The following is a 62,126-nucleotide window of genomic DNA, read 5'->3' as shown; positions in this document are numbered from 1 at the left end:
ATAGAAGGGATAATGCACTAATCAAATTCTGACAAGGTATTAAGGAGAAAAGAAGGGAAAGCATTTTTGATCTGCTTGTGCCAAAGCTGGATGCCTGAAAAATAAAGCAGTTCTTATGCATAAACATAATTTTGATCTAGTTGGCATTACCCAGGGATAAGTCATACAACTATAGCAGCCACAGACGTCAATGCATGCAAGAATGGGCCTCACACATGCTGGTGATGCCAAGAAATCAGGGAGACCACCTGTTCCGAGATGAAGTACAATATAAATAAGTACAGATACCTAATCTTGCCCAGCCACTATCACACAGGTAGCACATGTTGCATGTGATGCACATTGATGTGATTATGTGAATAAAGCATACATGGCCTGATCTGCTTTTACAGGAGAAGTATAAGTAACAGAGGATGTGATCATAATCAACTGTTTAGGGAGAGATTTTCATTGCGATCAGTGAGGTCTGGTTGTTTTTCCTTCACTGTGATATTTATGTAAGTGTAAGTTCTTCAAACAGAAGCTGATTTTCAGACTACAGTGAAAGGCAGGTGATCCGTCTCTGAATAGCACTCTGAGGTATGGCTGTGCTGCAGCCATGGTGGCAGACGGGGAAAACAAAGTTTTGTACATGTCAGTCAGGGGTTGGCTTGCTGAGTCACCTTCCTTTATGTTTTCTGAGAGACTATACAGTAGAAGCAGAGAATGGAGACTGAAGAGGAATAAATAGGCAGGGAGAAGGGAATGAACAAGAGACAGGAAAATAACAAGAGTGAAAATGTGAACAGGATCTTGTATTGTACTGCACATCTTAGGCTATCTCACCTTTCTCCTTTTTGCTTCCAGTGACTGAGCCTGGCAGGAAGAATAGGACAAGTGTGGCGAGCCTGCAAATACTAAGGTAAAAGTGCTGGTAGGATTGACATTAGTATGTTAGGATGTCTCTTGGCTCCCCCAATTTTCTTTCCTTTCATATCTTAACCTTAATATGTTTGTTACACTTCATGAGACTTCTTAAAATGTAAAGCCTGTAGACGTGGAGGATTTGCAAACATTGATGTAAAAAACACTTGTTCAAGGACCCAAGTGTGTGAAGTACTCGCCCAGCTTGGCTCCCAGCCACTAGGCTGTCTATAGCCCAGTTCAGCACCTCGCTGTTTGAGATGTCCGGACTCGGAGCCTGCAGAGAGGTTAATGAGCACCACCCTGTGGCTGCTGGGCTGCGGACAAGGGCCTGGGGCTGCTGGGGAGAGGGTGATGAGTGGTTCTTCAGTGCCAGGAGGCAGCAGGATCAGGTTAGCGCATGTGAGTTAAGCGCATTCCCACGGAACACAGCGTCCTGTCGGCCTGCTTTTGGGCTCTGCAGTGTGCGTGCAAGGTACGCAGACAACCTGAGGCTGTAAGTATGTAAAAAATCAAGCCTGTAAAAAGACTTGTAATCGTATGTAATGAAAAAAGCTACCTCTCTTGCACTGCTGAGTTAGCTGGGAAGATGAATATGAGGATTTATTGATAGGTCGCTAAATCCTGCCCTGCAGTGAAAAATTGAGAGACAAAATGTCAGGAAGTTTCCAGTGCTGCCCCTTCCAGCTGCTCTGTTGTTTTGTGTCCCGTGTGAACGTAGAGCTGCTCTGAGTTAACCCAAACCTCTTTCATCCTGCCAGGGTATCTTGTACGTGGGCCTTCATCCCACTGCCATCTTTCCTAGTGCATTTCTCCACAGTGGAGGTTCAGTTCTCCAGAAAGATTTTCCCCTGTAGTCTTGATTCTTTCATCAAGCTATGAATAGCTCCCATTGGCATCGCTACCTGAATCATATCCACCCATGCTAAACCTTATGTAGATTACTTCTATTATGTAGAAGCCTCAGAAAGTGGATCCTTGAGTGAATAAAGGACCCAATTTCAAACAAAGCAATCCTTTGGGGTTTGAAGTATCCTGCAGTGCTATATCCATTGGGACAAAGGAGCATCTAAGTGCACAGTCAGAGCCTATTGGAATTATGCTTATTGTAAGAGAATAAACTAGTTTATCCTGACAGGCTAGAAGTTACAGAGGATTTTGTGATTAAATCAGAATTATTCATACCAATTTCACATGTTCAAAAATCCAGAAAAATAAGAAAAGATTTCATGTGATGGACAACCTGAGTGGGCTATGTGAAAGCTCTAGAGACAGATTATGATAGCATCAGGAAAGAGCTTAAAAGGAACATAATAGAGTGAGTTCAAACCATGGTGAGTGTGGTGCTGTTGTTACTGTTATTAATACAATTCCCACAAACGTGTGAGATGTCGTAGGTATTTCTCAAATGTAGAAGAAATGATTATATTTGGCCAGGTAGTTCACAGTGGGATATGAGCTTTTTTTTCAGTTTGACATGGAAACAAATAAAATAAACACAATATTGGCAATTACTTTGCTTCCTGTTGAGAACATGTTATGTAACTACTCTGGCTTTCTTTTCTCATAGAAGAGGGTGGGGAAGATGACAGCTGTAGAGAAAAGAATAATATAAAGACATTCAGCCATCCTGCAGTAGTTCAGAGAATCACCTTTGGCGGGTACAGAAGTGGCGTCCTTGAACTTACATAGCATCACAGCAAAAGCTCTTTATCGCATACCGTACTTTGATAAAAGAGAGGAGAATCAATAAAGCAGAGAATGTAGACTGAACAGCTGATGCTGAATAGAATTCTTAGGAGGCAAAGGGTATTTGAAAAGAATATAAGCAATCCAAGTTTCTCAAGTCCTCTATAATAACCCATGTCCAATTTCAGTTACCAAGGGAGGGCCTACAGGAGGGTTACTCCTGATTTATACCAAGATAAGTAAGAATAGAAAAAGCAAGCACTTAAGGAATGAAAATTCAGCCATAAGATTGTACAGGATAAAATGTCAACCAGTAATTAGTTTAGGCAGTGGAAGAGAGTGCATTACATTTGAAAAGTGAAAGCCAGACTGCGCTATTAGGTGACATGCTACTGCACTGGGGCCAGTGCAGCAGAAGGGGACTGGAGAGGAGGAGCTGGTCCAGTGAGGTCCTTCCACACATCAGTACGCCCAGGTACAAATCACAGCTATCTGGGATGAGAAGTAGATCGCTTAGCTATGTCTCATCCAACACAACGTGCACTTCCCAGGCAGATGTCTTCTTTCAGGGGTGAAACTGAACAATTGGCAAAGCTTCAGTGTTTCAGAGAAATGTGAAAAAACCTCGGAAGGTAACTTGTGCAGCAATGGGGATGTATTGGGAGGAACCCACTGGTTCCCTGTTGGTGAAACCTTTTTGCAATCAGAAAGCTCTGTGAAGCATGGGATCCATATACAAGAAATACAGAGCAAGAGAGATCTAGTTTTGTTTCAAACCTTTTTAGGTGTATCCAAAACATTTATTGACCACAGATTCATTTTCTTACTTAGTCATACAACTCTTCCATGGGTATATCAAGTTCCATCTTAAGATTATTTAGGTTCCTTGCCCTTACTGCTGTCTTTGAAAGATCATGCCAGTGTGTGATCTCCTTTAGTTAGAAATGTTTTGTTTAGTTTTCAGTCTAAACATACTGCTGATCAGATTATAAAAATTTTATCTCAGTCATATTAACCTTTAACTTAGTTCTTTTTCCATGCTGTTTATCTCAAAATATATTTACAAAGGACTTGCTTATTGTTTCTGCACTGTCACACTGCATAAACTATGCTCTTATTATGTCTGCATAAGACTGATATTTCTGTAATCATTCTAATAGCCAGTCTGCACTGATTCCGGTTTAAGCTAATCTTTTTCAACACTGTTGACTGGAACTGTATAAATATTTCACACAAAATCTTACCAGTGCCTTGTCTAAAAGTCCCAATATTTCCTTTGCTACTAAAAATCTCACCTAACCCATCTGAACATTACATTATCTGTTCCCACAGCTGTGTCATACTGGCAGCTCTGGCACTTTGACAGTCTATCAGAACACTCGGATCTTTTTCCTTCTCTGTGGCTTCCATCTGATGAATCCCAAGAACATGACTTTGCAGTTCACATTATTAAATTTCTATCACTGCAGGCAAGAAGGTCATCTAATTCCAATGTGATGAACTGGTCCTCCTCAGTACTGGCAATACCTTGCAACTTTGTATCACATGCAAACTTTTTGAGGCTGGCCCTGATCATTACTCCTAATTCATGGAAGTATACATTAATAGTATTGCTCCAAAGACAAATCCCTGAGGAAGACCATCAGGTAATTTGCTCCATTCTTATAACTCCTTTTTTATTATAACCTGTTGCTCCTTATTCACATTGCTTTGTATTAATCCCTGTCTTCTCCACTTTCAGTAATGATTTCCTGTGGAGCACTGTATGAGATGATCTGTTTCAACTTCAACTGACTGAGCTCACTATATTATTCAGTTCTAAAAAGACCATTATCTTACTCAAAGTATACCAACTCAGGCTGATACCTTCTACTTGGGTAAACCATGTATTTTTTCTCACATTCTGTCTGCTTCCCTACTATTAATTGTTATTTCTTTCAAAATTTGTTCTAAGACTTAGCATTATACTGAATTTTAAAAATACATTTTAAAATATATATACTTTCTAAACTCACTTTTTTTAGAATTTAAACAATATTTGCTATACTGAAATCCTAGCAAGATTTCATTCAAATTCATTAAATATTGGCTGCTTTTACTTGTGATTTCATATTCCAGTTATTTCAATAAGCTAGGGAAGAGATTGTATGTATCCCTCAATGTTTTTTTGCATTAAGAAATACAGTTTGTTTCTCCTAAGATATTGTAATTTCTGTTATCCTACTGTTTCATTCCCGTCTGTCATTAGCCGTATGTAAATTAAAGCAAAGGTCCTCTTTGCTCACTCTGAAGTAACATCATCTCTTGTTAGTTAATTGATTATTAAAGAAAATAATCTTCTACCATCCCTATGTCTTTGATGGAGCTCTGCCATCATTGGTGGCATTTATTTTATGCTTTATGTCTAGGAAGTTAAAGTCTTCCATAAACAAGGAATTGTGTTCATTCTTTTCCTGTAATTTTACATCCCTTATAATTTATATCCAAGTTTGAATGAGGAAGGAGGCTGTAAAAGATCCTCAGCACTATCCTTCTGGGGCAGTTTGTGTCATCTCTTGTCCCAGTATTTTTCACCCAAACAGAATCTATTTCATTGATGTGGTCACAGATTTCTTTACACTCAGACATTTCCTTAATGTTCAGTGATACCCTTCCTCTCCTGCTCTCATTTCTGTCTTTCCTAGGAAGCTCCCTACATCATACATTAGTGGGAATATTCTGTCCCCAGCCGAAGCACAGGAGGCATCTCCATGTGCCAGCAGAGCTGTATATAGACCTTGGAGCTTCTGATTTCTAGTATTGCCTTTGGCATTGCCACTCTGTCTATGTAAGACAATTTTCAAAAGAGGTGGGGCAGGTCCTGTCTGAGGTGTGTACTGCCAGTGGTCAGCTGGTAGCTGAACACTCTTCACAGTCAAAGATGGTCTGAAATAGACATTTGATAATTTACCTGCTTGTTTGAACACCCTGACTCCGTAGGTCCTCAGGCCCTGACTACCCCCTCAGGATTATCAGAGAGAAGTATTAATATGAATCTAGAGTACAGAACCACTGTTTTTCATGCTTATTGATTTGTTCCTCTGTAGATGTAATTTTTTCAGTATTTTTCTGGCATCCAGAGCCAATGACAATAGTCATGGCACTTCCTACAGAGAGATCTGTTTGAGCTAACGAGACATCTCCAAGTCTTGTTTATTCTTTACTTCAGAGAATTATTTTAGCCATACCATGATGGCATTCACTGAGATTATAAATTTAAGCAGGGCCAGGGACCAGGGGAGAAATGTGCTCCCACATACCTGATCCCCTGAATCCACCAGAGATTTGCTTCTCAGCGGTGAGTGCCACATCAAACAAAAAATCAAGGACTTGTTGAGAAATGACATTGCTGAAGTTCCTTTCACCCCAGTCACTTGTGGCTGCACACACTCAGCTGCTGTTGTTGGGAGTGCCTCCAGACAGAGCTGGATGATGCAAAGCATTTTTCAAATGTTTGCACAATGAAGAATCGCCATTGTAGGGTCAGGAGCAACTGTTTTCAGAAAGTAAATATTGTGCATTTCTATGTTAGATAATAGCTAAGGGCAGCATGCATTGTAGCTGGAGCCTGAAGGGAAAGCATGGAAGTGAGGTGAAAGAGATATTCTTGTCTCTTGAATCAGGATGAGACTTATGCTGGGCAGTTCAAGTAATGCTTTCCCTTCCATCCGTTACTACTGGCTGCAAATCAGAGATGTAAAATTAAATTAGAAAGGGGGAGAGTGGCAAAAAGTTCAGTGAATTGGAGAAAGAATAATTTTGTATCTGACTCATCTTCAAACCATTCCATCAGATCAAAAATAGCTCAACTCCTCTTCAAAGATAAGTGCCAGCAACAGCATCCCAGCAGTTTCACAATGTTTACAGTTTAGCAGCCCTGGTCAGGACTTCTGCATTTCTCCATGTAGCAAGAATACCCTTCTTTAACTGCAATGTTATTAATTCAGATACAATAACTCTCCTGCCTGATACCTGGTAACTCTTTTGGACTGTGTTTCACTACTGCTGTTCTCATACGTTTCCATTGTAGTATGTTACAGAAAGGCACTTATACAATATGGCACTTACCTGGCGTATTGTATCTGCAAAAGGTTTTAGTAGGTCTTAATTAGTAGTTCTCAGAGCATATTAGGAGGTCATTTCTCAACAGAAAGAATAGGAACAGCAAGTTTAGTATTGGGATGGCCCACAGGTATTTTGGTGGGCTCCGATGCTCAGAATGTTCTTTAAAAAGATGTTTGGTCAGTCATGTCTTTTGAGGAGTTTGGGGATTGAATACTGCACTATGGTTTAAAGACGTATCACCAGTGCAATCATGTTTCTAAAATGATAGAATGGTTTGCAAAGAACTTTTGGCCTGCTCGTAACAAATTTTATATGCCTTCGTCCCACTAGCTGATAGTGCCAGCTGATAGGCAGGAAACTATCTGAAGGTTCTTGTCCTCTTGGCAAGGCACCAGATAGTTGTATGGGGCTCTAAGAGTGAAACATCTAGAATGAAGACAACAGGAAACACAGGCAGAAGGGCACAGAATGAGTTGAGAGCTGAACAGAGAGCTAACTTTATAGTACTAATATTTGTTACATTGCACAGTGTTATCCCAAGCTTGCTTCTGGCTGGAAAGGACAGCCAAAGGGGAATTTATACTTCCAGTGAATGAGATTGGAGGTGATGTAGATATGAAATGGTTAACTTGAGGAAGTGATGGAATCCATCTAAAATAGGACAAAGCCAGCATCCTTCCTTATCCTCAGGAGTGGCTTGCTTTGAACAGATTTGCAGCACAACTGAAGTCCTTGTTTTGCCTTCTGCTTAACTTCATTGGGAACCAAAACATCTTTTGTCTGTTGCAACTCCATTCAAGTCAACAGATTTGCATGCAGGAGTTCGGAGCAGGGGCTGGTATGCTGTCTGTTGCCAGTTCTTTTTGCATGCCTCTGCTGATCGATGGGTGAGACAGGAGGGTTGTTTCAGATGGGGGAAGAGTTACAGGTGGGAAATGACAGCTGAAATAAACAGTTGATCTTGTGCCTACAATTCTAGGATGGAGAGTGAACATGAGTCTTACCTGAGGCTGGTGAGCAGATCCAGCTTGTGCAATTCAAATGAGTAATTCCATGCAGTCTGTATAGTGCTACTTGGATTTGTCATGGAGCACCCACACAACAAGCAGGGCAGTCACTCGGAACACCCCTACAGACCTGAGCAAACTGCAAACACAGATGCCAGGCAGAGGCACTCACAAAACAGACAGAGCAACTACTCCAAAAATGGGGATTTATTCCAACTAAAGTTAGATAACACTCCGATAGACAAAAATAAGGTTCAGATGGCAGTTTGGAATATATTACTACACAGCTGTCTTAAGAATTTCTAAGTTATTCAAACAGGCCTTTTAGGAAAACAATCCAAAATGTGCACTTGTTCACCAGTGAAAGGAGAAGATCCCTCACTCAAGGGTATAGGACCCAGAAACAAACTATAATCACTCACCCAAAAGGGCAAGGGCTCACTCAAGGATATATCCAGCAGTAATCACCCACCAAAGATGGGGGGTGAGGGCCCTCAACCCAGGGAGTTTCCTCAGTCAGCATCCTGACCCAAAGGGAGAGTCCCCAACTGCAGACCCACTGCTCCCAGGAGGACCGACGGCAATCAACTCTCTGGGAGGGCCCTATTTTACACCCAAGTCAGGTCTGGCCTGTGGTCATTGCTAATTACGTTGGCACCAGCAGGAGAAGACAAGGTACCAAAGTTTCCAACCTCTGGAAAGATCTCCAGGTGGTTTGTCTGGTCTCCTGAAAGACCTCATCATTATCGGGTCTTTGTTGAGCCCTGATCGTTTTCAGGTCTGGGTGGGTGCACCTGCCACAGGGTTGTAAGCTCTGTTGGGTAGATATGATTTTGTCCATGACTTCAGCTTTTAGGCAGTATGTCACTGCAAATACTACCATAATTAAATGCTGATGAAGAAATGGGCCAGCCATGCTAGACCGGCTCTTAGCAGTTTCAGTCAGCCAGGACAGCTGACCTGAGTGAGCTGCGGGTGTGGCCCATGTTGTAATGTCATGGGTGTTATAAAGGGGGAAGGTTTGCTGAGGAGAGCTCCTGTGGGGTTTTTGTTGGGGGGGTGGGGTGGGGGGGGTGTCAGGGGTGTCCTATGTGGGTGTCCTATGTGGGTGTCCTATATGGGTGTCCTATATGGGTTCTTCCTGCTGCTCATATTTTCTTCTGCTCCTGCAGACTGTGATAGACAGACATTCTATGCTGAGTATAACTTTGTATGCTTTATTTGTTTTGCTGTTTCATTAAATCTATCCTTGCTTTAACCTTTGGATCTCCTCTCCTTTTCCTGATTACCCTCCTCAACTGAAGAGGGGTCATCCAGAGACAGAATGACTGCTATAGTTTAGCCCCAGGTATGGGCTAAATCCAGACAATTGGGCAAATGTGTGCTCTGTTTCTGAACATCATTTTTCAGCTCTAACTCATGGAGTTTTGTACGTGCAGCAGTATGTGTGATAGCTTAATAGAGATGACAAAACAAATGTGAAACATTGATTATTTTATGGGCATAACTATGTGCTATGTATCATGTTTCTTAGAGATACTAAGGCAAGTATATGATAGTATTAACGGTACTATCATTAATACTATTTGTATTTTAACAGTACCTGATGCCCAATACGCGTCCCAGGTCCAATTAGCGATGACTGAATGGTTTGGAAAAACAAGTAATTTTGGTGACTTTACAGTCTCCCAGTCAAAGCAGCTACCAGTTCAGCTATTTATAGTCTGTAGCATCAGTCCGGGTCTTTCCAAAGCGTTAGATTCATGTTCTGTTTTTGACAAAAAGCTTTGCCATGGGAATTTTTATTCTGATTTTAACTCTTTCAGTCAGTATTACCAAATCAGGATTGTGATCCTGCAAGATGCACATGAGTCAACATTGGGACCCATATAGTTGAAGTTCTTCTGACTGCAGAATCAATATGCAAAGACTCAGTTGGCTTGTGGGATATCTCACATAGCCTTATTTGATATCTCACATCTTGTTCTATAAACTAAAGATACATAATGTGAGTTTCCAGGAGATGTTTGCTTGAGGGTTGAGCAGAAGGGACACTCCCAACATCCTAGCTTGTTATTTTGTTTCACCGTAAATTCATTAGCAGTTAGGAAAAATGTTTTATAAGTGATCACATACTTGTTTCTTCAAAACTGTATTGTAAAGTGCATTACATGCCAGTGAAAATATGGAATAATCTTTCCTGTTTACAGAACCAAAACTGCACAGTCTAGACCTCAATTTCCCCAAAGTCTGTGGTATTTATTTAAAGCTTCAGTTTTGACCTAGATCCAATTCTCATTTCTGAAAGCTACATGGAGTTCTAACTTGCAGCAATTTTCTTCTTGAAAGTCATTAATGTATATGTATATAAAATCAAGAGTTCTAGCCTCTTACCACATGAACTATGTAATATTTTCAAGAAGAGTCATTGTTTCTACATAAGGATATGCACCGCATATTATAGGCAGGGGAAGAAACATGTGGTCCATATATATTTGTTATTAACTGCTTTAACTTGACTTACCTGGTTTTATAAGCAACACTGTCAGGGGAATTAATTGCATCAGAGTCAGTGGAGAGAAAAATCAAGGAAGAATTCTACTCACAACAAATTAAGCTTTAATACTGCAAAGTTGTCACTATGTGTATCAAAGGCTGTTGAAAGTCATGTTGCTGGGAATAACTAGGGGGCTTGTTAATGCAGTCATGATCATCTTTCTGACAGAAGCTCACTTTCGGGAAATGTGATATGAAATTTTCCTTAGGTTCTTGTCTCATTCCCATGCTGTGTCTATTTCACTTAGTGTGCTCTTTAATTTCTCAGTTAGGAACTAATTTTTCAGCATCTACAAAACTGTGTAATGAATAATGAGCAAGTCTGAAAGGAGTCTTAAGTGAATGCAAGTTCGTTTTCTTTTCCTAGTTTTGGGAATGGGTGTTTCCTCAACTAATTTGAGTTGAGGCCCTTCCATAAATAGGGTCATATTGTGCTTCTAAATATAGCCACAATACAAGACAGATCCCTAATTTCTGCTTCTTGTAGTTCCATTTTGAAAGACACTGTTTTCTTCCTAGTATGTCCTTTTTTAGGAGACTAAGGGCTAAGTGGGTGTATTTCTTCCTTTCTACTAATCTCTGCCATATCTTATGGGTCTCTTAGGGGCTGACCTTCATTCTGTGAATGGCTGGAACTGCTATTGAAGTCTCAGTAGTTAAAAAAAAACCAACAAACAACAAAAAAAATCCAACCACAACCAAACCACAAAACCAGAATAGTACAGAATCAAAGAGGTATTCTGCTAGCAGCTTAAAGGCTTATGGAATTTGTAGCACCAATGTAGATGTCGTTTCTCTGGGATTTTGTATGCATTCTTATGTATGTCTATCACGTCCAAATCTATCTGAGGAATTCCTTTTCTGTCGATTCCTTTAAGATTGGGCAGGAGCCTGAGTTCTTTTGCCAAGTGTACTAACATGAAGCAAAAAGCAGAAGTATATCAATAATAATGCAGTAGGCAGAGAACACCCAAATGCCCGTTCTACTTCAAATCCATTTGACTATGTTTTCCGCATGATCAGTGTATAGCAATCTTAGCATAAATGCCACAATCAGACCCAGTGTAAGAGTCTCTGTTTTCCAGAGTGGTGTAAATAAACATGACTATAAATGACAGCTGTTCCCAGTATTTCCTGGGCCAGATGATGAATTTGACTCAAAATTACATACACAAAATGCATGACCAATTGTATATTTTAATTTGTAATTATCACAAATGCATATGCTAACTGCTTGTTATGCAGTAGCAGTAAAATAAAAAAACTGTTTCAGTTTTTGTTGTCAATACATTTTCAGTGAACAACTAATTTATTGGTCCTCTGTAATGAATATTCTTTCTCTGTGTGACTGATCTCTATATAGCTATAAATCATTAAATGCAAGATTCCTTCAACATGGGGTCAGCAAATCCATAAATTATTATATATCTACTGTGTTCCAAATGGTGACCTTCATATCTATGTCTTACTTAGTTTTTAGCCTCTTTAACAGTGGGCTGAGCATTGTGTTTGCATTGTACAGCACTAAGCATGCTTTCTCTGATATTCTGTAATGTCTTGCAATTCTACAGAGCAGTACTGTTAAAGAAAGAAAGCAGATATCCAGAGCCATCTGGAGATGTACTTAATTTCTCTGCTGGACAAAACTGCATTTCAGACAAGGACAGGAATGACAGAGCAGAAGAGCTGTTGGATCACATACAGGAAGCAATATCCACTGGTGGGCTCTTTGGACACTAAACCAATCCATGGCAGAGCTCCTGTGTGTTTCTCAGTCAGAGTTTACTTTAACTGTAAGGAGAACTGTACATTTATCAAGCCACCTGCATAAGTGCCACAGCACCAGAACCTACAGAGAAGGTTAGCCTGGGTTCAAGCTTTAACAGGTGCTGTTCAGATCTCTGTGGGAGTCATTGGCAGGTGCTGGTGGGGCACAGACAGGATCTCTTGTCTTCCAGGGATCATCCTGATATTCTAGTGACCTTCCTTCTCCACTTTCTCTCCTGTTAGCACCTCCTCTATGGAATGAGGCTCCCAGTAGATGAGACCAGGAGTCCTCAGCATGGATATTTCCTCTCCAGTGGGCCTGCCTGGGCAGGGAATCTAGATCAGCATGGAGAATGCTAATAGACTGTTGCCAGGCTTGTGTTTGCCAGCTGGGGCAAAGCACATTGCAGCAAGGATTTGTGTACAAGCCCATCCCCAGTGGTGGGAGCAGCTGGTTCCTCAACACCACCAGTGAAGAGGAAAGCTCTTGTAACTATCCTGGCCTTCAACAACTGTAGTCAAATACTAGGCAGAGGAAAATTCAGTCATGATACACTGATGTGTATGATGCTTATGCATGAAGAGCAGTGGAAGATTTTAATATCAGACAGGAGTATTTAATATGTGTAGGAATGTAATATGAGTTGTGTTAATTTGCTTGATAAAAATAACATTTTCTGTTGCCTATGTTCAGTGATTCAGCATTTTTGAGACACGTCTTTGACAAAAATAAATGTGTCTAGAGGTTTGTGTGGGATGAAGTCAAATTAAAAAGTGGTCCATGCTGTGTTGGATGGTTAAGCTGTAAAATTTAACGAATGAAAGGGCAAAAGTGATAATCTTGCTTTTACCAGCTCAGCAGTAAACAGAGCAGGTGCAAGCCATGCTTAATCCATGACCCCTGGGAAATGGTAATGTTAACTTCTGTTGTCTTCCTGTGCCAAATGCCAGGCGCTCTGAATTTCTAATTGAGAGCACTAGCTAGAAAGACTGATAAGGCACAATCGAGCACCTGGGTCACATCAAAATGAGAATAGCTCTGTTAACTGCTGCTTATTGTAATATTCCACTGTAGGCAACACCTGTGGTATGACTTTATAAATAGATAACCTGAACTGTGTTCACACAAGGTTAATTCAGAAGTTACCAGCTTGTTAGGCAGCTTTCCAGCCGTGTGACGATGGCACATGCTCATAACACAAGAGGAGATCATGCTTTATCTTTGTGGGTTTTTTTTTCCTTATCTTTAAAATTCCTAGTCTGCTTCTGCATTAAAATCATGTCTGCTTGAAACTTCCTTTTAACATTTTCTAATGTCTTGAAGTAGGTATGACACCTGCCATGTTCTGAAAATGTTTGGATGATCAACATTACTTAGGACTGGTAGCATGCACTTGCAGAGGAATTAAAATTTTGGCAAAGGTGCTGTTAACTGTTTTCTCATCTAGTTTAATGTCTTATGATTTTTTTTTCAACTTACAGTGGTAGTCACTGTACCCCATGGAGTTTACAGCACTGAAACAGCACATCCTTTCGGTATTGTGTACAGATCCGAATAAGAGATCCTCTTGATGAACATCCTACAGCCTGTGGCCTTTGATCAACTTTGGATCATTAGATTGAATTTCCTTCATGTTCAAATAATTTACATTTGGAAATCATGAAGAAAAAAATGGATCTTGTCAGCCACCACTTATTGCTAATTACTCAGTGTATATAGAAGTTGATTCATGAGGTTCGTAAATTCAGCAATTTATCATCAAACCCCTTTCTACTGTTCAGAAGTAATTTAGATTCTTTGTTGTCTGACATCCTACTAAGGTATATTTATTGGTTTCTACATTACTTTGATAGCAGAAGAAAACACCGGTTCTCCATAAAGATAAATGCACTTTTTATTTAGATGAATTTTTTCTTTCCTGGATTGCAGAGGAAAATTGTAACTACTGGCATTTATTGAATGAAATCAGACCTTTTCTGTTTAGTCAAAGCCTTGAAAAGTAGCAAAGAGGTGAGCATTTTGAAAAATGTCTTTTGTGCTCAGGTAGCTACTGCTCATACAAGGTGGGATCATTCCCTGGATTTTCCTAGAGTTAATCAGTAAGATTGAGACATATTTCTGCATATACTGGGACACATGAGTAACATCAATCACATAAGCAGCCCTCCACTCTTGTAGGATATGTCCAAAACAATAGAGTGTGTAAGTAAAGGACATGCAATACTCCTATGATGCTGTAACAAGGAGGGAAAAGAATATTCTGCATGGCAGGATATGTTAGTATTGGAGATGAAAAACAGTAGGATCCTTGCTTAAATTTTTACTATCTTTTTATCTGTCTGTATTTTATAATCCTACTACTAAAACAAGACTCTCCTATAAGACTCCAAACTTTTAAATAATTTTGTAAACCTGTTTCTGTTGGATTAGTTTTATTGAAAAGAAGAGGAAGGGACTGTGGAAGATAGGAGGCCTTTGATTCTTGGATGATCTTTAGACTCTGACTGCAGGATAAGGAAAATAAGCCACATATTTCAGGTGTCTGGTTTTTGTAAGTAACCAGTTAAAATTAATAAGTATACTTTTAAAATACGATACTGTCCTTAATAGTGCCAAGGTTTTTTAAAATGCATCTGCAGTTTGTTTCTAGTGAGTTGTTCCTTGTCTGTGGCATAAGCTTTGCTCACTCATTTTCATTGCTTTCTCTGACAAATTCTCATTGAGGTATTTTATACCTCCTTCTGCTCTGATTAACAAATAGTACAGAAATTTATGTCCCATTACTACCTTTGATTAATGGTTCTTGTTTTGAATTTGGTCTTTTGAACCCATAACTATTAAAAATTAATTGAAGTATCAAAAATTATGTTTTCTAAGGTACATGTGCTGGATATACAGGTTTGTGCTCCTTGCTCAATTGGCAAGATTCTTCCTGATCCTGCTTGTCTTGATTCACCTCAATTCTTCTCTGCCTAATTGGTCATGTTGAAATTTCAGTGCTCTTGAAGGCAACATGCATTAATATAACAAGAATAAGTAAGATTGCAAAGCATCAACATTTCAGTACAAGGTAGAATCCTTCCTTTCCTTACAGTGCTTGAATGAACTGTGCCGCCTTCTACATCTTGAATCCCTGTGGTTTTCTTCCAAGTGTGCACATTCGCTGAAAGTATCAAGAACATCAGTTGTCTGTATGTTAGCAGCTTGCTTACTCTGCTTTATTTATCCCTTTCTGGATCTCTAGATCCAAGTGCTTCTTTCAAAAAATCCTTTTGTCAGTATTGCAAATTATTTCCAAATTGGGATGAGCTTCCCCCCTCTAAATAGTGGTCCTAGCCTGAAGTCTTTGCTTATGCTTTCACTAAAACTAGGTGTGGAAGCCAATGACAGACTGTTGAAGGGGAATGCAAGTAGTTTAAGATAATTTCTGGTTTAATTTTGGAGCAGTTACTCAGGATCATGTTATTAAAGATATTTTAAATGAGAGGTGAATGCCTACATATGTAAAAAATTGTCCTTTAATCTTCCCTGAGCTTCAGCTTGCTCAATGTTAATGAGAACTAGTACTTGTATAAGGGTTTTTCTTAATTATTTTTTATAAAGTTAGGTATAAAGTGGTACAGAAATTGAAAGTATTACATTAATAGGCAGGTTGATCAAGAATACCCTGTTTGATAGGACTCAAAATTTTTCCCTTTCAACAGGTGACACGTTCAAGTGGTGATGTATAATTATTTATCAAAATCTAGCATTAGAATTACTTTTTAGAGACATGCAAATGATATTTTATCTTCTGCTCAAATGTTTGCCTTCCTTTATTGAAAGGGTTTGTGATGAAGAGATTTCTGCTGATCTAGACAGTGCTTTTTTGGCAAGCTTGTGTGAACAGAGTTTATACCAGCAAGATACTTACTTAAACATGGCTAATTACAGGACCATTCACTGCAGCCTGTGGATTGATTGTTTTCAAAGAGGCACTGGTTCTATAGCTTGTAGGTAGTTTTACTAAACCCTTGCACTTAGGCTTAAATGTTGCTGAAGTATTCCTTTGCAGAAGCGCTGTTCTTGTCATATTACACCTACAGTGTGAAAACACACGAAGCCTTAAGCAGTAACACTTGCTTATTTGAGTAGTCTAAGATAGGATGAGTTTTTGAGAGTTGCTGAGCAGCTTCCACAACTATTGCTTTCATGAAAGTATTGCATGAGGAAAGGCTGAATGGAGACCTCGTTGTTTGATCTGTTGCATTTTACTTGGTCTGTTTGTGAGAATATTCTTTATTTTGTTTTGTTTTGTTTTTCTTGACACACGTATAATGTATATTTAGACCAGTACTGCATTAGACATTCATTTGGTTAAACGGTTTCTCACGATATTCCGTACTGCTTTGCTGCATCTGGAGCAAAATTTAATAGAGCACACAGTTTGGCGTTTGCTAAAAATAAATAGGAGAGGAATTTCTAATGTAGCTATGAAGGTTTTACAACAGCTTCTTTACGCAGAAGTCCTCATTTTGCATTTCCTTTTGTGTTAATGGAAATTAGTTAGTTAAATCTCCTATACCTCTGGAAAGAATAGACACACGTAATTTCTCTCAAAATTTTGGTGAAAGGTTCTGTAGGAAGCTTTAAGATACAAATCTACCACCGCAGATGTATCTTGTTGTCCAGCATTAGACAGTTGTCAAGTTGTCAGTGGCATAAAAAAGTTTCAACATTGGCATGAATTGTCATTTTTGGCTGGCAACATCATCAGAGAGTAACATGTGAGGAAAGAAATTTGTCAACTCATGAATGTATTCCTTGTAAGCCAGGATGGAATCCTGTTGAGAAGAAATTTATACTGATGTTGGCACATTTTATGCCTCTTTGAGGGAGTACTTAAATGCTCTTTCACAAAAACTCTCTGTTTTTATTAACTCCATTGATTCCATGGGATGGTTCAGTGGACTAAACTGATGAATTTGATTTAATAAAGTAAATCAAGTATACTTAAATGAATTGAATAAGATACATTTACAATTATGATCCATCTTCATATCTTAATGTTAAAACCTCTTCAAAGTACACTTGTTTGAAGTCAAAGTAGGTAGCACCCTTCCAGATCAGACCCATCAAAGTACAGTACGTATTCCTAAGTCGACAGAAATTAAATTTATACTAAATTTTCCAGAACATTAGTGGCAGGTGCAAATCCAAATATGAAATATTTCCCAAGAAGAATGTAATTCCTTAGTGGATTTACAATGGCTGGTTAACAAGAGCTGCTGGATCTTTATTTAACACATTTTAAAATTAGTACAAACTGAACTTTCTACCAGTGATTCACAATATGCCCTGCCATATTTTTCAGAGGTTTGTTTCTCCATGTGCAAGCTTAAGCATTTGTGGGAAGAAATCAGAGTTCTGTTCTAAGCCCATTTTACAGTGACAGATACTAAGGGGAAGACAGTTGACTAGAATAAGCAGGTTTCTTTTACTGATTGTTTTAAACCCAGTTTTCTTTAGCTAGTTTTCCTTGAGAGCAATGTAAAATAATTTTGGATGCTGTAGTAGTGGAACTGAGACAGATGCCTCCAGTTATATAAAAACACGATTAGGTCACTTATGACTGAAAGTGGAGGTTAAAATCAGTGATATTTATTTTGTCTCTATCAGGTGGAGAAGCAAATCACTTTGTTAAATATAGAAAGACAACACTGACAGGGAAAGAAAAGGTTATATATGAAAGGATGAGACACTTTTTTTTTGAGGGGGGCGGGGGGAGAGCAAGGTGTGTGTCTCAACATTCATCTATACAGAAACTAATCTTTATGCTTAAAACAGTGACCTGGAATAAAGACCTTGGTTCTGTAATCAGCTCTGTTTCTGATGCTCAGTGATAGTCTGTTTTGTAGTAAGCAAATTGTGAATCTTTTGGGACTTTATTCACAGTTACATTGAAGACCTTTAACACCCCTCTGGCAACTTGCTTAGTCTGCTAGACAATATTCCTTCCACACTAATAATGTTATCAAAAATATTGAAGAAAACCAAATGAAAATAAAACCATCAACATCCTTTAGTTGATCCAATTATCTGTCTCTAAAAAAAGGTTTTAACACCTCCCACACGGAACAGCAGCTTCAGTAATTTGGCAATGATAACAGTGCATAATCAAGAAACATGAGGCTGTGATATGTGGTAATACATCACATTTTGTGTACAGGAGGAGTTTTGTTTAAGTAAATATATTTTCTTTTTAAGTACCTTTTGGATTACTTGCTATTAGGTTGCTCATCCCATTAGTCTCATATAGTTAGTAAAAATGTTTAACTGCAGAAATCTTAAATGGTGAATTGAAACATTCCTGATGATGGCAGATAGGAGATTAGGCTTTGAAGCATTGTTTTTTTGTCATGTTCATGGTGTATTTGAAGATAAGGAGTAACTGTGACTAACATGTAGAACAAAGGATTGGAAGGTTTGGTTATTTAGCTTCTGCCAGTGACTAATTCACAGCTAACCTTAAGTGTACTGTCATTATAGAATAGTGCTCCGACAAGTCCTTTTAATGATGTGCTGCCATAGCTTCCCAGATGATATTACAACATGATGTTTTATCAGCAAATTACATCAAAGTCCTAACATTCAATTATGATAGGGCAGGTTGGGAAAGAGAGCAGTCTGCTCTGTTTGAAATGCAATGAATTGTTGTCACTATTGAAATGAGAACACCCTTGCATTGTAAAGCTGCTGACAGGCTACAAATGAAGTTTTAAACTTTAGGTCTGTAGCTGCTATGAACCTCAAAATTATTTACAGATGGAACTTGCAGGAAGCCAGTGACAGATCTCGGAAGTACCTTAGACCCCAGGCACTGTAGTGATAGGTGCACTAGATTTGCCCATGTAGTTATACCACAGAAATACAGTGTAGTTTGAATAACCATCATTAAAAAGTGTGTCTATAATTTCAGCTAGGAGACACATTCACATCTGGATGCCCCAGCCCTGATGTCCATACCCAGTGGAGGGAGATCTGATAAAGTGAAGAATAAAGGACTAACCTTGAAGTTTCCACTGGACATATAGTCATTTATATTATACATAGAGAAAATCCTGGCTGCATGCTTGTCACCATAATCAGTTTTACATCAGTACGGAGCTGTTTAAATTGAGATAGTGGCTGTTTGTGCATGAAAAAAAAAAATTTGTGTTACATATTGCATATTATGTATCACTGATTTTAAAAGGAAAGGGCCACATTTTGCCTTCCTACTCCATAAAATCTACAGACAGCCAGACAAGGAATACTTTGGGACTATTTATCGCTTTATATTGCTTTAAAAAAAAAATTCACAACAAGCAGCATAATACATTAATAATAGTTTACTAAAACAGCAAAAAAGGAGATTGTCTTCCATATCATTATTCAAATAAAATATTTCCCTTGGAAGAAAACTTAATTAGAACATTTCAAAAAAATATGGGTCATTTGGTAATACAATTAGTGTCTTCAAGCCAGAGAGAGGATATCTGGGGGTAGACACAGGCTTGGTAAGAGGAAAGGAGTTTGTACATCCCCATGGTAGGAGAAAAATTACCCTAGGAAAAATTCTTAGCGATGGAGAGGTATTTAGGTTTATATTGTGTCTTCCTGGACACCATGTTCCAAGTACTACTTTGAGCACAAAACTTTCCTTTCATGAAGTCCCAGGGGTGCACTCATTGTAATCTATTTGGTGCTCCCAAAGTCATTATATAATCTTGACATAATTAGCCTTTTTGCTAAATTATTTGGAAAATGGAAATCTAGTTTGTTAAGTTACATGCTATTTCCCTATTTCCTCACTATGCAGAGCCCCTGATTCCTTAGGATTAACACTTCCATTTACGCTCCTTGAAACTGTCAGCTCATTTTCATGTACTCTAAATTCAGCAGAGTTACAAACCTAAACCAGAATAACCATTATTTCTGAATCCTGCTTGTATCATTAATTTAATGAGGTCATTTCCAGCCGTGGAAACGCACAGCCTGCAGAGGGTCATTTATGCCCATCTTTGTGTCTAACTTGAGACTCATCGCACTCCTCGTCTGCAGAGGAGCCTGGATAACCCAGGCCCACCGTCCGAGGGAGGTGTGAGAAACAGCACGGAGGAGCCGTGTGCCCGCTGCCACTCCCGCACGGTGGTGGGCGGCCCAGCACGGTGCTGCGGCTGCTGGGGAGCAGCTCTGCCAGAGGGTCCGGCGCTTCTGGGGGAACCAGGCTCTGCCTCTTGCCGTTGTTTCTCTCGAGTTCCCTTGCTCGACCTCTGGCACAGAGTCGAGCTCTGGGTGTGCAGAGGGGAACAGCTGAGCACGGATCGCCCTGGCGGGGAGCTCAGCCATGGCTCTGCGCCGGCTTAGTCCCTGGGGCAGTCCCCGGGCCCAGGCTGGCCGGGAAGAGCAGGACACCGCCGTGGGCTCGGGGGTACGAGGGCACAGGTTTGGGCCTGTGCGGGGGGCTCCCTGCTGAGGGCCCTGTGTCTAGGGAAGGGCCCCCGTGACTCGACCTACAAGGGGCCCGGGTCGCGTTAAACGTGGCCCCAGCGAGGCCCCCGCGGGCGGTGCAGACGGGCGCCGCGCCTGCAGGCGGCGCTGTTCCCTCTGCTCCCGCGTGTCTTGCGCACGGGCTCAGCCAAGCCGCTCCTCCTGCTCCCGCCCGTTGGTGGAGCGCGCCTTCAATCCGAGGGAAACTCCGCCCTCCTCCCGCGGCCCAGAGTGCGGCTTGATTGGCAAACGCGCTCCGCCGTCCGCGCGCTGCAGCCTTCGCTCGCCCTAGCTCGCCCGCTACGGAGCGACTGGCTGATCTGGCTGTCAATCACGGATTAGCCCCGTCCCAGCCAGCGAGCCTGCCTCCTGAGCGTGAGGCGCAGGTTGATTGGCCTATTGGGCTATCAATCAGCCACGCGCTCCGCCCCCTCCCCGTCAGGTAGCCCGGAAGATGGCGGCGGCGGTGGCGTCCGCAGGGGCTGGTGGGGTTCTGTGAGGAGAGCGGGGCGGCGGGGTCCGATGCCGCGGGCAGCCGCGCCGCGGAGGCGGGGGGCAGCGGCTGCCGCGGGGGCTCGCCGGAGACGCTGAGAACCTCGAGCCCCTCATTCGGCGCCGAGCCTCGGGCCGGGAGCGGAGGGCATGCAGCAGAGCGGGGGGCTCGGCGGGGGTGCCGGGCGGCGGGGGGGCGGCCCGCTGCCTCTCGGACCCCGGCGCCCTCTCGGACTCATCCTCCTGCTGTCGCTGCTAATGGGGAGCGGCGGGGCGGCTCCGCTTCCGCGAGCAGGTGCAGGTGAGGCGCGGGAGGCGGTGGGGTGAAGCGGGGGCGGGGGGGTGTCTGCTCCGCGGTGCGGCCTGCGAGGGGCAGCAGCCTGGGAGCGGGGCAGCGGCGGGGGCCTCGGCGCGGGGTGCCTCCGGTGGGGCGCGAGGCGCTGCAGGCGCGGCGGTGGCGGAGCGAGGGGACTGCGGGTTTCCAAACGCCCGGGCCTCCGCCGTGCTGCGGGCAGGGCTCGGCGCCGCGCTCGGCTCTTTCGCCTCGCCGACGCGCCGGGAAGGGCACGGCGGGTGGATGGGGCTCCGCGGCACGGTGGGCTGCCGCGCCCGTCCCGTGGTCACGTCTTGCGCGGGTGGCATTGAGCGGTACCCCGCTGTGGCTATCTCAGTCGCCTTAGGTTGGGCTACGTGCTTGTTCTCTCTGTGTGTTTACCCACATACGTCCTTTCTGTAGCGGCTACCTATCTAGCCTGCACAGACCTCAGTGTGATTTTTCTTTTTCTTATTTTGGCTGTGAATCACCGGGACTCCCGTTCCTGGGTGGAGGCTCCTCAGGGCAGACGGCGCTTCCCTCCTTTCCGGTCAGATTAGTCGGATTCCCCCCCGGCCCCCCCGGCCCAGTCTCTCTAAATAGTCATGTAGTTCACATTTATTTGTCTCTTATGTTAGGTAACGCTAACTTCCTTCAGTTCTCTTGCCTATTTTCCTGATTGTTTTAAAAGCGCGAACTAAAAAATAAGTCTTTTCAGTCGCATGAGTTACTGATCAAGAGATTTATTGGTACTGAAAGGTAACTACCACCTCTTTGATCCAGTTTTTTTTTTGTATTTCATTGGGGCTTGCAAACAACCCTTGGTATTGAGGCTGAATTTTGTTAGGTTTGGTTTGAATGTGTATCAAGATTTATTTCTAGCCATGAAGAGTTGAACAGCTGAAATAGACAGTATGTTCAGAGAGAAGGAGGAGCAATGGAGAGGGAGAGATCTGAAGCACAGAGATTAGGTAATTTGTCTGCTATTCCACAGAAAGTATCAAAACTAGGAGTGGAACCTGTACTTCCTTTATTTTCGAATGTATGCCTTGTTCCAAATTTTTCTTCTTCCCAAGAACATTTCTGAATTGTTCATAAATTATTTGCTCCATCGGTCGTCTTTGAGGTCAATAAAAGTATATAAAAGTAACCTTCAGAAAAAGAGAAAACTGACAGTCAAATCTGTATTTCCTTTGAGACTAAATCATAGTTTTCTCGTTTATAAAATACTTGTGGTTTATCCAAATAGTATTAACTTGTCATCGAGTCATAAGGTAAGACAGCAGAATCAGTTCTGTGTGGAGGTCTTTTCTGCTTCTTACTCTTCCTGAAATGTGGTTAATTTTTCTATTTAAAGATAGGTGTCAGAGTGTCTGTATCCAGTGTTCTTTTTTTTTTTTTTTTTAAATAAAAATTCCTCTTTACTGTCAGGGCTATGCTATGTACGTTACAAAGCTGGGAGATCATAACTTCTATGATACTGGTAAAAAGCCTCATTGTCAGAATGAAAAGCTGATTGGACAAAATTCAGGAGATAGTGTTAAATTGGGTTGGGGGTTTTCTTTTAAATTTTTTTAAAAGGCCAGATCAGGTGTGCTAAGTGCAGTTACTGCTAAGAGAAGTACTTATGACGTTGTAATATTGGACTCGTATAAAATTAATGAGGTAATTTTATATGTTGGTTTTGGTTATAATTTAGGCCAAAATATGTATACATGGGATGTTATCCGAAGTTTAGCAAATGGTGCCAAATCTGATCATGAAAAACCCAGTGAACTCTGGGAAATTAAGATGCTGCTTTCTACTGTGTCTTTGCCTGTATAGTAAGAAGCAATATACTTGTATTATTTTATTGACAGATATTTAGTATTTAAGCCTTTAAGGTCTCAAGAGGAACCTTTTCTAGTTTCACTGGCATCACTTTTGCTGGGAAGACATCCTGCGAATGAGATAACATGCGCAAATGGGTTTGTGTGCAACAGGTTCTTGCTCTGCAACATGGCTCATGTTGTCACGACAGCACTAACCAGTTAGAAAGCTATAAGGGCTTTTTTTCCCCCCCTTCCTTTGAATACCTTACCAGTGGATGACAATGAGACTGTTTTGTCTTGAACCTTCTCTGTCATACTAGGCACATTTTATAACCTGTCTAGAAGACAAAACTGTGACTTTATTTTGCTGGGTTAAGAATCACGAGTTGTGTTTAAAAACAACTTCAGCCATATTATGAACTTCTCTGTCGTACGTCCCATGACAGGTTGCTCTGTGGTGGGACTGGCAGTTGCTGATGGTCTCTATTCTGGACCTTGGCAATTTTTGCAGTTCTCTGTAATGCTCAGTCTGATCCATACAAGTTGTAAACTTGTGAATACTTTAATGGGCTTTTCATAAAATAACTGGTTTCAGAATTATTTCAGGATCCCACAGTTCTTCACCTAGCAAGAAGAGTTGCTTCTTTGATAATGGAGAAACATTTTGATGCGTGTTGCCCTGAGCTTGTTACAGGGAAGGTGCGAATCTACAGAAAAAGGGGGAAGGTGCCCGTAGTTGTTGCAGGGAACTTTGCGGAGTAGTTCACAGAATATAGCCGTAATAAATTAATTACTCTTTTGGGGAGGAAGCTGGAAAGCAGGAAGTGGTGATGGGCAGGTTCTAGCAAGACTAGATTGGATTCCTTGTTCAAAAATGTTCCATTTTGTGGAACTGCTGTGGAAATATGCCAGACTGTATGGCTGGGGAACTGTCAAGAGATGCCACTCTTTAAGTACGACTTCATAGTGTTTGCAGATGAAGGCATGCATCGATGATGTGTTCTATATTCCTCTTGTGTTTTTGAGGTTATTTCTAAACTAATTTAATTTTTTTTTTTCTTTTCAGCAATGAGGAGAGGAGGTAAAGGAAATAAGGCTTTAACTGTTCCCCTGGTAGGGTTCATAGCAATTATTGTAGAATACAGGGAAAACAAGTTACTGAAGATGCTACTACCTAAAAATACTTTGACCAACTTAGATTTATTCTGCGAATGGAGAAGGCGGCTACTGATATGTGTCGTGATAGTTCTGAATTTAAGGTTTCACTTTATACTGGAGGTAAGAGCTGGGGGCAGGTCTACTGGAAAGGAGTTCATAGAATGAAGTGCAGTAGTTGTTGTGAGCCTGTGGAATATTGGTGATTTTACCTAAATGCATCAGGCTAAGGTGAGCTCCACTTTTAGTGCTGTGTGGCTGAAGTAAGGGCATTTGGGGACTAGTCTTTAGCATGCAGGTATTTTGCAGCCATAGTGCATGATAATCTGACATGTCTGCTTTACTGTGCTAAAGCTTTACATTTATATTCAGGCTCTCTTTCTGTTCTTCTGACTGGGATTTCCATACTTGACCTTAATTCAGCTGCCTCTACAAGAAAGCTGAGAGTCTGAATCAAGGGTATGTGTGTAATGTCAAACAAAAGTATTCTATCATCTCTGTGCTCTCTGAAGTCTCTGCAAATACAAAGTAACAGGGACTCAAAAATATTCTTGTTTTCCTGTAAAACTTGAATAGGTGGTAGCATTTTTGGCAGGTGTGTTCAGTTTTACATTTGTGATGAATTATGTAGTTTAGTCAATAGAATTGAGGCACCTGGATTGGTGCCTACCTGCTTTCTTGGTTTGTGCCGAGAACCTCAGTCTTGGGACTGAATGGACCAGTTGAATGGCATAGCAGCGAGTCCTTGCTGAGGAGCTTGGTCATGTACAAGCCAGGAAAAACCACTTAGAAATTGGTTGTAGTATCCAGAGACATCCATGTAGAGAATCTAGATGTTCGTGCAGCTGTATCTAGTATAGTCAGCTGGCCATAGATGAGAAGTTAAAACTCTGAGATTAAGTCACTCTTTGTATTGTTATGTGAGTTCTGTAGCATTTATATACTCTTGAGAAAATTGTTGCTTTGGCTTGATGTTTCACTTGGAGTTCTGTCAGACTGGGGCCCAGTTGTGGTTGTGGCCTGTGGTTTGGTACAATGTAAAATGTCTGTGACACTTGCACATGACAAGAAAAGCAGTTTTCTAAGCACATCAGAGTTAGTGACTCAGATCACTTGAAGTTAAGAAAAATCTTGCTTGTGAAGTGGGGATTTTAATTTGTGGTATATACGATTCTTGGGAGTGGTCTATCTTTCCTCCCTCCCCAAGCATGAAACTTGTTTACTTCTCCCTATGATTCTTTTTCTAGCTTCTGTTGCAGACGCCTAGTAATTGTAGAGGTAGAGCTGCTAAGTAGTCTTTTATCTTTTGTTTCTATCTGTGAGTTTGTGACTCTGAGGTAGGAAGCCAACCTTGACTCTTTGGCCTGCAGGGATGTTCCATGCACGGCGTTGTTCACAGGCTTGGTCTGCTTTCTCTGTCTCTGGCTGTGAAGTGTCTGGACTTTGTTGTAACTAAAGCAGTCCTTGTAGGAGGAGGTCACATTCTGAGGTTGTTTCTCACATCTTCAGTACTTGGGTATATTTAATAATTCCTCAGGTATCACTGCAGCATATTAAGCTAGCGCTGATCAGAGACCGTCTAAAGGTATGTTGTTGTAGCGTCAGACACAGGTCATTGGTTTGAAAGGGCCCATTAGTTAGTGCTGATTTTGCCCCACATCTTGTATAAAAAAAAAGGAGTTTGTGTTATGTAGTGAAGATCCAACATTCTACTTGAAAAACACAGAAAACAAAGTTATATTGGGGGCTACTTAACAACTGACAGGCAGATTTCAGTAGAAGGAGTTTTCTGGACCTCTGCTGTAGTCTGATTTCAGTCACTAACCGCCTGTGGTTTACCTGCACAGGATAAAGGGAACCTCAGCCAGTGTAATGCCAGAGGCTGCAAAAATCGTAGTTCTCTGTTTCAGTCCTAACACTCCTGTTCTGCAGCAGCAGGACAGCACATGGAGTACTAGAGTCTCTCGTAGCTCTTACTTTGGGTCTGCCTTTCTGTTTGGTGAGTGTATCTAATATCTGGAGCTTGGTATGGTTCTGGATACAAATTGCAGTAGCTTCAGTGCTTTTATAGCTCTGTATAAGCTCTTTGTTTTCATTGTACTGCAGTTAATGAAAGGTCTTGAGCATCATTGGTGATACCATAAACATTTTGTAGACACTTAGAAATGTACAAAGTGTTTCAGGATAGCTGTTTCAGTCTACATGCATAGTTTAAGCACAACCTGTAGCAGGGTGTTGTGCCACATAAAGCTTAGGCAAGGTGATGGTGTGAAGCAAGTTATGTCAGTGAACTGTCTTCCGAGGGGTTTTCAGTATGAAACGCTGGTACAAAGTAACACCTTGTCCAACTGCTACAATTACAAGAGTTTCCTTGGCGGTAAGGAAGCATCACTGCAGTGACTTAACAGTGATGTGACTTTTTTAGGGACTACAGTTGCACCCTGAGGCTTTTTTGGTATGAAAGAGGTTTAGAAAATTTTAACAGACTTTTGAGTGCTGGCTTTTAAGCTTTCAGCCTGTAGACAAGATCCAGTTCTCCAAAGTGAATCATTCATTTCATGGCCTGTTCTTCCTAGGGATCCTGCATCTATGAATAGGCATGAGAAATAGAGCTGAATAAGCTCTTTTGGCAAAATGCTGCTTGCTTCTTTCTTTCTTTCCCATGTTTCTTAACTCAGTTGTACATTGAAGTTGGAAATGCATCTACTGTAAAATCAAGATTCTAGAAAATCCTATCACATGAAGGTTCCTCTTCAAAACCATTGTATCGTAATAGGTTGTATTCCTATTGAATGGTGGGAAAAAGTTACTGTTGTTTTGGTTTCTGTACTGCAGGTGCTTCTGATGGCTTCAGATACCATGGTGTGTAATCTTATCCTTCTGCTTTAAATAATTGTGGCCTACCCTGTATTAAAAAAATATACAACTCGTGTGCCTCACTGTTGTAGAAATGGTATACCAGATGAAAACATACTGTACTTGAGCAGAAATTAATTGTCAGAACCAACATCTAGCAGTATGGAATAAAGTATGCTGCAGCAGAATTTTTTTTATATATATATATATGTATATACACACACACTCTTAAGAATCAAATGCTACCTTTGCAAGATAATAATGCTATCCAGATTTTCCAGAAACACTGCCATGAAAGCATAGGGTACATAATTATTTAACATGTATATTTTTTACCTCTTCTTAAGATGCCTTTGTGCAAACATGAGATTCTAACACTGAAACTTCAAACAGATCTTGCTCTGTAAACACTTGAAGTACTAGCCTATATTTAGTCCTTATTAAAATTGAGCAGTATGCTGTTGTGTGAGTAATTCTTTGACATTACTGGGAAGACTTGCTGGATAATAAAATAAGGACAGAAATGTGAAACTAACCCCAGCTCACAGCTTTACTAGTTACTAGCTGTTCAGCCAGGCAGGACAAGCATTCAGAAAAAATCAAGACTGGAGCTGTGTTGTTCTGAGGGTGCTGTAATACATGAGAATCCAGATGTCCTTGCCTTAGGATATATGTAACATGTGCCACCCTTACATACAAAGTGGACTTAAGCAGCTATGGAAGCTCATTTGAAGCACACTGTAAAAGTATTTAGGGGGAGCATGGGATAAAATAGTTCGAAAGAGCGTTGGCTTAGATTGCAGCATAGACTGCTGTTCTTTTCAAGGACAAGTGGGAGGACTGACATAATTTGCCAAGAATGGTGGACATAGTTACCCATCCAGTTGTGATATGAAATAACTAAGATTTCCTCTTGAAAGTATTGTAACTTGTTGCATAGGACAGTAATGATTTCAGGGTCATGTGTCTGCAAAACTATGAAACTGGCTTTTGTTGTGGTAGAACTATATCTAGAACACAAGGTGGGTTGGAGGAGTGTGTCAGAGGGGTTTTTTTATTGCTTCATGGGGAAGAACTCTGAAGGAAATTGCCACTTGCTGTCTTCATCACGCTTACTTCTGATGATTTAACTGTTGCAAAGAAGAAAAGCTGGTAGTTTTTCAAAAGAATTGTCAGTCCACATGTATTGGCCTTTCGTCCCACTGATCTCCCCTGTGAGGGACTATAATGGAGTTCTAGGATAAGATAGGGATTGTAGTGGGCAAGTTGAGTAGAGGAGTGAAATGTTTTCATTTCCATCTAGAAGAATATGGTGACAGAGTAACTTGTATGTGACTTTTTTTCATTATTATTTCCCCCCGCCCCCACCTGCTGAAAGTCTTGTCATCTTGCCTCTTTCTAAGTGTGAGACTTTGATTTGGGCCATGTAACTGTTAATGACTGCCTCTTGTCTTCAGAAGGGTTAAATGCAAGTTTGCGCAAGAAACTTGGACAGCTGTAGTTTTAAGTCCTCAAGAGGTTTTTTCTTGAGACTGTCTAGGAATTAGAATTTTTCCTTAGTTGTAAGGAAGAAGGAAAATAAAATCAGATGATAAAGTGCTTTTGCATGAAGATGCATTTGTAATATCCATACTGAAGGTTACTTCTGTTAGTTGTGTAAACTTTGCACTATCCAATGTAAGGGCAGTAGTTATGTCATGAGAGGATAGGCTTTTGAAATAACTCTCTTCAACTGATAACGTTTTTGATAGTTTGTTCCAGATTATATTTGTTTTAAAATTGTAAATGTTTGTGTTGCATGGCAATAAGTACTAAAAATCTTAAAACCGAGAAGTTCAGGTATGTACTGAGAACCTCATTAAAGTCACTTAAGGCGTATTGTGTGTGTCTGTTCTGGGAGATCTGCTCAGTGAAGGAACATTTCCAGTCTCTGCTTGAAATATGTTGGGCATTTGGAGACAGTTTGAGGTTTCATTAAGGTGCTGGCATTGTGTTGAGGACGTCCAGTCAATGAAAGTCATCTAAGATCTTGGGAATGTTTCTTCCTGTTGTACTAGTAATGGTCATCCAAATCAAAGGGCTGACTGGAATTTGGAGTGCCTCTCCTGAAACTTATTCTCAAAAATGATGCTGTTTTTTGTCTCAGTTGTTAAATGGAGCATAGCAAGAAAACAAATGAGATTAGCTACTGCACTCCCATAATGGAATGTGCTCTAGAGTTTGTTTATTTTTGTGAAATACCGGAGTTGCAATGTGTGTTGTGCTTTACCTTGTCATACAAATCAGACATTACACAATAGATGTGTCTAAAATGGTTTTGAATAGTTTTGTTTTAGTATCCTACCTGTTACTTATAGGCCTTCAGAATTTATAGGCCTGGTTGTATCTGTATTGGTTTTGTGCCTATTAGTAGCAAATCTCTGAGGATTTCAGGGAGTAAATAAATGCAGGAGAAACCCTTTGTGAGGAAAAGATAATGATCTGAATGTGACTTGTGAAGAACTGGGTAGGAGTCAAGAACACTTTCCCACTTAATTGCCAGCATAGAAGAGAATGACAGCATTATTTAGGAAAGTCAGGATAACTTTTGAAATCGTTTTTGTCAAACCCACTATAAATTAGAGATATTAATGTAATCAGATTAAAGATTGCAATATTTGTTAAAGGCAGAGTAAGTAAACTGATCAAGTTTATGGAAGATACCGTGGAAGCAGCTAGGGAGCAAAGTTAGATTTGGTAATTCATTAGTATTTTAAAGGCTGCTCTGTTCCGGCTTGGTGTTGTAAAGTAGCATCTCAGTTCATGATCATGTAATTTGAGGGTGTCCAAGAGACAGTTTAAGTGACTGCTGTCATGCTAGATTTGTGCTGGAAATAGTTAGAGCTTTTAGTGCAGAACTGCCATTTAAATAGCTGCTCTTGAAAGGAAAGAGTCTCCTGCTTATGCAGTGGAACTGTTGTCGCATAGCAACTACTGTGCTGAAAGCTTAATATCAGATGCTCCCTCTAAGTTGCCTGTGCCCTAATAATGCTTAATTTATCTGGGCCTTGCACTCCCTTTCTCATGATAGTCAATGTCTTTTATTAGCGTACTCAGGGATGTCAGTCACGTACATTTACTTTTCTTTTTTCCCCGAGCTTCGAACTGTGTGGTGTCATGCGGGTTTTTCTAGCCCCATTTCCTGACTGATCACATTGAACCAAATTTGAGAGTCAGAGTTCAAGCACTGTGGCCCTTCATAATCTGATAGTAGGAGAAGGGGAAGGCTGCCAGCCCTCATGTGGACAGGCAGTTGTGCCTGGTCCTGTGTTGTTCTGAGTGGTGGCTGTTGGTTGGCAGGTGAACCTGGATGGACCATTGGGCTACCTGGCGTTCCTGTTCCTCCTAATTAATGGTAGCAAAGGATGCCACAGGTGGATGATGTACGTGGGTATTGGAGAGTATTGTGGGCAGAGTGGGAATTTGGATAGAGAAGGAAACCAGTTCTAGGGAGAAACCTCTGTTTGCTTAGTTGTTGCATTTGGCAGCCAGTGAACTATCTTATGAAGACAGTAGACTTGAAAGAAACTGAGGAAGGTATGGAGAATCCTGACATATAAATTGCTTTGAAAAATACTTTGTATGAAAACAACATTTTTCCACCCCTTGAAACATGCTAATACATACTGAAGTGTATGTTCTCATGCCTATACTTGATCCTGAGATTGCCAGTATAATTTATCATCATTGTTTTCTCAGTGAACATGTTCATGTACTTGCCTGTGTACAGCATTTGACTTCAGATGTGCTCAAATTTAGACTTTACTGTAAACCTTGCGTATGAAATGTCAGTCTTCGGAGGTGCTGAAGAGTCTGCTTCAATAGCTGTTAATTAAATACCTGCTTCAGCCAGGATTGTTTATAACACTATGTACTTTTTAAAAGTGTACTTTTTAAAGACCTTATTTTCTGTGTTGGTAATTTAGGACCATTTAGATACCATTTTGAGATGGAACATTTACTAGCACAGAGTTCTTTGTGAAGTGTTATGTCCTGTTAACTTGCAGTAACACATATAGTAACACAGACACGCTGCATCTCTTGCTTGTTTTAATATAGTAGTGATATAATCCAGGCCTCTTCCTCCTGCTTAAGTAGTTTGGCTGTACCAGACCAAAGTAGTCTGGGCTGTTTGTGTTAACTGACAGGAAGCCTTGTATTGTTGGTGTTTTATAAGTATTTTTTGGATCTGTTTTGCAGTTCCTTTCTTTCCTAAAGAACAGATTCTGACTTCTGGATAGATAGAGATGCAGCAGGTTGATACTGCATAGGGTTACATTAAATACGGTAGGTTTTTAAACTGAGAGGAGGAAATTTATTAAGTTCTCTACTTCCAGAATCTATTATGTTAAGACTCTTAACTTCTGCATTCATTATGAAATTGTGCTATTTATTGGATTTTATCTAGGTTTAGATTAAAATTAATTGAATTTACAATGTATTTTAACAGGATTTTTTTTTTTAATTAAAGAAAACTTTTCTGTAGTGACTATATAAAATAGTCCTCTGTGTTTAATTGAACCTATTTCTTTCTGGTTGCTTTTTCAGTCAGGGTGTTATAATAAATAGCTGCCATTCCTTCATACTTCCGCAATTTACAAACAAAAGGAGGTATTAAGCATCTACCTTTTCAGTTCAGAGTAATTTTACTAAGCTCCAGTGAATTAATCATTGGATGGAAATAGTTGAAAAATGCAAAAGAGGTTATACTGCAGCACATTTTTCAGCACTTTGTCAAACACCAGTTCCAATACTTAATCAGTGACTTCCATTACTGAATATGTATTTATGCAAGTTATTAAAATAACTTCACTTATAATAAATTTTAGCCCAATTGCAGGTTGCTGTCATTTTATACTTAATTTTACATTAATTTTTTTAAAAAGTGCAAATTAAAAATATTGCTTATTAATGACTATGTGAGAGACTTCAAAGTTTGTCCAAATAGAGATGGTTCTCTTAATTCTTAGTAAGTAGCTCTTACTTGCATGAGTCATCTGAAGTGCTGTTCTGTAAGTGTTGCAGAAACTTGCCCGTGGTAATTGGCATTTTTCTTGTATTAAAGCATCTTTTTATAACTTTGTATGTGAGATTTGCCTTGTTCTTTTGGAAGTTTAGATGACTTCCATCTTGTTTAATGAACTGTTAATGGTTAGTTGCCTTTTCAAAGGTGATCTTTGTGTTCCTTTTTTTTTTTTTTTTTTTTTGAAACTTCATTGCTTTCTCCAATTAATTACTGTTGGTTCACACGGTTTCTTTTCTTGGTAATTATAAAAGGTCTGTAAGGTTAGGAAGTAACATAATGAACAGAAGCAATATTTTTTTTTTTAGTCATTCCAGGACACTTAAAGGAGATGGTTATGTTATAGGGAAGAGTGTAACTTGCATAAAACACAGAGATTTTAGGCTTGTTGAATGTGCGGTTTTCTTTACAGAAGGAATTCCAAGCAAAATATGTTGTCTTTTTCATATAAAATAGCTGAATACATGTGCAGTGCATCTAACGTACAATAAATGCAGCTTGTGGTTGTTAGTGCTCATTATGTCTCATTTTGAGTTAAATAAACAGAAAACCAGCATAAGACTACAAGGAGCTTGAATCTTGGTTGGATTTGCTGTGATAACTTGTGACTTCGGGGGGATGTATCAAAAGTGGGATCCTTAGTTGGAGGGAGCATGATAATGTTTATGTAAGTACATGTCATGGTCATGCTGCTGTAGTTGTGATAGTCCGAGGGCACGGGTGAGAAGTTTGTAGGTAGAGATAACATCTTGTACTAGGCCAGCTAATATAATTATAATCGATGTACTTTTGAGTGCACAAGCCCCTTGTCAGGTCTTGAAAAGAATGAGTAAAATTGAAAGCACTAGAGCAAATTTTGAAGAATTGTTCCACATTTTAGTAGAGGCTGGTCAAAAAGACCATCTAGAAGAAGATGTGGTATTTGGAGCAGGGGAGGATGCTAATGAGAAGTGATAATGCTCACCACCTCAGGGGAACAGGAAGACACTGTAAAATTCGTGTTAGCCACGTGGGCACCAAAAAGTGTACCATAAACCCGAAATAAAAGTTTGGTTGTTTTTTTTTGTTTTATACTCAGTTGACAGCTGAGGTGCTTTATACCTCCCTCTTAAGGATCTGGTCTGAAGTCAGACTTGCATTCTGCTAGTAATGCCTTCTGTGAATAATAAAACATGCTCTTGGGGTCCGAGTTCATCGTGTAGTGATGTACCTTTGCTTGACTAACTTTCACAAATGCATCTGGTACACTGGATGAAACATTCTAGGGGCTTCAGGAGTCTTGATCTTCTACTGGGAGGAATATATATTGTAATTGTGGTGATGTGTTCCCAGGTGTTCATTAGTCAGGGAAAATCTGTGTCTGTTCAGTAGATCGTCTGTGGTGAGTTGACGTCTCATTTCAGTGAAGTTGGTGGTGAAGGTGAGGAAGTTGTTTGGAGATTAGGTGGGATGGGTTTGGAAAAATGTCTTTTAAATAATTTAATTAGTAATGCCTGGTAACGTAAATATGTTTACTTTTTTGTAGTAAAGCTACCTTTTATTTTTTGGCTTCACTTAGAAGTTCTTAAATTTTATCTAAAGCTCTGTTACCTCTGTGTGTGTTACAGTAATTTAGCTAATGACTTCACAAAATGCTTATATGTGTGGTTTAGGTAGTTTTCAGTGTACTTAATAAGGTTACTGAACATCTGAAGGAAGTAAACATAAATCAGCTGTTACCTTCCCCTTTTTTCTTTTTGATGCTTACAAATGGAAAGATAAATGGGTGTTATGTAGAAGACTTGATTTAAATGGAAGTAAATTGTTCTATGGAGAGCCCCCCTCAGATTTTTTTTTTTCTCATCACAATTTTGACTAAAAGGTGCTGACTAGCCTCACATCATGGTTGATCTGTGCTTGAACAATACACAATATCTACAGATGGAGTATTCATGTTCTCTAGTGAGGTTAGAATGCCAGAGCTATTGTGGAAACTAGAAACAGTATCACTTGTTTCAAAACCTTCCTTTTTTGGTTGACTTCTTTTGTTATATAGATAATACTCCTAATTCTACAGAAAATATGTGATCTTCTGAAAGTATGCTAACACTCTTTAAAGCAGTATTTTGATTATATCAATTTACCCCTTGCATCTAATTAAAATAAGTAAATATTCTGTAAATGTTCTGTGGAATATGATGAAAAGCTGTACCTTTTTCTGGAAATCTCTTAATTACTTTTTGTAGCTTTTGAAGGTCTAAGAGGTAGGTGGATGAGTTTATATGTCCCTTAACTAGCGATCAACTTCTGATTTTCTTTATTTTTGAGCCTTCATTTATACTGTATTCTGTTGCCAGACGTTTTCATTGATACTGAGACGTTTCCATAAAATCCAGTCAGTCCAAGTCACCTGACATTGTTAAACTTTAACACTGATGTAATGTCTAAATATATTTTAAATAGATATTATCCAACTACTCTTCCAGTCCACGTGGCAGTACCCGTTTAAAAAGAAACAATAGCAAAAACAAACCCTCAGGATGTGTGCTGTGGTCTCCTAGGGAACTACATATCTTTGTTCTTGATTTAAGATGAAAACAGGGATGAAAATAGGTTTAATTCCCCTAGCAAAGACTTAAGGTTTTCATAAAATAGCATTTGAGGCTTTTGATACCTGTGTGAGTAGTAATAACCTGACTTAATGGAAAATGCATTTGGAAGTGTGTTTGCAAAATGGTTAGGGATCAAGTCTAAAGTTCTTGAAATGAAGACAAATCACCTAATGAATCACAAGAGATAGAAATTGGGGTGGAGCTGATTAGTTCCCTTGCACTTGTGAACGCATCTTGTGTATTTGGCAGACTGTCATAAATGCATTCATTGAAAAAGACAGTACTGTGTTGTAGTATTTGACATTTGTGCACAGTTTAAGTGAGGATTTCTTCTAGCTGCCTTTTCTCTTAGGGCAGATGTTTTAGCTCGTGGGAAACATTTTCAAAGAAAGACCAGATTTCTAATATCCATGTTTAGAGATGTGTGTAAATTTGTTGACTTAAACAGAATCCTGAGGTTTGGGAGTATCACTGTTCATCACCTACTTTGGTAAATCATGTTGGCTATGGCCTCTTAGCTTGAATCCAGTAAGCCCAGCATGGTGCAGGCAGGTGGTACAGCATAGCTGTATTTTGACAGTATGTCCTTTCTGTGCAGTTTCATCTTATTGTTGATCATATCCACAGAGTTAAGTGTTCAAACTCTGTCTTGTAAATAAACGCAGATGGGTAATACATTTTCAAGGAACTTCTTCAAATGCTAAACATAATTATGTAATACTACATACATGTTTATTTCTAGGAGAAGGAGCTACAGTTGAAGTTTCCTCATCTTTTGTGATTCTGTCTGTATGTACTCTGGTAGTACTGGTAATACTGCTTGCAAACTGTGTCTCCTGCTGTAAAGACCCTGAGATAGATTTCAAGGTAAGCATCTGAAGTTACAAGTGTATATGAAGTGGTATTCTTTGGCACATTCTGATATCTGGAATACTTGGTTATTTGGGCTAATACTCTGCAGTTATTGACACTTCAGTGTCACTGTACAATCTCTCTTCTGAAATAGCCAGCGACTGTATTTCTACATCCTGTGAAGTCCTGCTGCGACCAGTTTTTTTAAGTACTCGGTCCATGCTGCAGTAAGGATCTTTAATGTCTTTTCAAAATCGTTACTAGCTGTCAGAATCAGTAGTAAAAGTATACTCATGAGACCATTTTGCTGTAAAGAACCTTTTTCTTATTTTGCTGTGTATTCTTTTAACTTGTTTTTCTTAGTCTGCTGACAGGGTTTGAGATACTCCTGTTGAATAACAATGCTGAAGATACATATCCACTGTAGCAAAACTCTTGAGGAGAAATTCTTATCAGAGAACAGTTAGTTTTGAAACATAGGTTATCGATGTTCCTAAAATTGAGTTTTGCTCTTATGTCTAAATGGAGACTATTTGGCCTTGTCAATTCATGGTAATTCGTTCAAAGCCAGGGACAGCATTTAAAGTAAAAAACAAAACAAAACAAAGCACCCCACCCCCCAAAAAAACCCAACCCAAACCAAAACCCCAAAAAACCCCCTTTTTAATAAAAGTGATAATTGATACTTTAATCTCTTTAAATCAATAATAAATTGAAAATAAGGAATAGAAAACTAAAAATCTGTCACTGTCCTTGGGGAAAAAAGCTAAGCCTCCTTAACATTGCTGATTTAAACTAAAAGAAATGTGTTAGTGCTGATTTTAAGACCAGGATCCGCTTGTTTACTAAGATTTTTTTTTTTTTTTGCAGGAATTTGAAGATAACTTTGATGATGAAATAGATTTTACACCTCCAGCAGAAGATACTCCATCTGTTCAGTCTCCAGCAGAAGTGTTTACTCTTTCAGTTCCCAATATTGCTTTACCAACTCCCTCACAGTTTCCATCTCGTACAGGTAAAATACTGTTTCTTAATGAAAAAAACCAAAGTAGGCAATTTCAGTGTCAAAAATGGAGCATAGCTGATTATATTTGACTTAACTGTAACAAGTTAATTTCTGCAAACTTACATAAACTGAATAAATATATTTTGTAGGGTATAGGATAAAATGTGAAATATTACTTCAAAAAATGCTAACTTGTGGCAGGGTGCCACATAAGGTAGCTTAAGAGAAGGAAACTAGCTTAAATAAACTGCTCTAGAGTATTTTCCTTATGCCTCTGTATACATAAAGTGTTTGAAGTACTCTAGGACGTTAGTGACTTCTGCTCTTTAGTGGTTTTCTTCATGGCTAAGTTGTCGTTGGATTTTAGTCATTAGTCTTAAAGGGAAGCAAGAGTGAATCTCTTAACAGCAGTGCTACTGTTTCAGCTGCATCGCTTTCTTAATGTCACTGTAGACTTTTCATGTTGTTAATGTGATATTGCCAAGACACAGCATTAGATTTCTTTACCTGTGTGAAAGGTTTCTTGGATTGTATTCTTTAAAATACAGTTTTTATAAAAGGAACTTAAGCATCTTAAATATTACAAGCATAGTTTAGCATAAAGTAGTTGTTCTCATATTATACTACTGCGCATATAATTTTTATGTATATATTGCTTGTGTTGCTTAATCATTAGATGTTCAGGGAAGCGTCTAGTAAAATTTCTATACCTACAAATTTCAAGAAACTGTCAATGTGCCTTTAATACAAAAGAAATGTTACTCCTCAGTGTTTTAATGAGTGATGGAAAACTATCTGTGAAAAATTTCACATCAGCTCTTCTATGTTGCCATAATTGTTGAAACTATACTTTCTGTCTCTGGAAGTTATTCTGCTGGAAGTAAGGCAGTGTACTTGAGAGAGGTGCACTGCTAAAAATGTAGTCCTCCATGCTTAGGAGTGCGCTGACAGTACATTATACAGCTGTAGCTGTTCCAGTAAAATAACACTGATGCAAATGTGGTTTATGGAAATAAAAATGTGGGCTAGAATTCTTAGTCAGACAAGTAGTAACGATGGAAAGTTTTTGTGTACATCTATTTATTTAGTGTTCCTAACCAATTAGGTGGCAAAGGGATAAACACTGCTGAATCTCTTCTAAAGCAGTGTCTGCCATTGCTACTGTCCATCCTCTGCCAAGATCTGGGTCTTGTTTTCGATCCTTTCTGTCTCTGGGCTCTTTACATGAAGTATTTTTAGTTGGAAAATGTCCTCCTTCCAGATGGTAGCTATAAGTAGGGCAGTTGGGCTGAAAAATAAAGCAGTCAAACCCTTTCTCTTAAAATGGGAGCTCTATATAACTATAAATGTGAAGATGTACAAGCAATGAGTGTTGTCTTGGGTTTTCCCCTTGTATTTACATAGGAAACTTTTCTAAGGATGTTTGCTCTACCCAACTATGGGGTATGATACACATTTTTATTGGAATTAGATCTCAGCCTTTTTCCTTTCTTGCTGAATGTGTTAAAAATTTAAGAGTTTACGTTTCATAAAGAGAATCACTGTGTTTTTGTGGGGGGTGTATTCGAGTATGGTTGAGAAGCTGCAATTGGGAAAAGTTTCGCTTGAGTGCTGTTGTCAGGATGTTACCTTCATACTTCATGTATGTCTAACAGGGTTTTGTTGCTTGGACTGAATGTATGCACGTAATTGGGAATAAGTATTGCAGGAGCTTGCATTATTTCCTCAACAGTCGATAACTTTGTCCATCTGAGTGGTTTGATATGTGTTACATTTGTTTTGCTGTGTGTGACAGATGGATCAAAGTCTCAAGTTGCACGTCAGAGTCTAAACTACATCCAGGAAATCGGAAATGGCTGGTTTGGAAAGGTGAGAAGTTATCTTTTAATATTGTACTGCAGTTTGAGTCTTATTCCGAACTGACTAGGCTACTGTATTTCCTTTTAAAATGGTACTCTAACAACAACAAAAAAGTAATACTATAAGAAAAATGGGAGTTGAAATTAGATGTTTCCTTGTGTACGTGTTTAAGCTGTCATCACAGCACTAAGCAGTGCTTCTTTAATTTACATGTAGTTTTTTACTGGAGTTACTAGGTAGACATTTTACTTCTGTAGATGTGAATTAATACAGGACTTCAGTAAATAAGTGGTCTTCACTAGAAAACATGTTTTCTGAAAGTTGATGTGTAGATCAGTTGTCAAGATTTATTAAGTATGGGTGTTAAATTATCGAAGCGTTGACAAAAACGCAAGAAAATCTTTCCTACAGCATGTTTTTTTACCTCTTGTTTTTCTTTGTGGGGAAGCTCCAAATTTTTTGTACTTCTAATTAAAGACATGATGGTAATCTCTTTTCAGGTTCTACTTGGAGAGATCTACACAGGCACTAGTGTGGCAAGGGTAATAGTGAAGGAGTTGAAGGCAAGTGCAGGTCCCAAGGAACAAGAACAGTTTTTAAGAAATGGAGAACCGTATTAGTAAGTGATGTTTCACAGCTTGGTTAACTTACATGCTTCATAACACTGCATATGAATTATGGACATTTCTTTTGTTCAGTGTTACTGCCCCTACTTGCTCTCCCTTATAACTGAAATGCTTATCTTTAAAAGGTGGAACACAGTCAATCTAAAGTGGGCAAAAGTTGAGTGTGTTTAGAAATAAAAATAAGCTCTTTGCTTAAATATGTTTGGTAGTTATTGTTCACGAGTGGAAAACGCACTTAGTTTGGTTTGTCACATTTTTTTTCTACATCTTTTTGGAACAAACTCCTGATGTTGCAAACTAACTGTATGCCTAATCACCTGCCTCTGAGATCTGAGGTTTAACTCCTGTACTTGGCTTTCCTGTAAGAAACGGGGAATTGGCAACGCTTCATCTGTTATCAGATACACACTAATTTCTTTAAAGTTCCCTTTTTCAAAAAATTAAATGCATCGCAGTGATAAAAGCTAATTTGTTTAGGTAGCTTGCAAGGCAGCTTGTGCACAAAAAATAAATACAGAATTACACTAACTTCAGTCCAGTTACTCTACAATTGAGAAATCATTTATCTGACTAGAAATATCAAAAAAACAGGGTGGTTTGTTGTTCTCTTCTTCTTGTGTTATGCTTGGAGGATACTTGCTTCTAGGCATTGAGTGTTTGTACGCTAGAAAGCAATTTGGTATATTAGAGGGAGTGTAATTTCTCTTCCTGTGTTTTGGGAATAGTGAGAATTCTCTGAAGAGCTACTACCACAAGTTAATGGCTTTTGTAGATGGCTGGAAAAGAGGCATGTTGTAGTTCACTAGACATGCCAGAGTGTGCTACAAGTGAGTGGTCATAGAGAGCTATCTATTAATGCTTTCTGATGTCCTAGTTATATTTGTGTCTAGGCTTAAATTGTTGGCAGTTGTCAGAAGAAGAAATCTCATGCCTTCTGCTGCATTGGCATGAGTGTTTTTGAAGCAATTTAGAAAAAGTAACTGATCTGGCTGGGAACTACCCTGGCTAAAAAAAGGTTTAGCTTTTAGCCAAATCAGTTCCTCAGTGTAGTTCATGAACCAGTTGCATGCACTTATTTTTGGTATGAGGGATGATGGGAGGATGGGTGTGACTTTCTTGTGGCAGTGCTGGCTTTTGTGGTTTGGAGATCCTCTGAGTTTCAGCTGCTCTCAATGATACACAGCAGCAATACAAAGGAGATATAAAGGTGTAAATGGAATCTGTGGCTTTTAGACACTTGCACCTTCTGTTTGTGGCCTCTACCCTGCCCACCAATGCTGTGCGTTCAAACTTCTGGCAGGAGTTTGTGTGTTGTATTATATTGCAGATGTATAATGTGATCTTTCTGGCTTTAACTGTGTGTTTTCACTCCAGCATTCTTCAGCATCCAAATGTTCTCCAGTGTATTGGGCAGTGTGTGGAAGCCATTCCTTATCTCCTAGTTTTTGAGTTCTGTGACTTGGTAAGTGCACTTGTACAAATGGCTGCTGTTGTTTTTCGTTGGGGTAAATTGTGTATAGTGTATTTACTGCCCTTCACTCATGAAGTGATTACTTTTCTTCCTGGAAAGTTTTTTGGGTAAGCAGAATCTCAGAAGACAGACTTCTGTTGGTTTAGAGACAAACCACAAGTGTAATTTTTTTTTTTTGTTTATATTCTTTTAAATTCGTTATGTAAATTCTAGGTGCTTGTGGAATGTTCTCAAGAAGAAAATAGCTGTTCTTTCTTTGATAACAGAATTACTAGTCTACATCATGTAACAGGGAGCTTGGAGTGGAAAGGAGGCTATAAAAGGAAGGTTTTTATTGCAGTCCAGTATCATCTGCACATGCTCGTAGTCACATCCTAAATTGTTTGCTGTCTGTGCAGCCTTAAGGTGCGTTTATTACCATTTCTATGAAAATGTTAATTGAGGAAACAGAAAGAATTTCCTTCCTTCTGCCTTCCCCACTCAAGGGTGCCCAAATTTTACCCGTGCTGTGCAGCTTTGGGCTAAAATGCAATGGTGGGCTCGCTTCTAGAATCGGTAACAAGTGTATTCTAAGAGCTAGAATTTTCAGTATCATCCTAGTCTCTTCCTGATCCTTTCTGTTACTGTATTCTGATTTTTCCCTACTCTTATCCTTATCCTTCTTTTCTTTCCCTCTTTCCCCCTGCACGCCCCTAAGGAACTGCCACCTTATGCTTCCTGAACACCAAAAGAAATGCTAAGAGCACAGTAAAGGATGTTCCCACTGCTTTCTGCTCTGCTGTTACAGTGCCACAAAGGCCACTGAAGATGGGAAGGATAGCTGCACAGAAACCTTGCTCAGCTACCCCATTCTTGGGCATGTGCTGGAATTTACATGAGTGTTGGGAGAAAGGGAGTGGTGTGCATGTCTAGAAACTTTGAGCTGTGCCCAGTATACACAGTCTTCAGAGACTAAAATTTGGATGTGGTGATGGATCCCTGGTTTGGAAACACTTTAGTTGCTTTATTGTAGCATAACACATTATTAAAACCCAAACAAACCTAGAACTCCAGGTGGCTCTCTAACATATGCTCAATACCTGCTTTTAAAGTTTGTGGTCTAGATAGCATTTAAAGCAAAGTTCCCTGAAAAATGTCAAGGCAGAAATGAACTCAGAAGTGCATGTATGTGTTATATAAGAAATAAGTCTTTCAGAAGTAAGATAGTTTGAATCTGTAACATTCAACAAGATCCTTTATGAACTTAAGTACTACAGAATCTTCCTTTAAACTCTGGTGCATAAATATGGTTCTAGTTGTATCAGTTGCCTCAAGCAATTTAATGAGTTAAGATGAACTTTTGAATTTTCTTGAGAAACATCAGTTAATCTGTGACCTTAAATAACTATATTTTTTTCTACTGCTCTTTTCTTTTGCTCAAATTTATTAGCTGTGATAAGTTAATGAGGCAGAAGTGCTGATAAAATAATTCTTTTCTAAATGGAAGAAACGCCTGAACTTTTAAAGTGACTGATCAAAGTGAAATTTCTGGTTTTGCTAAGAATTAAAAAGTAGGTGCCTAAGGTTAACCAGATAATGGTTTTTATAGTTTTTCAGTACACAGAAATGGACTACTTCTTACTGATTTTTAAACCTGCTGCTCAAATTGGAGATTCTTTAAAAGCATCCTTGAAAGAATTGCATTTTATAGTCTAACAGTTATACATCCAAATATTTAATCAGATTTAATTGCTGCCATGTTTTTAAATAGTTATGCTGTTTAATCCAACTTTGAATTTGAAGATGGAGTAACTTTTAAAGATTGCCCTACTTTAAGTATACAGGAAAAAAACCCAACATCCTTGTTTGATGCCTGATGATTAATGCCAGAAATTGTCATGATCCTGCAGAGTAATCTGGAAAGGATTTTACTTAAGGGGATAAAATAGATTTTCACTTTAACTGGGGGCAGTAAGCTTGACAGCCAAAGTGGTAGTTTTACAAATTCGAATGTAGCTAGGTAATTTCTTTGGAATGGAAAATAAATGTATGTGCTGATTTCTATTCCAAGTGAACTGAAACTTGTTTTTAGAAAATTATATATTACAGTGAGTTAAACATGACTTTCATACTGAAAGTCTGGCTCACTTGAAGAGTTCTTACTTGGTAGAGTTGAGTATCTCCTCGACATCGTAGTATTTTATTCACACAAATATGCAGAGGCTAGGCAGACAAAACAGTGTTCACTTGAATAGTTTTGTGTAGAGATGGAGACGAGTGCAGTAAGTTAGCTCAGTGTTGCTGTATGTTGCTAATTCTTGTTGGAGTCCCAGGGCCTAGTATGGGAGGCAGCAATATTGGAGTGAGGGGAGAGGAGAGACGTGAAGGGAGAAATGTGAAGGCAGGCAGACGGCACCTGTTGGAGTAGAAGGTATGGGTAATAGCTTTTTTTTTTTTAGTAGACAGGTTTTTAGTGGAGAGTCAGTAGGCTGATACTCTAGAAGCTCCTTTTTATCACTGTGGCTGGGATGGCAGTTTCTTGGATTTTTCAAGCTTTTAGTAAGTGATCTTGAAAGCTGGTAGCTCCTCTTATCCTTTTTTTTCTGAAATCGGCTGAATCAGAGGATATGGAGGTGCTTCCAAAATGCACAAGAGTCTGGTTCTTCAGCAGAAAGACCATAGGGGCAGATGCAGTTGAAGCGGTTGACTAAAGGTTCTTGTGTCTGTCGTGACTATATATTGTTCAAATGGAAAGGATGAGAAACATGTTCCTGTTTTGCTAGCAGTAGTATAATGCTATGCTAAAGCTCTTTACCTTGTGTTACTGGTGTTGTACATGTATATACAGCAAGGAGGAAACTTACTTTAATCCCTTGTACTTAGATGATTAAGAATTTGATGGTTAAGAAAAAAGGTGGCAAATGTCAAGTGCATTGGATAGGAAATTTAAATGTCTTCAGATGACAAGTTCTTTTGAGGCGCTTTCAGTAACGTAGATCTCATTTTGCAAGTTTGGGATGTTAAATAATGAAAAATGTGGCTATGTGTGGTTGTTTTCTTCTCGCTCCTTCAAATTCGTAGCCTATCACAGCATGTCTCCGTTTTGCAACTTCTCTTACTAGGATTTATAGTCTTTTTGGGGCCACTTGACCTTGTCTTGGCTGCTCAGGCAGCCCTGTTGGATTATCAGTTCCCAGGCTCCTTGACACTGACAGGTCTTGATCAGAGACACTGGAAATGGTAGTGCAGATACCACAGTTAACTGTCACGGTAGCAATGCTGGACGTCATGCAGGCTGGCTTACTTGTTTTCTTGGCTCTATAAATGACTTGGACATTTCTGTTACTCCAGATTACTTGGCTGTATATGCAGTAACTGTAGTTGCTAACGTTTAGCCTATGTCCCTTGCTTTGCAGAGCTGGGCAGGAAGCAAGAGAGGTCAGTTGCACATAAGTGATTTAAGCTTTTAAATCCTAATTTTCCTTTGCCTATGGTAAAATTGTTTAAAAAATGGTAAGTGTAAAACCAATTACTCAGTAACTTCCAACACCCCCATTCCCCCACCCTGTGTTAATTTGCTTAATATGTTGGTACAGTCTTCTATGAATAGTTAACTGTTCACTGTTAAACATTGTAGAATGATGACAGGTTAAAAATAGTGGTAGCTGGCTTATTAACTTTAATATATTACTCAGCCGTGTGTGGCCAGCATTTTGTCAGCACAGCAAATCCTCTAATGGATTGACATAATTTATGAGTAAAGGAAAGTTATTCAAATGTGGAAATAGCATGTATATTGTGAGGCTGATTTGCCTATCAAATTCTTACAGAAATTCTTAAAGTCTTGCAATTCCCTGAGCAGATGAGATCAGCAGGATGCAGTATTTGCCTAGAATGCCCTGTAGCTTGCTTTAGGGATGTTGCTGTTAGTGGAAGATGCCTGCCTGCAGTGGTTGGTTCTTTCTTTTGTTTGGGCTTTTCCTGATTACTGCCACTTGAAAACATTGTCTTAAATAAAATGAATTTAAAAAATCATCTTTGCAATGAAAATTTCTTAACCAAAGAGTTGAACAAATCTGTTTAATCATCATGGTCAATATTGAGGTAAATAGTAGATATATCAGTGGCGTGTTGTTTAAATAAAAAAAAAAAAGGAGGGGTTGGCAACTCATGACAGCTTCAGAAATCATGTCTGTTGGGTTCAAAGACTGTGCTTTCAGAACTGTTTAATATTTCTTAAACTTACTATGCCTAGACAACTTTCTGGTGGTGTAGGTGCTCTATGCCATACAGCAGCTTCAGGCATTTTAATGGTGGTAACTGCAGGTCCTTACACTGTGGAGCAACATTGGAAGCATCAGGGTTAGTATTTTTAGTTGCCCGAGAACTTCAAAAGGGGCAATTATGTGGTATTATGGGACTTGGCAGGTAGCTTTCTAGCTTGATAGAAAGTGTGCAGTAGGCATAATTTGATAACCTCTTTACCCTTTTGAAACCCTATCATTAGTACTGGTTTAAAAAGCCAAGTCAGCTATTTGTTTGGGTGTTCATGTGAACGACATGTGGAATTTGCACAAATAAGAAAACTGCCACAGAATACTGCATGTAAATATGCCCCTGGCTTCTGGCTGTTACAGAGGAAATGCGTATTAAGACTTACAAAGACAGCTGAACGGATCCTGACTAGGCCTGAGAAAGATGGGAGGAAAAGCAAAGTTTAATTCTTCACGGAGTCCTAGGAGAAGAGGGAAGAGGCAGAGTGGCAGAGGAAGTTGGAGAAAGTGGAGCCTTCCTCAAGCATGATTGCTGATCTTTTTGTATTTAGGTGTCTGTGCGGTGAATTTTGCAGAGCTGTATTTATGCAGATATGTGTAGCCTTGAATTTTGCAGAACTGCATTCAGGTATCTGTAACAGTTGATATTTACTGTGTTAAAAAGTCTGTCCAGTGAAGGGACATTTTGTGGCTCAAAATAGTATGGGAATAGTATTGATGTATTGCTACTGTCTGCTTTTAGGCAGGGAAGCATCATAGGGTAATTCAGGCTAGCAAGGAGCTTAGGTGTCCACTCCAACTTCCTGCTCAGAGCAGTGTCAGCGTGAGGTCAAGCTGGAATTCTCAGGGCTTTGTCCAGTTGGATCCTGAAAACATCCAAGGATGGAAACTGCGCAATCTTCTGGGCCACCTGCACGTCTGCTCCCATGTCCTCATGTGCAAAACAGTTTTCCTTATACTCAGTCTGAACTTTTCTTAATTGAACTTATGCCTGTTGTCTCGCATCCTCGCTCCATGCTCCACAGTGAAGACCCTGTCTCAGTCTTTAACTTCATATGTACTGAACAGCTGCTGTCAGGTGCTCCCAGAGTCTTCCTTTCTCCAGGCTGCATGAGCCTGTTCCCTCAGCCTCTCCTCATGGTGATATGCTCTCGACTCCCTGACTGTCTTGGTGGCCTTCTGCGGAACTTGTTCCAGTTGTCTGTCTTGTTTTGGGGCAGACAATACTGGACACGGGATCTAAATGTGGTCTAACAAGTGCTGAGAAGAAGGGGATAATCCCTTCCCTTGGGCTACTGACGGGGGTCCTGTTTCTGCAGCCCAGCAGGTTGCTTGCAGTCTTTGCTGCCAGGGCACACAGGTCGTTGATGTTCAGCTTGCTCTCTACCGAGATCACCAGGTCCCTTCCTGCAGAGCTGCTGCCCAGCTGGTCAACCCTCAGTTGGTCTTGTTGCAAAGGGTTTTTCCTTCCCAGGTGCAAGACTTTGCATTTGTCCTTCTGGAGTTTCATAAGGTTCCTGTTGGACCCTTCTTCCAGCCTGTCCAGGTCCCTCTGGATGGCAGCCCAGCACTTGAGCATATTCATTGGTTCCTCCCAGTTTGGTATAAGCAATGTCCTTTTAAAGCAATACCAAAAAAGCCTGTTTTATATTTTTGACCTTGATTGTAGCTTTAATTGGAATAGAATGGGAAAATGGAACCAGTGTGTTTCAAGGTGCTGGATTTAATAACAGTTGCGTTTCCTACAAAAATTTGTGCCTACATGAATTATTTAGTAGATAAGGGATGCCACACAGCGCTGCTGTTACTAATGCATTTAAAAATTAAAAAGTAATTCCTTGGTGCATTTCAGGCATCCTAGGAGCTTAATCCACCTGGGACAAACCCTAAGTAACCAGTTGCTGTTTGAATGAATGACAGTTTTGGAGAGTTTGGCTTTCTCAGGCCCTTGCTGCCACCTAGAGTCAGTGAAGCTCGGTATTTTGTACTTGCTCATGTTCATTAGGCTGCACAGTTGGGAACGCGTGTGTTATGGACAGTGTTTGGTTCGTAGTTCTTTGGAACTCTGCTGTAGTAAATCTGCTCTGGCAAGGTAGAAAGGGTGTATGTGTGTTTGTGTAGAAATGTTTATACATGTATATACATGAGCCAGTATGAAATTAAAGCTGTAATTGTAAGTCAGAAGAATCTTTCAGGAAACATTTTGAAAAGTTTCATTCTGTAGGATGCAAATATGTAAATGTTACCTAATTAGTAGCTAAAAACAGGATAAAGAGAATGTAATGAAGGCTTCTGCAACATTAAACAGTGTTAGAAGTTATGCATGCTTTCTCACAAGGTGGTATAGCTGCTTGCAGCATAAGTAGTATGTATAAGGCAGATGAAGATAGAGTAGCAGCTTGTGTGTACTGTAGAATCTATTCTTGTTTTAAAAAATTAAAATGAAGTTGTTTTACATAGGAGTAGTGTCTGCTTTTAAGACGACTGTCTGTCCTATTGCTTCTTATTTTATTAAATATAACACAGCCTTGTGACCATCCAGCCAGTCACCTCAGGTATCACTGCACTGTTAGATTTTAATGCAGCACATAGACATTTACTGCTTGAACTAATAGAATTGTAAATTGTCATCCTCAATTAACCGTGATAAGGAGGAATGAGATGCTTCAGTACAGCTCCATTGTGTAGATGAGCACCAGAGAAACCGGAAGTTCAGTGATGTTCAGTCTTTTCTGAACATCAGAGTGCTGCTTAGCTGGTGCCAAGGCTGCCACCTTGTCTGGTCAATCACAAGACTTCCCTTCAGTCTCCTTCCTGGCCCAAGATGTAGGCAGTGGACATGGACAGGTAGAGCCCAGAATGTTATGCAGGTGAAACAAGTTATGATGTAATATGTTATGCAGTCTCAATACAAAAATACCCTCTGAAATAATTTGTTAAACTTACAGTCTGTATTTTAAATAACAAAACCATAGGAGTGCTAGGTTAAAAATCCAGCTGTGAAAGTAGGAGCAATAATGGCTTGTTCTCTTCCCTTGCTTGTATTCGCCTACTGTAATCTTCCTTTTCCTGAATGTTGGACAACTTTCAGTTCTTTTCCCTCTGTTTCAAAGCTGGTTGTTGTTGGTTTGGGGTGGGTTTTTTAGCAGTTTATGGAGTGCTTCTGTGGGCTTGTTCGTTATGTGTCTGTTGCTCAGCTTTGCCTAGGTTCAGTAAAACTCCTGCCATCACCTGAAGTCTTTGTCCGGAGTGGGCTGTATTACCATGCTTTTTTTATCTAAAGCTCTGGTGAGCTGGCAGTGTCTGAAACTCTTTTCTCTGGTCTCTCCCTTTCATCCCATTGCAAATTCCAGTCAGCTTTGCTGATTTGGAGCACTTGAAGACTCATGTCATTTAAAAGCAGAAGCTCATCAAACTCGTGATTTTTTAAATGGAAAATATTCTTGTATGACAGGTTTTATGTGCCAGTCTGATCTAAGATGTTACTTACTAGATGATTTGATTAAAAACCCTGAAAAGAACAACACCGTATGCCTTAGAGGATTTGTACAAGAATCCTTATGGACACCGGAAACTTGGAAATCTTTTATTAAGCACAAATATGGTTATTAAGTAATGTGGTTAGTCAATTCTTCATGAAATATTTTTCAGATTCAACCAACATACAAGGCTGACAAGTATTTTCAACTTCTTTTACAGGGTGACCTAAAAACGTATATCAGCAGTGAGCAGGAACACATTAAAGGAGATTCACAAATAATGCTGCTGCAGAGGATGGCATGTGAGATTGCTGCTGGACTTGCTGTCATGCATAAACATAATTTTGTGCATAGGTATGCTTTCCAGATAAATGGCTTTTAGTTATGATGCACTCTAAAATTAATGAAGATATTTTCATTAAAATCCATGTGTATTGAAGATTGTGTTTTAACAAACTTTCATCTAACGTGCATATCCGAAGTCATGAATGTGTAATGCTTATGAAGATGCTAATTCAGCTGCAGTGGTGTGGTGTTACAGCTCCCACCAGGCTGAAAGCTGATCGTCTACTTTTTAGGTTTGCAGCCTGTAGAACACAGCCCACTGCTAAGCCAATCCAGAAGATGTAATTGTTTGATTAATTCTTGGCAAAGTTAAATTTGTTTTGTGTATTGTGGGGGGAGGGGTGCTAGAATTTTGTTAGAATGAATCTTACCTGCTGTGTATTTTTAATAGATTATAGCAATTTAGAACTTCTGTTTGGTAACCTGTTACCTTTGTTACTAGAAACGGAAAAGAATAAAAACGCTGCTTTCTAGTGCAGTAAGGGAGAAGCTGACTTTAGATGAGAAATCTGACTGAAGCAGGTGCTGTCACTGAATTATTGTTCATGTAACCTTTTAATCGTCAATGATGGAGGTAGTCAGATTAGAAGAAATCATAATGGGAGAACAATTTTGTTTTAATCAAGGGGGAAAAATGCTCGATTTCTTTATTTTTAATTGGAGTTAATGCAGTCGATACTGAAATAATAGCAGTAGTTGTAAAAGGCTGAGGAAAAAAAATGTATTCATGAAATTAATTGCTCAGAAATATGCCAAAATCAGGGTTGTTTTGGTTTTTTGGTTTTTTTGGTTGTGTGGGGTTTTTTTTACTTTAAATGAAAATGTGTTAAGGAATTGGAAGACATCAACCTTAGACTTGTAATGATTAAAATATTAAAGAGTTTGCTCCCCAAACATGGCTTACCTGGTGAAGCCTTGCATATGACAAGATAGTTTATTTTGGTTTTATGTTGGATCAGTCTATTCCTGCTGTAGAAACAGCACTTGCACCATCCCTTTTGACAAGGTAGGAACTTGGGCTAGAGCTTATCAGTGCACACCTTGCTGCTTAGAGAAAGCAGAGACCTTGTGTTCAGGGAGAAGCTGAGCTATCCAACTGAAGTCTTAGAAGGTGCAGGTGTAAGCCAGCAGCAAAACCCTGAGAAAAGCCCAAAGCCTGGACTCAGCTGGTGGCTGATGGGCAGAGCTGTTCTTTTAACCTGTTTAATGATTTCGTATGACTTGAAGGTGGTACTAATTGTGCTTGTCAGACTGAGTGATCGCTGTTTCTCATATTGCAGCAGCATGGCTCTGTAGGTATTAAATTCAACAGTGCGTTTTCAGTGAAATACACTCAAACTTGATAAATAATTATTCTGTTGTTCTGCAAGATTCTCATCGTAAATGTTTACTTCTAGCAACACTATCCTGATGCTGTCAGAGTAAGTGGTAAAGCTCCAGCATCAGTGATTTTGTTGTTTGTGGTAAATTCAAGCAGCCAAAATTTTATTTTCTTTTCCAGTATATTTATTCAAATAGTATTAAAACAAGTTGGAAAGCTTTGGGGCGTACTTGAGGGTTACAAGTGTTTCTCACCCGTGTAGTTCAATGACTCTGGAAAGGGAAACATTTTCTTCTTTCTTTGAAACAGGGAAACTGTGTGGCTTTCAGACTGTTTGTACTTCAGAGACTTTTTTTTTAAGCCACACAGAAGCAATGGTAGAGTTCTTCCAGTGCACTTAATTGCCTGGTACCCTTCTTTGAAACTCAGAAGCAAAATATTTGAGCAATTAGTCTGCTGAGCTCTTTGCTGCCACAGCTACAGTTCCATAGTGAGCATGCAGCTTCATTAAACTTGCATAAATTTCTGAGTTGCGTGATGGTTTTTTTAAAACAGCTTCTTGGTGGTATTACAGCAGCACTGCTGGCTATGAGTACTTGTTTCCAGTTTCCACCATAAACGAGACCACAACTTCTGTGTGTATTGAAGAGCTCTTTGATTTGTTTTTAAAGGACTTTCATGGAATACATTACCTTTCCTGATGGGCTTTTTCAAAGACTATCTATATTTCTAGTTCATGTGTAATGTACGGGTTTGTTATTTAGAGGAATATAACTGTAGGTGTAAGATAATGACTAGTTGCTTAGTGACTTGTAATACTGTAAATTGTTAAATATTTTAATATGATCTGAATTGTTGATAGGTTTTGCTTGTGACAATTAAAAAGCAAGACAAGCGATGATAGGTGTTCAGGTAAAGAGGGACCTATACCACTCCAGCATGTGAACAGCCTAAGTAATCCACATCATAGGATTATTAGTAGAATGAAATAATTGCGTATAAATTCTGTGTGTAGTTTAAATTAAGAGTGTACTTCACTACTCTAAAGAAGTGACTACATTTGGAACTCTTTAATAAAGGACAGCGTCTAGGGGTTTTTTTGTATAAAAACTTCAAATGTGACTGCCGTGTTGCTATGTTTAGTTTTGTGTGGATTCCAGAACACACATTCTACTTGATCATGTGGCTCTAAATTGAATCTCTTTTGGAGATGTGGGAGGGCCTAAGGGCAATTGTATCCTTGTGGCCGCAGAACAGATCTTGTCCAATAAGTCTACTGTAAGGGGAGACCTTATCAGTGGTTTTTTTTTTTTCTGAAAGTGGTGAGTGTTCATATAGCTGTGGTGCCTGCAGTATTCTGGGGAGATACAGGGTCAGTCCTTGGCTTGTATAGCTTCTAAAACGTAATGAAAATGTAAGCAACGAGAGAACATCTTAACATTTAGTTTGGATCAAAATTGGACTTTTGAAATTAATCTCCCCAGTTACTGTGCCTGGGTTTGCATTATGAGTTGGTCCTTTGGAGTGCATGGAGTGGTTTAACTTCATCCAAAGAGACTCTGAAAAGCAGCTCCAGAAGTACACCTTTCTTGCACCTGGCTTGCCTCAGCCTTTAGTAGGATTTACAGCTGTGGGATTGGACTACAGCATGTGCAAATAAAATCGGTATTTGTGTATAGTGTGGGTGTTGAATCCTTAGCACTATCGTTTTTTCATTACTGATCTGCTGCTGTTATGGCCTGCTACTTGCTACTGTAACCTATAACTGTGTGTAACTCCTTGACATTTTTTCTTCTTTTTTTTTTTTTCAAATTTTGTTGGCTTTTCGTTTGATACTTTAAGCTGTGGCCTGACTGTTCCAAGAAGTGTCACTTCTGTTAACCCACTTGTCTTAATTTGCATTGAAGCCGTCTTGGTTTGGTCTCATTATTTATTTGTTTGCTTTTTCAGTGACTTGGCATTACGGAATTGTTTTCTTACATCTGATTTAAATGTCAAAGTGGGAGATTATGGTATAGGATTCTGTAGGTATAAGGTATGTTAATCTAGTCATTAGTCATGTACCATTTTTTTAAAGGGTTTGGGGGCTAAGCTTATAACAAACATACTTTTAAAATTATAAACTGGTACTAGTGTCGTTTATTTGAATAATGGACTTTCAGTTATAATTGGCAAAAAAAGTATCAAGCTCATGTAACAGAACAGATGACCTTTCTAGACATGAGTGGAGTGCATGCTTCTAGAAGGAAGCTTCTAGTTAAATCTATCCTTTTTAGATCCTAAAGGATAGATCCTATTCTAGGACCTTTTAGGTCCTAAAATATGCACAAATTCATTTAACTTTTTTAAGAAAGGAAAAATTCGATCAAATTTCTTAATGAAAATGTTCAAAGTATTTAAATGTATCAAGAAAGTGAAAAATTCAAGGCATTAATTAAAAATGTTTTCTGAGTACCAAACCTTAAGCAAGAAGTTGGCATTCAGTTTTTCTACTATGCAGTGAACGGTGAATGCCTTTCTTCTATAGCATTATTCTTTGCTACTTGGGGGAAAATTTGGATTAATTTTTTTTAATTCTAATTTTTTTGCGTAGGGGTTGCATAAAACTGTATTAAGGAAAGGACTGTCAGCTCCTGGAAGTTGTTCCAATGTTTGTTCAGTTGTTTTGTTTGTTTTTTTCAATTTAGGAAGATTATATTGAGACAGATGAGAAGAAACTTGTTCCTCTCCGATGGACTGCACCTGAGTTAGTAACAAGTTTTCAAGACAGATTGTTATCAGCAGAGCAAAATAAATACAGTAACATATGGTATGTAGAAGGTTTTAGAATAATTTCAGTGACAGATTTGTGAACACTTACTGCCTGATGCACTGCTTTTTTATTTCATCAGATGTACAGTACGTTAATTTCTACAAACCTGAAACCATATCTTGCCTTGGAAAGATGCTTAGCAATCTGTTGAGAGAACAGTTAGATTAAGAAAAAAATAGGTAGCAGAATGTTTAAGTGTTTATACTAATAAATGTAATTACTGTATATTTACCAAATGCCTTCAAATGTTTATAAAGGAGGGAAAGGGTAAATGATTTTTCAAGTAATACAATAGCTGTGGATGACATGCAAAGTTGATCCCACTAGAGCCCAACTGAGTTCCGTTGGTAGAACAGTAGCATCTTAATTTCTTGCTGCGGCATTTGAGGGCTGCAGTTAACTGCTTGTCTCTGCTACCAGAGAGCTTATAGACAATGGCTGGTGAAAATCTTGAAGATGAACTTTTTTGAAATTGCCAAGTTCTACTTCAATTCTCAAGTCCTAAGAAACCTGGATAATGGAAATTGGGGCTTAGGCTGACATTTCTGAAAACATTGTAAAGTCCTGCTTTTATATTCTAAGGATAATAAATAGTAAACTAGGTTTTATTTGCTAATTTAAAGGTAGAGTTGGAGAAAGCAAGTGGGATAGGTAGAAGTTTTGTAAATACTGATTTCCTTGCAAACTTCAAGCAGGCTTCCTCAGATCATACTGTTCATCTAAACTACAAGCAGCCAGGGTCCTAAGGTTTCCAACTTGAATTTTAGTGCCTCTCACACAAAGCTGCTTTGAACAGGTTTGGACAAGATGACTTCCAGAGACCCCTTCCAGTCTAAAGTATTCTACTGTAATGCGTGCAGAGTCAGATACTTCGCATTTTGAGCAAGGAAAGTTGCCCCAAGATCAGCATTGGCTCTAATCAGTGAAAATGTGATGAGTGTTATATACAGGATGTGTACCGCACTGAGCAGAACGGCAGTTTCTGACCATTGCAGCTTAAAAATAAGTAATGTTATGAAAACTGAAATGAAGATGAGTTTTCTAGCAGTTTGACCCATAACTGTAGTTTCTGATGACAGCTTTTCCTACTGTTGGACTAACCATAAAGTTTTTTCATCTTGTGTCTCTAAATAGGCATTTTCTATCTTTTTTTAATATGTGGGGGTTTCTTCCATAATTGAATCATTTGAGACCTCTTATATTTTGTTGCCTTCCCTGGTGTTGCCTTCATTGTCATTACCTTCAAGCAACTTTATTCTTGAGGCTTCTAGCATTCTGTCAAATAAAATGAGTTAACAGCTTCTGAAGTTATAGAGCCAGTGGGAGATACTTGTTTCTTCTTGCCACTTATGCTTTGCTTTAGTCCTTACTTTCTTAGAAAAGCAGCTTTAAAATAGTTCTGAGAATGGACGGTTGTTTGCTGCTCTTTTTCAGGTCCCTGGGTGTCACATTGTGGGAGCTGTTTGAGAGTGCTGCTCAGCCTTACTCAGACTTTTCTGACAGGGAAGTCCTAACCCATGTCATAAGGGAGAAGCAGGTTAAACTCTTCAAGCCACGTCTGGAGCAGCCATACTCTGATAGATGGTAAATGTTAAATGTTTTTATTTATTCTTAAAGCTGCTGAAGTTTCTCAATTACTCTGTTCTCTTAAATGTATTGAAATTGCTACATGGAATCATGCTCCTGGCAAAGAAACCCTAGATAAAGGGAGTAAAAGCAGTTGCTATAAATGGAGATTCCTGCCAGTGATAACTGTTACTCCTTAGCTTGTCAGGTACCTGAATTTTATAAATTCCTTTTCAGTGTGAAACCCTTTGAAACATATTTCTTATTTGTATAGGTATGAAGTTCTGCAGTTCTGTTGGCTACCTCCAGAAAAGAGACCAACAGCAGAAGAAGTGCATAGACTTCTAACTTACCTTCGCATGCAAAGCCAAAGGGACTCGGAGATTGACTTTGAACAGCAGTGGAATGCTCTTAAGCCAAACACCTCAAACAGAGAAACCAATAATTCTGCATTTCCAATCTTAGATCACTTCACAGGAGATAGACTTGGCCATGAGATGGAGGAAGTTCTTACTGTAACTGAAACAAGCCAGGGTCTCAGCTTTGAATATATCTGGGAGGCAGCTAAACATGATCATTTTGATGAATGTGGTCATGTGAATCCTGATGAAGCAATGACATACACAAGTATTTTCTTTCCAGTGGAGGTTTTTGAGAGATCACTTTCAGAACAAGGGTCAGGAGCACAGAATGGAAGTGGTCAAGAAGTGTCACTTGCTGTCCCTGGGGTGTTACCTGTGTTTGATGCACACAAGCTTTCTGTTGGAAATGACTACTATATCCAGTTAGAGGAAAAAGGAAGTGGCTGCAACGTGAATTTTGATAACCAGTCAGTAGTACTAACTACAGAAGTTGATCATCAAGAAGCTGTACAAGAAAAAAGTTCTCATTTTGCGGTTCTCAGGGATCTTGATGTTGAAGAATCTAGCACTGATGGGGACTTCTTCCACTACAATACAGATCCTAAAGAGGAATTTTTGCCTACTACTACTAGTCCAGAAAGTCCTTTCCAGAATATATTTAATGACATTGACAGATCAGAAGAATTGACAAACAGAAAAATACTTACTTTTGCTGAAACAAATGATATTTCTAAAGACTTTAAACCAGCTGTTTTAAACTCAAACACAGATACTAGAAAGGCAGTAGGCCTTTCTGAGAGAGAGCATTCTAGTCATGCTTCTGAAAATGAAACAGTTTTCATATGCGAAAATATCTCTAACCAGTCTGACTTGGTAACTTTAGAAGAACTTTCTGATAACTTCTTATTTCTTCAAGAGAAAAACTTACTAACAGGGTTTTTGTCCAACAAAACCAGCAGTGATTTTGAGCAAAAGCCAGAAGATGTTCTAAAAAGTATATTAGAAGCCTCAAATAGAAACTCTGTAGACCCTGAGCCTGTGCTGGCTGAAAATGCACAAATCTTTCCTTTAAAACATCAAAGTCTTAGAACAGTGAAAGATGAAAATTTTAACCCAGTGACAATGAATAAAGATCCAAATTCTCAGTCTCAGACTACTGTAGAGATGCAGGCATCCTCTAGTCCATCTGCAGCACATAAGCCATGTGATAAGCATGCAGATCTTCCCTGTTTGAAGGATGAGGGAAAACTTTTAAATGTGGAAGTCAACAAAGTTGTGTCCTGTAGCGTTGATGTTCTCTGTGAAGAAGAGCTATCCAATAATGCCAAAAATAATAATGTTGGAAACAGGCCATATTACGGTGTTGCTGTTGAAACAGATGAGTGTGATGCACAAATAAAACAGAGAATGCTTTTCAAGTCTGAAATAGCTTTCAGTAGAGAAAAACGTAGTGATCGGGAAGATATGAAAAGAAATGTGCAAGATAAGTGTCCCATATTAAAAAAAGATGAAAGTTTATTGGAGGAAAGACAAGAAACGTCAAATCATTTTGAGAACTGTAAGGATGTTCCAGAAGAGGTGACCTTAATTTCTGTGGCTACTTCAGATTGTATGAGTCAGGATAGTCTTTTGGAAGACAGCCCATCTCCTGTACAAACTGTAGAACAAGCCTTAGAGACACCTGATTCTTTGGATTCTTTAGATGTAAATGAGGTTTTAGAATCTTTACAGGCTCAGAGTCCTCAGAAACTTTTGCCACCTGATAAACCCGCTGACAGTGGCTATGAAACGGAGAACCTGGAATCTCCAGAATGGACTTCCCATATCACTGTTGAGGATACTTCTAGTGTAGATACTGCTCTCTGTGTTGTCAGTGAGAGCAATGTCAGTGCTTTACCCTCTAATCCAGTCATAATTGTTTCAGAAGCAGCAGCTTGTTTAGATGCAGTGAACAGCAATTTTGAAATAACCCCAAAGGTTTTTCTGGGTGGAAATCAAAACTCGTATAGAGACTCTGCCTATTTCTCTGATAATGATTCTGAGACAGATAAAAAAACAGAAGAGACTGTAAATCTGTCAAGAGAGACTACATGTGTTGTTTCCTCAAATAGAGGAGAGAATAATGCCGAAGAGGATTACAGTTTTGAAGAGAGACAGCAAAAGTGGGATGTAACACATTATCAGGATACTGGTAATCAAAATGCAAAACTAGAACTAAATCACAATTTAGAGATCCAAGAGATGGATGTAAGGATGCAAGGGTGTCCTGATGAGTGGGCTGAGGCAACTCTGAATTCCCTGGAAATATCAATGGAAAGTAACCTACGGGATGAAATAAAGCTTTCTGAGACTCCCCGTAAAACAGTCTCTTGTGTTGGCACTAATACTTCAGAACTTCTTTCATGTAGAGACTTAAAGTCTGTGCATAATATGCGCAGTCCTTTAGACTTAAGTAACAGTGAGAAGTCCTTCTATCACATTGAAGGACAAAAACTGAAAGAGCCAGATATTGAAGGAAAATACCTCGGCAAACTCGATGTTTCTGGAATGCTTGATTTAGAAGATGGTGATGATGCAGATGAGGAAGATGAAAACAGCGATTCTGAGGATGACATGAGGACTTTTCATATGCATAGTCTGAGTTCTGACAGTGAAGATGAAACTGTTCATCAGGTACCTGAGATACTTAGTGACAAGGATGATGGAAAACATCTGAGAAGCTTATTGAAACTTCCAAAACCTCTTAATGAAAGGCCACAGGAGCCTTGGAAAAATGAGAAAAAGGCTGTAACGTTCTTTGATGATGTGACGGTCTATTTGTTTGATCAGGTATCCTGTTCTTTTCATTACCAAGTAAAGGCTTTGTTGGTTTGGTTTTTTTAAACAAGTTGTGGTAGAACAGCTTGATAATGTTTGTGGGCACATTGTTACAAGATCACCCTTGTTTCAGCAGGGTTAGGTCTTGTTTGTCATGTGGCTTATTTTTTCTTTCTACGTAAAGAAAAAGGAAACTTTTTTTGGCTAGGTGCAGTTGTGTGCTGCTGCTAGAATAGCAGCACTGATTTGAGGTGAAGGAGGGTTTTGCTTTGGGCAGGGTTGGTTGCCAAATCCTGAATTTCCCCTTGGAGCCTTAACTTCATGACCTACATGAAACGTGGTTTTTGATGATGTCTTTCTGATGTTTGTAAGCTGTATTTAATTTGAGTATGTGAGACAGCATCATTACGGACCAGATTTGATTTATGCGTTTTACCAGAATTTTGTGCAATGTATAGAAGCAGTGTATCTGTTTAATGAGTTTGAGGATTTTAAGTTCAAATGTCTTTATAAAAGAAAAAAAAGAAAAGAAACCGAACAAACCAAACCGCAACCTAACTCTGAATCTTGTCTTAGTTAGCCTTAAGGTAAATTTACCTTAAACCACAATCAAAGGTGACAACAGTATTTAGATGTTAGTGCTACTTTTCATTAATTCAATGTGATTCAAGTTCAGTGAAATACTGATCTACCTATAAAATTCAAGGTTACCTTTGTTTCCCTATCTGCTTTATCAATTTTTAACTTCTGTAACTTGATACAGAGGGGATTGTATTTTAACATTATGGGAACTAAACTAGTACAGTGAGTTTAAAAGAACAGTCACATTGTCAAGCTTTGGGAATGTTGCTTATGATGACGCATGTAAATATTAGAGATAATTGTGTGTTGGAATAGAAAACATAGGTGATACACTTGAGTTTAAGCAGGCTGTAGAATAGTCAGAGTCTATTAGTCCTTTTGTCAGAGGGGAAGGAAAAAAACCTAGCCATGTTTAAACTGCTCTTAGTTGTTGAACTTTACTTATTATTACAGTAACTGATGTAATGTTGGCTGCTTCAAATACCCATCATAAAAAGTCTGTCACTTCATCCTGAAATGTGATTAAGGGGTAAAAAGAAATTTTTTAAAACTGTTGGGAGATGGGATAAGGCTTTATTAAAGAGGAAAAAAAACCCAGCCCCTACCCGTGTCAGGCTGATAAAGGAACTGTTTTCAATTTGAAGATGTTTTAGCTAGCTTTGTTCCGAGAAATAGAAAACCTTTTAATATTATAAATAATATTTAAATAGTCATTTCCTGTATTAATTTCAGCATAGATTTGATACAACTTTCTTTAGAAATAGAATTATATGCATATGCTTAATCTATAACTTAAACTTTTGGTGTGTGGTAATAAATGGTCTGTAAACTCTGAAGTTAATTCCACGGTAGATTTGGTGGCGGGGTGGGTGAGTGTATTTTCTGAATGCTTGCTTCTCTCGGCATGGATGCATTGTGTGTCCAAGAGTGTTAAGTGATGTTGTTTGCCTTAGGAAACGCCGACTAAGGAGCTGGGAAACCGCACGGCGGACTTGAACGGGGAAGGCTCTCGCAGCACTCCTGTTCCATCTTCGAGTTTCAGTTACTTGAACAGATTTGCAAATTCAGAAAGTTCAACGGATGAAGAAGGTACTTGAATATATTTGTACCCAGCAGGGACGTAGTCTTTAATGAAATGTCATTTAAACGACATGTGATTTGTAAATTGACTGTACCATATTGGCCTCAGTTTTGCATCCTAAGCATACACTTCAGCGAGGCTCAGATACTAGAGCTACTGGTTATTGAAGCTTGTGATCTAATACTGGTTGTTTATATATTGATGTGTCTAGGATATCTTGAGAGGCAACTAAACTGTGGGCAACACATCTTTGAGACCCCCAGGGCTAGAACAGAAAAGCTACATGTTTTGTTTTGGGTTAATACAGTCTTCCAGGGGCTTGCTTTTAAAACTGTGTATGGATTTGCGTTACTATAAATGGCCTCTTCTTTTTTTTTTTCCTCTCCCCCCCCCCCCCCCCCCCCCCCCCCCCCCCCCAGGTGGGGGTTTTGAATGGGATGATGACTTCTCTTCTCCAGAGCCATCCTTTATCTCCAAGGCAGCTAATAGTCTTATTAGTTCTAAGCCACCTCTTCAGTCATCCAAGTACTTCTCTCCACCTCCACCTTCCCGGACTCTTGATCAGAACTGGTCACATTCATCCCCTTATTCCAGATTCTCTATCTCTCCTGCAAACATGGCAAGCTTTTCTCTTACGCATCTGACAGATTCAGATATAGAGCAAGGAGGTAAGTGGTTTAGTTCTAATTATTTTAAAACTACAAATTAAAAACTTTATGCAAATAAGTGTCATAGATATGACAAATCTTGTTATTTTAAATACTTAATTTAGAAATGCATTTTTGGCACTATAAGACTTATAGTTTGGTTGTATGTTTCAGTTAAGACATAGCTTTCCATTTAGATTGAGATTATTTGCATCCAAGTTGATACAAACTTGTGGCTCTTTCTGTTCAAAAAACTAGTGCTGCATTTATAGAAATTATATCTGTGCTGTCCTTAAGCACTTCTGTGTAGCTGCCACACTATGGCAGTTGAATAATTCTCATTATCGCACTGTCGTTAAGTCCCAGTTTTATTTTCATTGCACAGGGTGAGGATACTAGGAATGTAATGTTTCTGCCACTGTTGTCTAAGCTTATTTTACAGTTCTTTTCATATTGCTGTTTAGAAAGTGCATACTTGACATTCCCTCAAGAATTGCAGCTTGTTTTCTAGAGCTGTCTTCTAGAGCTGAGTAGGAGAGTTTGTTCGAGCCAGTCTGCTCGTAGCAATATCAAGTACTAGCAGTACTTATTAACAGAGGCTTTCTTGTCTGTAACAAAAAGCTTTATTTAAGCTTTGATTCATTTTTGAGGGTTAAGAGAAGCAAAAATAAGCAGACTTGAGTCAGTTCAGTGATATTATTAATCTTAATAAATTGTATTATTAAAAATAAATATTACTGATTGCTGAGCCTTGCTAATGGTCCATGTCTATAAATATGTATTCGGTGTTTCATAGAGTTGTATTGTTCTTCTGTTGGGCTTATTGATTAGATAATCTTTGCTGTTTAGTAATTTACAGATAAGAGAGATTATTCTGGAGATCTTGCGTTGCCTTACGTGTCCTAAGAAGTGACATTGAACTGTGTGAGTTAAGCAGGTGTCCGTGTATAAATGTACCGAATGTTTACAGTCCTTGAAAGCTGCAGGGAAAGATTAACCAAAACTTGGAAGTGCGAAACAGCAGAATGACAGGTTCTAGGAAGAGTCTTGGAAAGAAGTGAGGGTTGTGCAGCAGAATCTCACTGTAGCTTATGACCTTTCCTCTACTAACAGGAAGCAGTGAAGATGGAGAAAAAGATTAAATTAATTAAAACTTCCTTGGACTACATACATAAAACACAGACTTTGTGTCTGAACCTTCTTATCTAAACTCTGGATCCTACTGGAGTAACACAGGTAATCAAGACGTACTAAGAAATGAAAGTAAACACTGAAAGCAATGTTAAATCAGGACATTAATTTGAATGTGTATTTAACTTTGTAATGTATTTTTAAATCAGTGCAATTTTGCTTTTCATTGAAAGATGATTCTGCCGCTGTTTTCAAGTACTTGAAGTATTTTTCAGATAACTTAAGTAAAACAATTACACTACAGTCTGGTTTATGTATGAGATTGTATAATATTCTTTTTATATTTTTCCATGTAGTTCATTATCTATTTGAACATACACCTGTTGTAGAATTGTGTATAACTGTCCTGTGCAACAGGTGGCTGTGTTGCTGAAACTGTATGAATGATAGTTGATCAGTAGTGAGCCATATTTATTCAAAAAGATATCACTACATATTACTTTGCTTATTACAATTGCACTATGGATTATTCTTCCTTTATTTCCTGATGATGTACAGAATCAAAATCTTAAATCTTTCAAGGAAAATAAGACAAGTTAAATTGGCCCAGTTACCCAGTTTAATTTGTCCTTTTTGTAGCCTTTGCTATGCACGGTACTTGTAAAACGTACATAACTTCTGAGTGTTAGTTAGACTTCCTGAAATCTTACATTCAGTACCATTTCTAAATGATTATAGATTGATTGTTAGTGTTCATGTTCTATAGGGAACTGGAAAAGAATATATGATATACTCTGAAATTTTGAGATGAAAGAGATAATGTCTCTTAATTCCTGAATATGATCCTACTGACTGCTTGAACTATAATAGCATCTGACTATATCATAATTAAGGGCCTTCCAGTTTTTACTACAATTTCTGCCTTGGAGAGAGAAGAGGAAAAATTGGCTGTACAAAACTGTAGAATTTATGAATCTTATAAAAAGACTAATTTCAATAGACTGGATTTGGGCACACTTGGCCCTTCAGTTGTGCATTCTGTGAATTTTGAAGCTCACTCTTCTGCTAACTGCAGATTGGGGCTGCCATTCAGAGGC

The 62,126-nt window shown here is 39.1% G+C and overlaps 1 protein-coding gene across 1 annotated transcript; it reads left to right on the top strand.

Annotated features, from left to right (window-relative positions):
- The first annotated feature begins 24,365 nt into the window (after window positions 1-24,365).
- On the top strand, window positions 24,366-61,184 carry LMTK2 (lemur tail kinase 2). Its single transcript, XM_086472827.1, has 15 exons — window positions 24,366-24,432; window positions 34,453-34,470; window positions 35,561-35,685; window positions 36,541-36,685; window positions 38,472-38,545; window positions 39,037-39,155; window positions 40,537-40,624; window positions 48,586-48,719; window positions 51,982-52,066; window positions 52,719-52,840; window positions 54,278-54,427; window positions 54,684-57,600; window positions 59,124-59,259; window positions 59,671-59,919; window positions 61,012-61,184. The coding sequence occupies exons 1-15, from the start codon at window positions 24,366-24,368 to the stop codon at window positions 61,038-61,040; spliced, it is 4,458 nt and encodes a 1,485-aa protein (XP_086328953.1). The 3' UTR covers window positions 61,041-61,184.
- The last annotated feature ends 942 nt before the right edge of the window (window positions 61,185-62,126 follow it).

The sequence above is a fragment of the Leptosomus discolor genome, chromosome 14, assembly GCF_034619465.1.
Source record: "Leptosomus discolor isolate bLepDis1 chromosome 14, bLepDis1.hap2, whole genome shotgun sequence".
Classification (NCBI taxonomy): domain Eukaryota; kingdom Metazoa; phylum Chordata; class Aves; order Leptosomiformes; family Leptosomidae; genus Leptosomus; species Leptosomus discolor.
The sequence above is the reverse complement of the archived record's forward strand: the minus strand, read 5'-3'. Positions and strand labels throughout refer to the sequence as shown.

Coding starts and splice junctions, on each gene's coding strand:
- LMTK2 (XM_086472827.1), top strand. CDS start 24,366: ATGGAGAAGGCGGCTACTGATATGTGTCGTGATAGTTCTGAATTTAAG. Junction 52,841..54,277: donor AATAAATACAGTAACATATG/GTATGTAGAAGG, acceptor GCTCTTTTTCAG/GTCCCTGGGTGTCACATTGT. Junction 57,601..59,123: donor CGGTCTATTTGTTTGATCAG/GTATCCTGTTCT, acceptor TGTTTGCCTTAG/GAAACGCCGACTAAGGAGCT.